This window comes from Rhinopithecus bieti, unplaced genomic scaffold (genome assembly GCF_001698545.2).
Source record: "Rhinopithecus bieti isolate Rb0 unplaced genomic scaffold, ASM169854v2 scaffold_654, whole genome shotgun sequence".
Classification (NCBI taxonomy): Eukaryota; Metazoa; Chordata; class Mammalia; order Primates; family Cercopithecidae; genus Rhinopithecus; species Rhinopithecus bieti.
The window spans coordinates 268,530-340,618 of NW_016803105.1; the positions used below are offsets into that span (position 1 = coordinate 268,530).

The 72,089-nt window shown below is 38.1% G+C and overlaps 1 long non-coding RNA gene and 1 pseudogene across 1 annotated transcript; one reads left to right on the forward strand and one right to left on the reverse strand.

Annotated features, from left to right (window-relative positions):
• The first annotated feature begins 5,168 nt into the window (after nt 1-5,168).
• Nucleotides 5,169-44,620, forward strand: LOC108543629 (uncharacterized). Its single transcript, XR_001889635.1, has 3 exons — nt 5,169-5,237; nt 14,388-14,430; nt 44,545-44,620. It is a non-coding gene; the product is annotated as an uncharacterized LOC108543629 (long non-coding RNA).
• A 4,991-nt stretch (nt 44,621-49,611) lies between these two features.
• Nucleotides 49,612-56,644, reverse strand: LOC108543528 (60S ribosomal protein L6-like; annotated as a pseudogene).
• Between the last annotated feature and the right edge of the window lie 15,445 nt (nt 56,645-72,089).

A 72,089-nucleotide genomic window follows, 5' to 3' on the forward strand; every position in this document is an offset into this window, starting at 1 on the left:
TTAAAATATATGTCGATAAGGTGATTTTAAGCAGATGAAATGGTGAGCAAGACCCACGCCACAGTATCTAACAGGATAATGATGACAGACCTGGTCTTGGCAAGCGCAATGTACAGAGCAACATGCGGTGGCCAGTGAGGCAGGTGCTTCCTGTCCCTCATTATATACTGGTACTTGGAACGCCAACCTTGCTCTTTGTGGCTCTAATACTGGTCATGATTTCCAAGAACAAATGGACATGGACGGATATTTTCTCAATTATTCTCTAATTTTTTACCTTCAAGTTACTTGGTAAACATTTAAAAAATATATTACCCAAAAGGCCACTGATGAAAGCAGCTTGTTCTTGGTGTAGAAGCCACCTCTAGGGCCGGAAGACAGCACACAGGGAGAGTGCCTCATGCGCTCCATGAGCACAGCCAAGGCATCGGGTCCTTATTTTGGTTTTACCCAAATAAGGGAGTCAGAGTAACAGAAAGGCTCAGGTGCCCCGGCCTGGCCTTTAGGAGTTCCACTTAAAGAATCAAACCAAAATTGGTGCTATTGACATTGTGGCCAGATAATTCTTTGTCGTGGGGGGCTGTCCTGTGCCTCATGGGACATTTAACAGCATCCCTGATCTCTATTCACTGAACGCCAGTAGCATCACTCAGTTGTGACAACAACAAAAATGTCTCCACACATGGACAAATGTCCCCTGGAAACAAAATTGCCCCCAGTTGAGAATCACTGCATTAATTCCATTTCCCTGATTCACTTAAGAGATTCCTTTAAAATCCTTTAAAGACATATTTAAAACTTTGTGGGTTTTTTTTCTTTTTCAACTTTTATTTTAGAATTCAGGGGCACATGTGCAGGTTTGTTATGAAGGTATATTGTGTGATGCTAAGGTTCGGGATATGATTGAGCCCATAATCAACATAGTGAGCATGGTACCCAATAGGCAGTTTTTCAGCCCTTCCCCACCTTTCTATAGCAGTCCGCCTTGTCTATTGTTCCCATCTTTATGTACATGTGTACCCAATGTTTAGCTCTCACTTATAAGTGAGAACACGTGGTATTTGGTTTTGTGTTTATATATTAGTTTACTTAGGAAAATGGCCTCCAGCTGCATCCATGTTGCTGCATAAGATGTGATTTCATTCTTCTTTATGGCTATGTAGTATTCCATGGTATATATGTACCACATTTTAAATACTGAGGCCGCTGTTGATGAGCACCTGGGTTGATTCCATGTTTTTGCTATTGTGAATAGCATTGCAGTGCATATACGGGTTCATGTGTCCTTTTGGTAGAATAATTCATTTTCCTGAGAGTGTATATCGAATAATTGGATTGCTGGGCCAAATGGTAGTTCAACTCTCAGTTTTTTGGTTATTTTGATTATCTTGTTCTTTTAGATTATTTTGCACATGTGTACTTATTTGTACATGAATTTACACTGGAAGTGTGCAGTGCAGAGGCAGCACAACAGGTCTTAAGTTGCATCCTCCAATTTCTAGCTTTGTGACTTCAAGTAAGTCACCTGACTTCTCTGAGCCTTAGTTAACCTCTGCAAAATGGAGATACTATAATGCTTGCCTCAGAGGGTTTTTGTGAGGGTCAGATGAAATGATATGTGTTAAAGTTCCATAACTGCAGTTTCTTCTAAAAGTCATAGTAATTTTATAACCCCATGTATGCATGTATTGTTATTGACTAATTTAAAAAAATACATGACTAAAGACTATTGTATAATCAGTCATACTTTTAAAAGAATTTGTATTTGATGCATTCTAGTACATATAAGTGCCAGGCATTACGTTTATTCAATAGATGGGGCAATGCTTAGGGTCTGTATGAATTCTCAGACCTCATTCAATAATCCAATGCCCTCAAGGCTTTGGGGGCTGCAGACTAAAGGTAACTGCCTTGAACACCTCTGAATTGTTTACTTGCATTGTTCTTTGTAAGAGAAAGACCTTCACTTCCCATCTTCTGGCCAGGACACATCAATGAGAAATTTCTCCTAGGTGGAGGTTACCCTCCTATGGCTTCAGGGAAGTCTAGAAGTGAAGCTTCTGCTGCTCTTGCTCACCCTAAATCCCCCTGCCACCTGCACATAGAGAGGGCCTCACACCCTCTGGCCTCCTTCCCCTGGGAGCTCTTGTTCTTCCTTGCCTTCTTTTGGGGTTAGCTTTCTCAGTCCTGATCTCCATGACCCCAAGAGCAGCCTGTAGCTCTGAGATTACCTGCCTTTCATTTCAGTCTCAGGGCCAAGCTACACTGTCCATGAGAACACAGCTACTGGGCTCCCAACTCACTCCTGCCTGCAGGTCTTGCAGCAGATGCTGTGAGTGAGTCATCCATATTGTGTGGCACTCACTTCTATACACCAAAGGCTGCTAACCATGAACACTTGTGACTCTCCGCCCAAGGACATTTCAGCCTGTAAAAAGGAGTTAATGGCCTCAAAGCAGATAAGCTCCAGTATGGCCTGACTGACTTCACAAAACACGCTGCATTTTCTTCCTGTCCCTCCGCTGTCTCACTTCCCTACACCTACTGGTGTTTCCTAGGATCATGTCACAAGAAGTGCTTATATTCAATCCTTATCTCTAGCTTGGGTTCTGGGGGAGGCCAAACCCAAACTAAGGCTCCCTCAAAACTGCATCATTGTTTTCTCAAAACAATTACCTTTTAATAAAAAAAAATGTTTTTCAGATTTAACCATTAACTTGAGGACAGAGCAAAGCTAGTGAAAGGAAGTTGAGGTTAAAACTGTAGGCACCAGCTGATGAACAGTATGCAGTAGATATGAATGATAAAACCAGACACTTCAGAGTGGGGAAAAATCGAATCTATGATTTAATCTAACTTCCTCATTTTATGGAAATGGAGATGGAGCTCAGAGTCCCACAGCCTCCCCCTGGCAGGCCCGAGTCTCATCTGAAGCCCCCCAGCTCTACGCCTGCCTGCAGCCCCAGACCTCCAGCTTTCCACTAACGTCAGCATTGCCTGCCCTGGGGCAACCCCTGTTTCTCCGTGTGTCTCCTCTGGATCTGGTCACTATGCCTGGGGAGCCAGTGCTGCTTTGCTGCGTTGTATCATTTGGGATCAACTTGTCTGACTCTTACAAAGGACCTGAAACTTTGGGGTATGGAGCCCTGTTGGGGGAGGTCACTGGCAGGACCACAGTAATCTTCAAAGGGCAGGGGCCTATGTCAGCTCCAGCTCCTCTACCACCCCAAATCCCAAAAATCCTCCTCCTGTTCTTACCGTGGCTCTCTGGCTGTCTCCACAACCTGCAGCTCTGACTCCCCAGGCCCTGACCTCTATCCTAATCCTTCCCTACTCACTCCAATCCAAAAGCTTTCAGGAGAAGCTTGCATTTCTCGTTTGCAGCAGGACTCTCCTTAAAGAAGCTTATCTTTTACCCCACCCCAAAGCTTTGATGAGCTATTTAACAGTAATTATTTAATCTTTCCTTGTGGACAGTTCTCTGTGCATTCACCCAGCCTGGAGTGTGTGCTTTTTGCCCTTTTGTGACTTGATTAGAACCCTAAGATGTTTCCTCCCAGCACGCTTTCCTCCTCTCATGCATATGATGCCTGAAAAGAAATACATATACTTAAATGATGCCGTCACCTCTCACTCAGAGGAGGAATAAATGTGCCAGAAAGCATTCACAGCTAATTCTGTGGAACGACTGGGACATTTAATAGCTAGCATTTTGTTGGCTCCATAGGGAAGTTAATGATTTGATTTGATTTATTGAGGAGTTTTGTTTGTTATGCTTTGCTGTGTTTCGCCTCCATGCAGAGAAGGAAAAGATGACAAAAGGAGTGTAAGACCCAGGTACAGCTCTCTTTTAAGGCAGGCTTTCTCAACCTCAGCACTATTCATAGATGCGGGTGAATAATTCTTTTTGGCAGGGACCTGTGCTATGTATCAGAGGATGCTGAGCAGCGTCCCTGGCCTCTACCTAGCAGATGCCAATAGCACCCTCCTTTCCAATTATGATAATCAAAGATGTTTGCAGACATTGCCAAATGCCTCCTTGGAGCCAAAACCACCCCTGGTGAAAACCACTGTCTTAGGGTCATCTAATTTTGATTATTCAGATAGCACGTCACCAAATAACCTTCTGCTCCATCTCAACTTTTCTCCAACAAGTCTAAACCTTAGTTAAGGCATTGCCACTTACTGGTTATCAGATGTGGCTTTTTAGCTATGTCTGAATCTGCCTGTAAATTAATAATACATAGATAACCTAGTTTATAAATCTATTGTGAGTTTAGCTTGAGTCCCTCTTCCAGACATGAATATACACTGAAGTAAAAAGAAAAAATAAGTTTCTGAATCAATAAAACTGACCATCAAAACCTGTGCCAAGGAATTTTGGCTGAAAGACCTGTAACAGCAGCACAGGCTGGATCTAACATCCCAAGCAGGAAGAGGGTGCTTAGGAAAAGATACAAGGAATAACTGCACACATCTACATAGAAAATTACATCGGCCTGTCTTGACTCTCCTTGTGTTTCCATAAACTAATTAGCCTATCTGTCTGTGATTGGTAAATTTTTGGTTACCAATCACATATAACTTAATGATGTGGAAGCTGTCTTGGTTCATGTGTGTGTTTTTTCCCAAGATGAAGGGAGCCAGAGAAGAGAGAGTCTGTAGAATTAGAACCTCCAACAGGAAGAGAAGAACCTTTGGCTTGTCTGTGGGACTAGAAGGAGCCCAGTCAGATCTAGTGTATCATGCTGTAACAGGAAAACCTATGGTCACAGGAAAAGAAAAGGCTGGGAAACATCTAAGCAGGGAATGCTGTGGCCGATGAATAGGCATGGTAGGATCCCCTCAACAAGGATTCCAGTGAGTATGAGGAACTAGTAATTACACACTTCTCTACTTCCTTCTATCATTTAGGAGATAGATAAAATTCAAGATACTTCAGGCCCTCAGCAAGTCATGTCTGGATGACAAGAAAACAAGAAAACATGATGCTGTCTGAGCAATTGGTACAGGAAGCCTGGACTCATCGCTGAGGAAATCAGAGCTTCTTTGCAAAAGGCAAGTTCAAGTTTCTTCCCAGTACGTATATATTATGATGCTGACAGCTCCTGATATCACCTTCATCTCAGTTTTACTAAGCATCATGTTTTTCCTGTATTATGATCCAGATGGTGACAATCTGTGGTCAAGATGCTGCTGGAAGATGACTACAGGCACAGGAGAGGAGTTTCAGGCAGGTCAGTGAGTGCATGTGTCTTTCAGATGAAGAGGTTGTCATCCACATCAATATTTAAATAAATTCTTCCTGGTACCTCAGTGAACTCTTGAATAGCTGACATTCTGTTAACCAGAATTCTCTGCTAACTGTCACTTCTGCACATCTGTTGCCCAAATATGATTGGCGGTTGTGGTGAAGATGTTGTAGGATTTCAGGGGATTCTCATAAATCACCCAAGAAAATTTGGATGAGGTTGAGAATTATTTTAGGGCTTAATTCATTTTTTCTGGGTTCAAATATTTTCTGGGTTAAATTTTAAAAAATTGGTATTCTAGGTATAAAACACATATGGTGATCCTCTATAAGCTGCTCAGTGGCAGAAAAGAGCATTCAGTTGCTAGGTTTATTTTAATTTGCTTATCCAAATGTTCAGAAACCAGCCTCAAAGCTCAACTCTTATTATTACAACCAAAGATCAAATTATGGAGTTGCAATAATGAATGGAAAATATCTTGATTTCTGCTTTTGAAGGGGGTTCTTTATTCTGTCTTCACTAATGGAAAGGCTCAGCCTATACCATTGTGACAAAATGTGGGATTTCAGGGGCCATTGTATATAGGCTGGGGCCTCCCACATTCACCTGAGTGATTGTGCACTGTTTATAATGATTTTTTTTTTGAGACGGGGTCTCATTCTGTTGCCCGGGCTGCAGTGCAGTGGCATGATCACAGCTTACTGCAGCTTCTACCTCCTTGGCTCAAGAGATTCTCCCACTTCAGCCTCCCAAGTAACTGGGACCACAGACATGAGCCACCATGCCCAACTAATTTTTATATTTTTAGTAGAGACAGGGCTTCACCATGTTGCCCAGGCTGGTCTCAAACTCCTGAGCTCAAGTGATCCACCTGCCTCCACCTCCCAAAGTTCTGGGATTACAAGCATGAGCCACTGCACCAGCCTATATTGATTTCTATATGAATTAATAAAGAAAATCTTGACCATGACTACACAGATAGATTAGCAGCAGAAATGATGCTTTCCTAGCCAATGCAAATACTAAATATTAAGATATATGTGGCTGGGGTGGAGAAAGAGTGATAACAAGGTATCCTTGTATCATTGATGAAGGAGAATGAAGAGCAGTAGCCTGTGGCCTCAGGATTCCAAAGCATAATCATGACTCATTCCCTGACTTTTTTCCTTTGCAAACACTGGAAAACAAATAGTGCAATGAGATTCCCTACCTCAATTCATTGGAATTGACTTGCTACTTCTAGGTCAAGCCAAATGGATTAGAGAACAAACTAGGTAGGCCATAGGAATGTCTACAGAGGATCAATTTTTTTTCTCCTATGCCATTTGAATTGGGGGCTTGACTGAGCCTTTAGATACTTCAGCCAAAAGATGTCTCTTGTGAGGGCATTGGCTTTCTTCTCTAAAGAGAGGTTAATAATATATCCTCTGTAACAGAAGTTTGGAGGAATAATTAATAATAATTAATAATAAATTGTTCAAAAACTAAGCACTAATCACGAAAAAAAGTTTATCATGGTAGCCATTAGCTTTAAGCATGCACTTCTGGCAAACCACCAGAAAAATGCCATACTTTTATCTTGCTGCTGTGTGTGCTTGGAAATAGAGGAATTTTCTTTGGCATAAAATTCCTAGAAAAATTGTATTTTCAAAGACTAGCCAGTTCTGGGTCAGACAGAGGAAGCATACCACACCTTGTGTCTCCTGCTGAATGCAGCTACAAAGCTTGGAAAGAGGGCAATGAGGAGTAATCTGAGGACTCTGGGAAATAAGTGCTTAGCAGAAAATGTAAGCCATAAAATGCTTATATTAGAAAAGAAAAAAGTCTCAAATCAACAATGGAAATTTCTCCTTATGAAAGTAGAAAATAAATCAAAATAAAACTAAGCAAACAGAAGTAAAAAGTAAATAGCAGAAGTAAATGAAGTCGAAAACAGAAAAGCAAAACTAGTGAGACAAAAGCTTAGTTTTTTGGAAAGAGCAATAAAATGGTAAGTTTTAGCAAGACTGACAGAAAAAAGAGAGAAAGAAAGAGAAAAGAGACAAAAAAGAAACAAATTACCATGATCGTAAATGAAAGAGAGGAAATCATGACAAGCCCCAGAGACATTAAAAGGATAGCAAGCGGCCGGGCGCGGTGGCTCAAGCCTGTAATCCCAGTACTTTGGGAGGCCGAGACGGGCGGATCACGAGGTCAGGAGATGGAGACCATCCTGGCTAACAAGGTGAAACCCTCTCTACTAAAAAATACAAAAAATTAGCCGGGCGAGATGGCGGGCGCCTGTAGTCCCAGCTACTCGGGAGGCTAAGGCAGGAGAATGGCGTAAACCCGGGAGGCAGAGCTTGCAGTGAGCCGAGTGGGCGACAGAGTGAGACTCCATCTCAAAAAAAAAAAAAAAAAAAAAGAAAAGAAAAAAGAAAAAGGATAGCAAGCAATACGACAGGCAACTCCACACATACAAATATGGCAACTTAGACTTAATGAGGTATTTCCTCAAACACTACAAACTATCAAAACTCATCTTTGATGAAATAGATAACCTAAATAGTACTATATCTGTACTTTTAAATGAAAATAAATAACATAAAATAAAAAATAATTGATCTACAAATAAATTTTCAGATAAAGGCCTCCTGAAAAAGTAATCTCCAGGCCCAGATGGTTTGGTGGACAAATTCTATCAAACATTTAAAGAAGAAATAACATTAATTCTGCACATTTTCTTCCAGAAAACAAAAGAAGAGGGAACATTTCACAAGTCATTTTATGAAGCCAGCATTACCTTGGTACCAAAACTGGGCAAAGATAGTACAATAAAAGCTCAGACCAGTATCCCTCATGAACATAGACACGAACATCATCAACAAAATATTTCAGCAACATTCATCAACAAATTCAAATCCAGCAATACATTAAAAGGAACAATACACCATGGCAAGGGCAATTTTTCCCAAGAATGTAAGGTTTGTTCATCAAAAATGAGTCAATGGAATCTGTCAAACTATCAGTATGAAGAAGAAAAAAAACACATGATCATATTAATTTAAGCAGAAAAAGCATTTGGCAAACTTGAACATGTATTCATGGCAAAAACTTTCAGCAAACTAAGAATAAAAGAGAACTTCCTCAACTCTGTAAAGTGTGTCTACAAAAACCCTACAGCTAACCTCCTACTCCATGCTGAAAGACTGAATGCCCCTAAATTAGGAACAAGACAAAGATATCCACTTCCAGCATCCAAATGTTCTTCAACTAATGGATGAATAAACAGGTCATGGTAGATACATACAATGAAATGGTACTCAGCAGTAAAAAGGAACAAACTATTGATACACGACAGCCTGGATAACACTATGCTTAGCTTCCTTTTACAAGGAAGCTAGTTTCAAAAATTTACAGATTGTATTATTCTATTTATTTGATGGTCTCAAAATAAAGTGCTGGAAGACATATCAGAGGTTGCCAGGTATTATAGGTGGGGAAGGTGATGAACAGAAAATGTAGCATGAGATGCTTTGTTGAGATGGTGGAGCTGTTCTTTATCCTGATTATGGCAGTGTTCACATGAATCTATACATGTGTTAAAATTCATAGAAATGTACACCAAAAAATAAAAATCATCCTTGAGAAATCCTTTAAGCCACCTGCATTTGTTCAAACAGGAGGATATGGAAGACATTTCAGCCAGAATATATTGCTGGGGAAAGAAATTCCATGACCTCTCCTGGCGCTAGTCCTAGAACCATCCAGCCTCCTGCCAACCACCACCTTCCTTTTCAGCATCCCTTTCTCTACCTCCTTCAGATTTCCTTTCTGCCATCTGCATCTCTGTGTGTTCACCTCCAAATCTGCTCCCAGAAAATATTATTGTGTCAACCACTGGATATGAGTCAGTGAGTTACCTTGTTCCAAGCTGTCTGCATATTAAGTCTTCATTTTAAATACCTCATCAGAGTCTCTCCTTTAAGGGAATTCCAGGCACCTAAGAGCAGAAAGGAGTTGTTTTGGGAAATCCTTCCAGTGCCCATGAAATCACTTATGTAAGTAACTACCCATGGATAATGTTGGCCCCACTGCTGACTTTTTGGAGCCTTACATTGTTCTCAGCATTGCCTTTAAATTCGGGGTTTTCTTGTTTTTTTGTTTTTTCCCACATGTCATAAAATGGCAGCCAGCAGAAATCAAGGCTCCATGCTTCCTTACCATGTTTTTCAGGAGAAAGACAGCATTAACCTATCTCTCAACCGTGGAATATAGCGGAGTTTTTTCCCGGGAGATCCTATAATATATGACAACCTCTAAGCCAATAACAATTGCCAAATTCTCAGAAGGAATGGGCTGTGTGTTGGATTAATCAACAGAGGGGAAATGTCTTCTACAGGGTCTTCATCAGTAGACACAGCAATGATGTTGGAACCTTTCAGACCCAGGTTCTAATCCTGGCTTTCTCTTATTTCAAGCTGATAAATTTCTGCTTAAAATAAAATTTTAGAAGTTATGCATAAAGCATTTGGTAGCTAGGAGGCACTCGATAAACACTACTAAAATAATTATAACAACCCCAGAACCAGCTCATTTAGCTGCCAATATCTGAAAGCATCATAGTGATGGAAACAAACGTGAAGAGAAAGTGATGATGTGACAGGTATGGTGGAACTGAATGAGGAGAATAAGCTATTTCTAATTCATTACTCTGTTAGGTGAAACTTAAGCCAACTAAGATATTTTTTAGTCCATTAGTCTGCGAAGTTTTTAGCAACCCTTAGTGTACAAAACAGCTTTAAAAAAATTGTTTTTTTATTCACCCTCTGTATGGAAATACACTAGTGGGGGATCTGGAAAGTATAGTAATTCACAGAAATCTGCATAAATAGGGAGACTAGAATTTTATTTCTTAGGCCTTAAGGGGGAAATAAAAACCTTCTACAGAAGTGGTTCCCAGCCTTGGCTGCCCGTTAGAATGACCTGGGGAGCTTTTAAAAGCCTTGAATGCCAGGCCATTAGACTCAGATCAATACCAGTAGATTATCAGAATGGGAGTCATGTGGTTACAATGTAGAGTCAAGGTTGGGGGCTAGTGTGCTACAGGTATATAGTGCTTTTTGCTGATCTAGTGGAGCTATTCAAGAATGGACCACCTTATTAAAGACCTTCTGCTGAAGTCATTGAGATGATGTATTTTCTTGGCTGCTAAAGGCTCTTAAAGCGACACCTTGCTGGGATCCTTAGCGAACATACAGCCACAAGTAGTTTTAGGTAATCCCGACAGAGTTGAATTAATTATTTCTGGTTTAGGTGAATAATTTCATGCTTCAGCCCAGTAGGAGTTCCATAATTTCTTGTACAGCTCTTCTCTATTTGCCACCTATGAATGAATTTTACATTCCCAGAGTTAAAGGCAGAGAAAGAACATCCTGAGAGATGGAGAGATTATGCAGAATAAAATACAAAGCTCTATTATTCAAATAAGTATTTGTGAAACAAAGAAACATTCACTCTAGCAACTTTGAGGAAATAGAATGTGGAAAGCAATTAGTCATCAACATTTAATTTCAAATTCAGAGCTTTGGCTAGCTGTTTTGCTGGAGGAACATGTATCTTAACTTAAAAGTGCATCTTAATTTAAATATGCCAAGTTTTCTCACTTTCACCTCTTCCCTGGAAGCCCATTTTGAGATTTATCAAACTGATGCCTTCTTATGTATTTACTGGCAGTGCATTTTAATCAATGAGTCTTTAAACAGTTTTGCTGAATTATAGAACTAGCTTTATTGCATTAAAATTATCTGCTATAATTCTACATATAAAGAGAGGAATAGAGAGTTTAAAATTTTTCTAACAAATCCTCACAAGTGGACACTTGATGAATAAAAATTTAAAATTCAATTGCAATAGAATTGCCCAAACCATTACAAAATGTTTTATATAAAGAAAAGAAGGATATTGTCAGTTTACCTTGAGAAAACATTGTGAGATGCAAGGAAAAACTTAAGAAGAAAAAAATCATCAATGAGTGGTAATTTGATGATATACTGGATGTTTATGTGGTCTCAAAATAACTTGCCACAAATTACTTATTAATTCTAAGAGAAAAAGCCACCACTTTTCTGTAGAAAAACCTGGCAGACAATACCTAAAGGAGATATCGCAACTCTCAACCCTCAGGGAGGTTTTAGCTACCATGAAATCATACTATGGGAACTTACCACCTCCCTTGAAGTAGCCTTAGCAAAAACTGGTGCAAGTCTATCGGTGCTAGAAAAGCCTTTGGACTTACTAGCAGGAATGGCTTTTGATAATAGATGAGCTCTGGAATACTTCCCAGCTGAACAAGGAGGAGTCTGTGCGTTGTCAACAAAACCTGTTGCACCTACATTAACGTGTCTGGAAAAGTGGAAACTAAAGTAGCGTCATTTGTCTGGGGTAATACCCAAGGTTTATTGACTCATGCCAAGGAAATCAGGGATGTGGACACACAAAGAGTAAAGTTAAGAGTGGAGGTTTAATAAGTGAAAGAAAGAGAAAAGTTATCTCCTGCAGAGAGAAGGGTCCTGGAGAAGTGGGTTGCCACTTCCATGGTGAAATGCAGAAAGTTTTACAGATGAGCTTGAGGAGGTAGTGTCTGATTTATGTAGGGTGTAAAAGATTGGTTGGACCAGGCATGCCATTTGCATAGCATTCAAGAATCTGGCCACCCCCACCCTAATCTTGTAATATGCAGATGGATTCTCTACCTGGCTGGTGCCATGTTGCCTGCTGCTTTACTGTACACGTGGTGACAAAGGAAAGGGAAGATGGAGCCCCCATGTTGAACATGCCTGTCTCTCAGGTAGCCCTTTTCTATTGGCACAGCTGCCAGCATTCACCCGTGTAAGCTTCCAGCTTGCTTATCTATGTCTGCAGCTCGATTTTTCAGGCTGCTCTTTGTTAGAAAAGAAATGATTCTGGGAGCTGCCTTTTGTTAAAAGAGAAATTCTGCTGAGGACTCTGTTGCTCTCACTATCTGCCTAAATAATTTCTTTCTAGCTCCTGGCTACACACACTTTCCCAAAGCAACCAAAACTGTGCCAAAGCCTTTACTGACTGGTTTCCAGAATTCATTTGGCTTCTCCCATTCCTTAGACCTTTATTCTTCATTATTCTTCTTTTAATATTTGGTCCTGCCTCTTTAACACTCTCATTAAGTTTATATCTCCCAGATAACAAGGATTCCACCTACAGATGACTAGGCAATCCCAATACCGGCCTGCAACAACAACTCCCATTTACGTGGGGCCTCTTGCTGGAATCCAGTCTTTCCCCATGAGCAAGTTTTTCATGATCTTTCATTCCCTTCATGACAGAGAGCAAGAAAGGGAAAAAAACAACCTATGCTCTCTATGCCCCCTTTCAGCAGAAAGTAGCCAGACAGACCCAATGCCCCTCTTCACTGTGTCATTTTCCCTTTCTTGAGACCGCAATAGGCAGCAGGTAGACATGAGCATGGGGGAATATAAAGCGGGAAAGATTCAAACGAAATATTTGTCAGGGAGAAAATGAGGAGAGCAAAGATCACCTGGTGGCCATCCAGCAGAACATCCAGAGGCAAAACTCTTTATCGGAGGAATTCAGAAGTAATTGGACTTTCCTATTATCTAAAGCAAGCATCTGGTTCCAGGTTTCTTTCCCAAAAATGTGTAAGTAACTAGAATTTCTATATATCTCTGGAATGCAGGCATATAGAAATTCCTTGTGCATCCCTGGCTGACATTAAGGCACCAGTGTCTGCAAATGTCATCATTTATTATGACCTACGTGGCTAACATGGTCCAAATTACCCTTAAGCTACTGCTTTAGGGTTCATAAATACCCCTAAGGAAAATCCACTGTAGTACACTCAGTCCTGTCTCGCTGAAGTGCCTCACTGCACTCTTCTGCAGCGTTCTTCCTTTCTAATAAAACTTTCTTTCTTCAAACCTATACTGTTGTCTGGAAATTCTTCTTACCAACCTGCGAGGGGACCACTTTCTGATGCCGGGGCTCTGACACCTCACCCAGCAAGAGGTAATTAAAGTTAACATGAGTAATAGGGCAAAGACACCTCATGTACCTCCTGCTTGAATGCCCTTAGGACACAATATTGTTGCTGTGGCTTTCCTACCAAAAATGCACAGCCTAAATCTAACCACAAGGAAACAGCAGACAAACTCAAATTAAGAGACATTCTGCAAAAGACTGACAGGTGCACATCAAAAGCATTCAGTTCATGAAGGATTAAAGCAGTCTAAAGAGACATGACATCAAAGCAATGTTTGATCTTGAACTGGATTTTCCCACCTTTTTCTATAAAGGACATTAGTGGGGGGAAAATGGCTAAATTTAAATAAGTATTGTAGGTGAAAGAATAATGTAGAATCAATGACAATTTCCTGATGCTGATAATTTATACTGTAATTGTATAAAAGAATGTTCTTGTCTTTAGAAAAATATGCTTTGAAATATTTACAAGTAAAGGGAAAGCATGTCTGTAACTTAGTTTCAAATGTTTATTAAAAGTGTATGTATACAAAATATACATATATGTGCATATAAATATAATTATATGTATAGAGAGAAAGAGAGAGAGAGGGAGGGAAACAAAAGCAAATTTGAAAATTGTCAACACTTGGAGAATCTGTGTTGAAGAATCAATTTCAAGAATCATTGAAAATTGTAAAACTATTACAAAGGATTGCAGCATTCTTTGTAATATTTTTGCAATTTTCAGTGACAAATTATTTCGAATAAAAAGTAACAAATAAAAGAAGCAGAAATCTCCATGTTTTAAGGACAGATAGGAAGGGCAATCCATATAACCCTACTATCTGGCACATCTGGGAAGTGCAGGAAGGTCTGACTAAATTGGGAAGGATATTAAGAGGAAAGTTCAACCTGTGCTCAGTGGAAGTTCATGAGTTTCTTTTTATGATTTAAGAATCAAGACTCTGAGGGTTTGTGCGACTCCTGGAGCATTTTGAAAATTTGAACTTGAATACTGCAGCAATTTGCATTTTTAGTTAAAAGAAAACATCTGGATTTTGTTCTAACTTATCTTGTTCATATTGTATCAAATATGTTATTCACACTGAATTATGTAACATGCTTGGACCTTTACAGATAATGTTACTTGCTGTTCCTGTGATTATCTGCAAGCATATAGGTAAGTACAAATAATGTTATTTGCTGTTCCTGTTATTATTTGCAAGCACATATGTAACTAATTACAAGATTTAATCAGCAAAAATACTTTATCAGCCAGTCATGATCTGTAGAAGTATTCTCATAATAAAATAAATGAAATTAATGCTCTTTTCTATATGAGCCGAATATATTTTTAGCCACTCCTAGAGGTGAACAGTTATTGCCTGATTATTTTCTCGATACTCAAATGAGTTCATGTCATAGAGTCAATCCTAAAATCTAGTGGGAAATATTATCTTAAATGCACATTTCTTTCCATTGCCTTTAGTTGGAAACTGTAAGGACCAATTTCTGCATAGAATAGATCTCTATCCAATAGGAAAGTGATTCAGGTGCTGATAAGTTGCCCATTGATGGTGGCATTGGCATGTTCCTTCGACTCCTTGTAAATCTGTATCACACTATCACATCTTTATTCACAGCTGGCAACATCACCCCAAACTTTCAATGTATGAGACAAATTCATGATTAAGAATATTTCATTTAACAAATATTAATGATCTACTAAGTGCTTGACATTGTGCTAGTCTGTGAGGTTTTTCATATGAAGTGTGGTTATATTAAAAATCATTTTAAATGGAAAAGAAGATTTTCTTTTTAACCTAGAATGGTAGGTCTCATTTGGTGGGTTCAATAGAAAATGTAGTGTGAAGTGTTGACCAGCTATACTCCAAGACATAGAGGTTTCCTCCAATGAATGGAAGCAGGAGAGGGAGGTTTACATTAAGCAGAGAAGGGAACTGGAGTACATAGACCACTGATATCATCAACCCTTCCTAGAGAAAAAATGGGTAACAAGAGAAGGGAGAGCAGTGTGCCCTCTCTAAATATTAAAGAAAGAGAAATAACCTCTTTTTTTTTCTTTTTTTTTTTGCTAGAAGATAAAACTCATTTGACTCAAGGATGCTCTCAAAGAGTCACAATTTAGGTTAATGTAAGGGAAGGCAAGTAGCACAACCAACCCCATAGTCACTAAAAGAAGAAATTATATTTCTGCTCTCAGCTAAAACTTAAAACTTGGGTATTTTTGCTTGGGAAGAAGATTCAGCACTTACCATCTCTCCCATCACCCCCAGGTATCTAAATTATTCAGGGCATTTAAGCAGGAGCTAGTGACAAATTGGTGCCCAAAGCACCAGACCTTAAAACCAAGTTATGTGATTACACAGGGGAGGGTCGCCTCTTCTGGGCTCTTTTGAAACCCCAGTAAGAGAAATGAGAAATGTGTTCAAAGAAACAGGAGAATTATTAGCTTTCCTGTTCCTATAACATTAGGCTTGCAGACAATGGGTACTTTTAGATAATATCCCATGCCTTAAAAACAACAAACAAAAAAATTGCTTGGGGCTATTGTGCCATCAGAAAATTATACTTAAACCATGTACTGTGTGATTACTGAAAGCTCTCATGGTCATGAGCAGAATCAGAGTTTGTTTATAGCATTGTTAGTAGCAATGTTTTATTATGTTTGTCACAATTTACTCTCATATGGAAATGCATTTTTGATAAGGGTAAACATACTATTTCAGCCACAGGAAGGCTTTATCAGTGGAGTTGGAATTGCTGAGTGGAGCTCTAAAATTACTCATACATAGACTATTGCATTAGTGTAGCTAGAATGCAAACCCACTCACCCGCAAAACGGAAATTACTTTGGCAGAAAGTCCTTCTGTGGTGGTAGGGATGAACTTTTTTCTCATTTCAGCTTTATTTTCCATTTGGCTTTAGTGCCCATATCTTTGAAAAGCTCTGTTAATTTATTTTTAAATCACCAAAATATAATGACTTCAGGTACTTTTCCCAGAGTTGTTTTGTCCCCAGTCTCATAAAATTTCCATATGTATGTATATGCCAAATGCAAACTTTAGTTACAGGGCAGTCCATGATGCTTCAAGGTGAACTTTCTCTCCCCATCAATTAAGTAAGTGAGTGCTTTTCTCTTTGTAACAGTGGATAAAGAAGTATAAGGAGCTGCATCCAAATCGTCATTTCTGTTCTTAATATATAGGACCTGGGACTCAATATGGCAGATAGGATATTTTACAAGGGGGGTTTGGATGGCATTCTCCTGGGAGAAATCTAGGCACTTGTAAAGAAACTGTTGTGTATAAGCACTGGCTAACTCTCTCCCTAAAATGTCTATCTTTTGTCTTATGGCTTGCCTATGAATTAAAAACTGTTTAAATCAAATTCCATTTTTTAGTTGGGTTGTTGCTTACTTATCTTACTTATTTTTCCTTTTATTTATTTATTTATTTTTGAGTCATAATCTCACTCTCTTGCTCAGGCTGGAGTGCAGTGGCATGATCTCGGCTCACTGCAACCTCTGCCTCCTGGTTCAAGCGATTCTCCTGCCTCAGCCTCCCGAGTAGCTGGGACTACAGGCATGTGCCACCACGCCCGGCTAGTTTTTTGTATTTATAGTAGAGACGGGTTTTCAGCATGTTAACCAGGATGATCTTGATCTCCTGACCTCGTGATCCACTCGCCTCAGCCTCCCAAAGTGCTGGGATTACATGCGTGAGCCACTGTGCCCAGCCCTTATTATTTCATTTAAAAAAACATACTTTACACTAAAATCAAATATGGTTTGTATTCATTTCTACTCCCTTTAGTTAACAGGGTGTTAAAATTCTTCCTTTATGAATAAATAAAAGTATAGGCTTTATCCTCCAAATTAGACCATGCTATATATACCACACTGTAACATGTTTCTTCTGTTTATCAGTATTTCATAGCTGTTTTCCAGCTGTAGTTCTAATTCATTCTTATAAAAGAGTGCATAATATTCCACACTCTGAGTATTCTATAACTTATTCCCTCATTTGCCTTTGGTGGATATTCAGTTTCTACTCTAGCGTCAACATAATCAGTGTTGCAGTTAACATCCTTATGGACACATTACTATATTTTCCATTTTCCCATTTGTATTTCTTCCTGTTGGATTCCCCCAAAATGGAATTGCTGAGTCAATAAGTATGCATACTTTAAATATTTAAAAATACTTTTAAATTATTTTCCCAAAACATTGAACTACAAAAATTCAACTTCAACCAATAAGCTATGAAGTATTTTGACTTTCCACATCTGGAACCATTGGCTGTTTTACATTTTGTCCAGGTCTGGGGCAAGGAATACATAAGATGAGCCTGGGACATCTTTGCATGCCAAAACCCAAGGATGCTTTCAGAGACTAATGGTGCTGTGCCAAGGAGTCACATAAGCAAGTTTGAACGGGGTCTCCCACTGATAAACTTGGAAGAATTTAAGCACCAATAATAATAATTATTATTATAATGGATTTGAGCATACACATACACACATAGGCCTTCATTTGTATCATATATATGAAGGTATATATATCATATATTATAATATAAAATTCTTAATTCTTTTCAGCAAAAGACCACCAGAAATAGCCGTACTTGAACAAGTTAGATGACTTCCTCTCATTTATTGCAGCAAAGGAGAACGCATATCACAGGGAACTGGGGCTGATGGGGGCGCGGAGATTGGAGGAGGGGGGAAGGAAACATCTCAGTAAGAAGGTGTTAGGAAGAATCTGGGAATTCGGGCTTTGGCTGGATATTTTTTGGAGGAGGGGGCCTAAAGAAGGTTTGTTCTAAATTGAGTGTTGTCAGAAAGCAGAAACAATTCTATGATTGAATATCATAATAAATCTTATCTACAGGGATGTCAGATTAGAGTGAGGATAAAGCCATAATTGGTAAGGAGCAGTCACTCATATTAGCCAAGACAGGGGAACATTGGTATTTTGTGGGTTACATCGTGACTGTCTGCAGTGGATGTTCTGTGAGATTGTTCATGTCCAACAGGAGAGCAACATGACTTACCTGTGTTAGATCAGTCAGTAAGAACATTGAGACTTACCTGGGAGTGTCAGATCAGCTCAGAGACCTGCTTTTCCTATATAGGTAATGATAGGTAGGTAGGTAGATGGAACCAAGCAGAGAACGCCACATTGAAAAAAAAAGACAAATGCAAGAAAGAGAAAAGAAGCCTCATGGGTCACCACTGGAGGTGGTTATTAAACCCATTTCTTCGTTTCAAAACTGGTTATTAAGCCGAAAGAATTAAGTATTTATCCTGCTTTTCCAGAAAAGTCTTAGGATAACCGAGTAGCCTGTTGGTAAGGGATAGATCTTCGTAGAGAAGAATGGCAGCCAATAAATGTGGGAAAATGATAAAATCAGAAAATTGCCATTTTTCAACCCATTTAAAAAGAAGACTCAGGTTAAGATCATCTGCGGATGCTAAAGCAAATAGGGGAAAGAGGAATGGAGAACTGGATATTTACATGTTGCCAGAATATCATGTAACAAATTACATACTGGTCACCACTGGAAAAACACAACTTTATAATGTAGGATCGGATTGTTGACACTTTGGATGAGAAATGCCAGACCCACTAATAGGGGACAGCAAACATTGTCTCAACATTATCTATGCAGTAAGCCTTGCATTGCCTCAATATGATGTTTACTGCGTCTTTTTGGTAAATGATCTTCATCAATTTTAAATACTATAGTTTTCTTCTTATTGTTTTACTGTTTTTTTAAAAACCAAGAATCGTTTCTGAAATTAATTCAATGTCTTTTTGGTGTCTAATCATGTCGGATTTTTCCCCTTTAATTTGCTAGTTAATAAATTATTGATTGATTTATTAATATAGTACTATCCTTATATTGTATAATCTGTGAACCCGAAGGATTATATTTTGAGATTACCCAGGTTTTCTTCTCTGCATTTGTGTGTGTGTGTTGTACTCATTGCCCTTAGGATATTCAGAAATGCAGAAAATCTTTTGTCTGACAGGGCTTATGGAGCACATAACTGTGTACAAGTGCTGATTTAGGTGTTAAAGATAGAACAATAAACAAGACAGGAAAGGCTTCTGCTCTCATGAAGCTGATATTCTAGTGGAGGTAAATAGATGATTGATAGATAGATAGATAATAGAAGATAGAGGATAGATAGATAGATAATAGATGATAGAGGATAGATAGGTAGGTAGATAGATAGATAGATTAGATAGATAGACATAGTTAGATAGAGGAGGTAAAGAGATGGAGGTAAATAGATGGTAGACAGCTCTAGTGGAGGTAAATAGATGATAGATAGATAGATAGATAGATAGATAGATAGATAGATAGATCAGATTAGATAGATAGCTGACTCATAGAGTAACTAGATGAAAAAGAAAAATATCAAGTAATGATCAATCTTAGGCAAATAAGGAAAATGTTGTGATAGACAGTGTTCTATTTATCTATTGCTATATAACAAACTCCCAAAACTTAATGGATTAAAACAACAATCATTTTATTCTCTCATAATTCTGTGCGTGAGGAATTTGGGAGGACTCGGCCAGGCAATTCTTCTGCTCCACATGGTGTTAATCTGAGTGGTATTTGGCTGATGGCTGGTCTTTTCTGGGTGTCTGGTGCCTGGGTGGGTGACTGGGGTTGTTGACTGGAGTGCCCACCCACAGTCTCTCCAGCACAGCACTGTCAGGTTAGTCAGACTTCTTAGATGGCAGCTCAGGACTCCCCGTGGGAGTGTTCCAAGCTCAAGCAGAAGTTGCAAGGAACCTAGCTTCAGAAATCTCAGAATGTCACTTCCACTGCATCCGATGGGTCAAGCAAGGCACTAAGGCCAGCTCAAATTCAAGACGAAGGGAATTAGACTCTTCACAAGTCAAACAATAGCTTGAGTGATCCAGAAGGTTGTCCAAGGAGATAATATTAAAGATGAGAGCTGAGTAATATGAAGAACTGGGCTTTGAAGATACGAGGACTGCGGAGAGCAAAGGCTTGGTGTGCTTAAGAAACTGAAAGTGACTACAGTGAAAAGGCAAGGGGAGGAGAGGAATGAGATGAAGTCAGCAAAGTCATCAGGCACCAATTATGTAAGATTTTGTAATCTGAGGCTGAATTTTTTGGGTTTTATTCTAAATACTCATTCCAATAATTCACTAACAGGGTTTTAGCAGAGGCCAATCAAATTGGGCAGGTGTGGGGAATTGTTTGTCAGGGGAGGGGCAAGAGGAGAAGCAGGGAGGCTAGCTAAGGGGCATTGCAATGGTGTATGGAGCAGTGTGCTGGTGGGGAAGGTGATGATAACTCAACAGATCCAGGATGTGTTTTGAGGTAGAGTTTACGACACTTATTGATGGATGAATGGAACATAGAAAAAGCAAAGAATCAAATAACCAAGATTAACTCTACTCCAAGGTAGACTTTAAGAATCTGAGAGCATAAAGCCTCACAGAAGTGCCTTCTTGGTTTCTCTGCTTCTTTATTCCATATGCTATATACAGTCCATCAGCAAGCTCTGCTCATTCTACCTTCAAAACACATCCCAAATCCCATGCTTCCTACTACCTTCTCTTTCACTAATCCAAGCCACTAGCAACTTTCACTTGGATTTTTGCAATAACCTTCTAAGTGGTCTCTGCATCTACTCTCATTCCACCATCATCAGGTCTCCATGAAGTCGCCAGAGTGAGCCTTTAAAATTGTAAATCAGATCATGCCATGCCCCTTTTCAAAACCCTTCTGTTTCTATTTCATTTGGAATAGACTGCAATGTCCTCTCCATGGCCATTAAAGCCCATCAGCATTCCACCCCTGTTGCCTCCTCAACCTCACTTTCACTTCCACCTTACTCTGCACTGGTTGCAGTGGCATGCTGTTCTGATCACAGGTTGAATGTAGCTGCCTCGGGGTCTTTGCACTTCCTGACTTCTCTGCCTGGAATACTTTCCTCAGAGATAGTCACATGGTCTACTCACCCACTTCATTTAGATTTCTGTTCCAATATTGCATCCTCAGAGACACCCAGAGGTTGTCTTGCCCCTTAATCCTGTTTTATGTATTTTCATTGCATAAATTATCCACCTGAAGTTGTATTTCACCTGCTTGTTTATCATGTTCCTCCTCCATCATAATATAAATTCCATAAGGGAAATAGTCTTGCCTGTTATATTCATTGCAATACACCCAGGGCCCATAACTGTGCCTGGCACAAAGAAGACACTTAAGTAATATTTGTGGAAATCAATGAATGCATTAGCTATTTTAAAAATATTATTATGAGCAGTAGCCATATCTTCTTGATTTTTCCTTCTAAATGCCTCTTCATCCATTTCATCTTTTTGTGGCCCAGCCACCACCTGAATCCTCTTTCACTCCACACCTGGATGACTGTTGTCACCCTCTTCCTGGGCTCCATAAATCTAACCTGTTTCCTTTCCCATACTCTGTCGTGTGACTGTGTGGTCAATCTTTCTGAAACATTGCTTAATCATTTCATATCTCCTTTCTAGCAGTATAAAGTCTAATCACTGCGGACTGATAGCCATTTCTCTCACAGCTGGTCTCCTTTCCCAGCTTAATTTCCCATTACTTGCTGTATGAACCCTTGCCCCAACCAAATTGCTATACTTGCTCAAAACTGGTACTTTTCCACTCCTGTGATTTGACCCACACTACTCGCCCCATTCTTCCCAAACTTCTTTACTATTCAAAGCCGAGTTTAAATCTCCCATTCCTGGTGACTGCCTCAGAAACAAGAACATACACACACACATTCTCTCTCTCAGTAGTCTTGCATATATTTTCTTCACTATCCATTTGGACTTTGTATTGACTTAATAATTTTATATTGAGTACACCACTCTGTATATGTATACATGGGTGTGTATACGTAGTCCTGTTTTCACAAATTATAACCAGAAGGTCCAATCGGTCACTTCTGCTTAAGGCTCTCAGATTGAGCTCTTGCCCTATCCCTTACTATGTGAACTTGGACAACTTCTAGAGTCTCTGTTTCCTTTTCAGTAAAATAGGGAGTAATAATGTCTACCTCATAGTGCTATTGTTAGAATTAGATGAGTTCAAGTATAATGCTTAATTCACAGTGGGCCTCAAGTAATTGTTATTATTCCTTTGTGTATTGCCCACAATGCTAATCAACGTGTAGATGGTGGGATTGTAAACAGGCAGAGAAATATCTGCAACAGCTGGATTACTGCTTTAAGAAAATGCTTATTCTGGGTACCTCTTTCTTCCTCCTGTGCTTTAAACATTACCGTTTTTTCCTAAATGGCCCTACTCCTGTAGAAGCACTGACCACAATGTCTTTCCCACAGTTGGGGTATCAATAATAAATGAGAATGAGAATGATCACTTTTGCAATTAGATTCCTGGAAGGTAAATGATTCAAGCAATGTGGCTACCAGAGAAGAGATTATCTGAGCAGCATGACCATTTGCTGGGATTGACTCAGGTATACATATTTTAATGCTCAAGCAGAAAAGATCTCTTCTCCAAAGTCTTAGGTTCCAGTAAAGTTGTCCCCATAATACTGAGCAGGTTGCCTCCTGTCCTAATGCCCCCTTTTTTGGTAATCATATAGTTTATATTTTTGCTTCTTTCTACTTTCCTCTTTGTGGTCTCATGCAGTTGAGTTGTTGTTAGAGGCCTTGCTCTGTTCTTTCTATGGTGAAAAATCAACACAGAGTGGGAGACAATGATAAAGAAAACCTTGTATATTTGTCATTGGATTTCACAGCAAAGAGTCAGCCTCTGGGTGGGGCTCCACAGTGCAAGCTCAGAGATAGCTGCAAGATGGTGGAATAGGAATTTGTAGGCTCCACTTCTCCCCACAGAAAATTCAACTAACAACTATCCAAAGACCAGAACAACTTTTTGAAAACCCCAGTGCAAGGAACAAGCCTGAGACACCAATGTGGTCCACAGAACTGAATGGAGTTAAATTAAAAGGGTAAGGAGAACAGCCTCATTACAGCTGTGCTACCTCTCCCTCAATTCAGCCCAATGCTGGATAGAGAGGATTTCTCTGGGCCCACAGTTTCTGCTGGGAGAAAAGAGACTCAGAGACAGTTATCCAGCTTCCCTAACATTCGAGGAAGCCCACTCCAATCTCGTCTCACCTCACAGGGAACACTGGGGGTAATGGCATGGCTAGACCACCTGGGGTCACATAGAAACAAAGAAATGAGGCAGAGGTTGTAGTGACCAGCATGCAGATCTTGGTGGTACTTCTATGTTCTGCTAGCTGTAACACCCTATTGGAGATATCAGCCAACTTCACAACCCACCTGCAAAGCTGAGTTGGTTGCCTTCAGAAGCATGGTGGGAAGTTCAACCTAACTTGAGTCTGTAGATAGCTAGTCTCCACTGCCAACCTCAGAAGTTCAACCTAACTTGAGTCTGTAGATAGCTAGTCTCCACTGCCAACCTCAGAGCCCACACTACCAACCTGTACCAAGTAGGGAGATGCTGGCCTTTGCCTATTTTGGACAAAGCATAATGGTTCGACCTGCTTGACATGGGAAGTCAAGCAGCAGTTCCACTCAGCCGAAAGCCCATGCCTTGGTTCCACTCTGACAGAGAGGCAATCCTCAATTGTGCATTTCTAAGGAGCATAGCCTCTGGTCCTGTTCATCCCAACCAGTGACTCCACCTAACCTCAGAGCCCAGTCAGCATCCCTGCCCAACTAGAAATCCCAAATAGTTGAATTACCCAGTAGGGACTACATCTTGTGACCTGATTAGAAACCATTGCCATTACCCACCCAATAGCTCCACCTCATAGCAGAGCCCAGCCAGTGGTTTTGCCAGACAGTAGAGCCCATCCAAAAGCTCCATTTTACATCAGAGCAAAGGCAATGGCCCAGCCAACACCTACGACAAGCTCTACCTGCTTAGGGTCATCACTAGTTGGTCCTTCAAAATCGCAGAATAAATAGTAAAGCTCTATCTCTACTAAAGAACATCTGCAAAGGCCAGATCAGGGGACTATCTTCTTAAATGCAAAAATGCAGGTACACAAGATCATGAATGATCAGGGAATTGTGACACCTCCAGAATAAACTAATAACATTCCACTAATATACCCTAAAGAAATGGAAATCTATGAAAAAACTGACAAGGAATTCAGAATAATCCTCTTAAAGATGCGCAGTGAACTACAAAAACATATGGATAGAAAATTAAATAAAATTTGGAAAACAATACATAAACAAAGTGAGAAGTTTAACAAAGAAATAGAAATAATAAAAAAATAGAAATCTAGAGATAAAGAATATAATGACTGAACTGAAAAATTTGATAGACAGCTTCACATGCAGACTTGATCAAGCAGAAAAAAGAATTAGTGAGCTGGAAGACAAAACTTTTGAAATTATCCAGTCAGAGGAGCAGTAAGACAAAGGAATGAAAAAAACTAAAGAAATCTTGTGGGAATTATGGGACACCAACAAGTGACCAACCCTTTGCATAATGTAGTTGCAAAAGGAGAAGAAAGAGGAAAAGGGCCAGGAAATATATTTAAAGAAATAATGGTTGAAACTTTCCTTATTTAGGGATAGATGCCAACATTTAGGTTCAGGAAGCTTAGAAGTCTACAATCAAATTCAACCAAAAGAGGAGTTCACCAAAACACATATTAATAATAATCAAACTATCATGATTCAAAGACAAAGAAAAATTCTAAGAGCATCAAAAGATAAGAAATACACCACTTAGAAAGTAGTGCCAATATGATTATCAGCAGATTTCTCAGCAGAAATTCTTCAGGCCAGAAGAGAAATAACACAATTGACCCATGAATAGCATGGGTTTAAACTGATCAGGTCCACTTATACATGAATTTTTTCAGTAAAAGTTACCCAGTTTGCCTGCCTCTCCTGCTCCACTTTTCACTTCCACTTCTGCCACTCCTGAGACAGCAAGACCCACCTATTCTCTTCCTCCTTCTCTTTACACTACTCAACAGGAAGACAAAAAGGATGAAGACCTTTATGATGATCCACTTCCACTTAATAAATAGTAAATATATTTTTTCCTCTTTATGATTTTCTTAATGACATTTTCTTTTCTCTACCTTACTTTATTTGTAAAAATACAGTATATAATACATGTAACATATGAAATATGTGTTAAGTGACTATTTATGTTATTGTTAAGTTGATTGTAAGCTGACATCAAAAACAAAATGTGAGATAGAGGAGTAAAAGTATAGAGTTGTTGTATGCAATCAAGGTTAAGCTGTCATCAGTTTGAAATAGGCTAAATATAAGGTGTTCTATGTAAGCTTCATGGTAATCACAAAGCAAAAATCTTAGTATTTTTATTTTTTAGACAGAGTCTTGCTCTGTCACCCAGGCTGGAGTGCAGTGGCATGATCTCAGTTCACTGCAACCTCCACCTCCTGGGTTCAAGCGATCCTTCTGGCTCAGCCTCCTGAGGAGCTGGGATTACAGGCACCCACTATGATGCCTGACTAATCTTTGTATTTTTAGTAGAGATGGGGTTTCACCATGTTGGCCAAGCTGGTCTTGAACTCCTGACCTCAGGCGATCCACCCGCCTGGTTATCCCAAAGTGCTGGAATTACAGGCATGAGTCACAGTGCCTGGCCTAGAAAAATCTTTAGAAGTACAAAACAAAAGTAGGAAGGATTTAAAGCATACCGCTACAGAAAACCATCAAACCACAAAGAAAGGCAGTAAGAAAGGAAGAAACAATAACACTTTCAGAAATTCTTATAAAAATTGAGATTTGGGTAAAAGTAGGAGATACTAGAGTAAGTGGTAGATACAAGGGAAATGTGGCTTTCACCATTAACATTGCCCCATTTGTACCCAGAGGCTAATCAAGTTAGGAGAAATATACATTAGATTGAAATAACTTTTGCACATGGGCTTACATTTAGTTCTTTTGTACTGTGGTTAGCAGGATAATCTGTTTACATTTTAAAGTATGTTTTCCCTCCATCTCTGTCCTTTGTGTATTCTATAAATTTGTGTCCCTATGGTGGGTGTCCTGAAAACTTTTTGTGCCATGACCCTCTTTGGTAATCTGCTAAAATCCCTCCTCAAAAAAAAATTTAAAATGCATAACAAAAATCAAAGAAAAACAGTAGTATTAAAATATTTTTAATATTATCAGAATATATTTAATGTGCCATTATAAAACATATACTCCTTCATTAATGCGTTAAATAAAATCTAGTGGTGGGGGCCACTAATCACCACATTTTTAAAGTTGTTGTGGATATAATGCTATTTTCTAGTTTCTGCAATAACTTTAACATGACATAAACTTACTATGATTCCTATTGGTATCAAAATCACAGGTACTGCTAACAGTGCTGTGATTGTTGCCCACTTTCATGATTAAATATTAAATTTTAGTTAAAGGATAGTGAAAATAAAGATGTATTTTTAAAATTCAAGTTTATAGACATCCCGAATTCTATCCACAAACTCCTTAAGAACCCCTGCTAGGATCTCATCCTTTCTCCATCTGAAACAGAAATAAAGGCAGCATGAGACTAAAATTCTCAGATGTACAGTTTCAGAGACATCCAACTTCTCCCTTTATGCCTCAGAAGATTCTAGATGAAGAATAATGTTCCTGTGAGGAAGAGGTAGAACTACCTCATTTTGAGGAGACTGGAAGAACATTAAAGGTGATTCCAAGAGACCCAGAGAGCTGACTTAGCTCCAATCTTACCGCAGAGACATGGCTGTGGAGGACACCCCGCTCCCTGGCTGCAGCATCCATGGTCAGCTTGTTGCCCATTGAGCATACAGTTTGGAGGCATACTCTCTGGTCAGTCCCCCAAAAATCTCCCGTGCACCCCTTCCCCCTTCTCCCATGGAGAACCCACTAGAAGAGAGAGTTCGAACATTTTATAGGATAATTATGACATGAAGAGAGAGTCCAAGCCTTTGACTAATGTTGCACTAAACACAATGTACATATCTAACTACTTTATACCCACGATAAGGTAAACCAGTTGCCAAGCAAAAGATGCCTGAGTTGAAAAGAAGTTAAGAGAAGAAACTAATGACAATAGTTGTAGAAAATATCTGAAAATTAATCACAAATCCTAGCCCCCAAATGTGTTCTAAGTTATTTAGAGGATTTATAGTAGTTGCATACATTTGCATACTCAGATACTTCCTTCCATCTTCAGCAATATTCCAGGATTCTAGACAGTTAAGCAAGTTTTGGAAGTATTTCACAGACTCAGTAGGTGCTAAGGTTACAGGCACAGGCCTGGAAAAAACTTGCTATATCAACAAGATGGTAGACTGGTTCTAAGGCAGCTCCCTGGGCCACGTTAGGCCAAGCAGTGAATAAAAGCTGGTAGATGACACCATTTCAATGGCTTGAGCTCTGAGTCACTCCTATGATTCCAGAGAAGCCACCACTACCTGAAGGGGGAACTGTGGTTCTACCAACAAAGTTGAAAATAGTTCATATTTTAAAGCCAAAAGTTAATAAGGACAATGAAAAATATAGTTTTAAATTCATATTAGTCCCCTTAGTTCTCTCTGTCCAAGTTCTGGGAGGTTCTAAGAGACGACTAGAAGATAGGGGGAGATGAGCATAATGGGCAGCAGGGTGGGGCCTCTTCTCTGGGCCTGGCCTCTTTGAGTCCCTGTGGTAACAAGGGACTGTTATAATAATAGACATTTGAGATCCTAGGCAAGAGGGAAGGACAGAAGATTCTGGTCCAACTTCCATTTTATGAAAACAATGACTCGGAGACTTTAAGTGATTTGTTCAAAACAAGACAGTTTTGGATAAATAATCTAATTCTAAAATGCAGGTTTTCTGACATCGGGCCATTGTGCTTTCCCAACATTAAAGAAAAACATTCTAAGTAAATGACAGACTATTTATATCTTGGCTTTCATTGCCCTGTCTTTACAGCAGAAGGGGAAGTGGTAGGTGTGGTTTCCCAATGATGAATCTTGAAGATGAAACCTGGAATGAGTAGGACAAGATGCCAAAAGAACCCAAACCTACTAGGTAGACACTGTAAACGGGATCATTTAAAATCCACTCACATCCCATTCCATGCGTTCTTCTGCTATAGACACTAGAAAGCTAAAACTTACCTTCCCAGACTTTTTTGCAGCTAGGAGAGACAATGGTAGATCTGATGAATGAAACAATCTCAAGCTGGCTGGGCATCTTCTGCTGCTTCTTTCTTCTTGACTAGAATTTGAGCTTGATGCTGGAGGTACATCAGTCATCCTCAGGGTGGTAGAGCAGGAAGAAAAAATGCTCAGTTCCCAGATAGCATCCTTGAGCTACTGTTCCAGCCCTAATCTACTTCAACCCAGACTTCTTCCCACATGAGGCAGATAAATATCTTCCTTGAGTAAGTCCATGTTCATCAGATTGTAAGGTGCTTGTATTGAACATAGCCTTATCTTATATTTCAGTCTGAATCAAAAGTGGAATCAAGAATAGCAAAGTCAGGCCAAACCGAATTTCAGCCAGGTAAAGTTCACAGGCTAATCTGAGCTCAAAGCTGACATGAGTCAGCAAAGAAGGCCAGTTGAAAAAGATAAGGGCCGGGCACAGCGGCTCAAGCCTGTAATCCCAGCACTTTGGGAGGCTGAGACGGGCGGATCACGAGGTCAGGAGATCAAGACCATCCTGGCTAACATGGTGAAACCCCGTCTCTACTAAAAAATACAAAAAACTAGCTGGGCGAGGTGGCGGGCGCCTGTAGTCCCTGCTACTCGGGAGGTTGAGGCAGGAGAATGGCATAAACCCGGGAGGCGGAGCTTGCAGTGAGCTGAGATCTGGCCACTGCACTCCAGCCTGGGCGACAGAGCCAGACTCCGTCTTAAAAAAAGAAAAAAAGTAAAAAGAAAAAGATAAGAAAACTGTCTAGACGAAATACTGAGTTTATATGCAGTGCTTTTAAAGGCCCAGAATGTGATCTGTGGATGTGCCTTAGTTATCTCATTGACATTAGACAGGACAGCGTGATTCAAGGAAGTTACTACTGTACTTCAGGCCACCTATCTTAGTTCCCCTCTTAAGAATAAAATAAAATGGCCACAAGAGGATATGAGAAATGGAATACTAAGGCAAAAACATGTCAGCAAACCAGACTGCTCTGAGAATATTGGCACAGTGGAACCTGGAGGCAGCTTGGGGCCTGCTGGAGGAAGCAAGGATGAGAGGCATGCATCAGAAGCATACTTAGAAGAGGCTAGAGAGCTTTGGTTTCTTGGCCTTATTTCATCCCGCTGGAGACGATTATCTTACCAGACAGTATTGCTGTAGCATTGAAATTTAAAGAATAATATTCTCATGAGTAGACTGCAGTGTGTTTCCCAGTCAGAGAGGATGCTCTGAAGATTTGGTAAAAATAGCTGAAGGTGCACACATTATGTGCTTGATGTAATTATTCCTGAAAGCCATCTCATGTAGGTAGTTTTAAATTAACTCCCCCAGGACCCAGTGAGAGAGGGAGAAAAAAATAATAATTTGAATTGAAAAAGAGTCTTTGCACTGCGTGCAGTGGGCTCATGCCTGTAATCCCAGCACTTTGGGAGGCTGAGGCGGGTGGATCCCCTGAGGTCAGGAGTTCAAGACCAGCCTGGCCAACACTGCAAAACCCCGTCTCTACTAAAAGTACAAAAATTAGCCAGGCATGGTGGTGGGTGCCTGTAATCCCAGCTACTCAGGAGGCTGAGGGAGAATAGCTTGAACTCAGGAGGTGGAGGTTGCAGTGAGCCAAGATTATACCACTGCACTCCAGCCTGGGTGACAAGAGTGAGACTCCATCTCAAAAAAAAAAAAAAAAAAAAAAAAAAAGAAGAAGAAGAAGAAAAGAAAACGAGTCTTTGAACAATGAAATAAATGCTTCCAAATGCAAAATCACGTACTACCTTAATTTATCAAATAAGAATAAGGGTAATAAAGAGTTATCAATATTATGCTTTGACATTCCCGGAAAGCTAACAAATTGACCCATCCTTAAGGTACCCAAATACATTTATAAAAACCTAAGTCATTACTTCCCAATAGTGCGAAACCATTAGACATGTAAGGGGAAATTTTGTATTTCAAAATTTGAACTTTAAAGTTGTTTCAAAATGAAAATAACTTTCTTGAACTAACACTGAAACAATTAAAACCATGGGTATTTGGAAAAGAACTTCTGGTGAGCTCATCAGCATTTTAAAGGTCTATAAAAGAGGCTTCCCATAACCCCTATCAGTTTGATAGAAACAGTAGAAATTCTCTATCCTCATTATGGGTCCATATATTAACTTGATCTTCCTTGTGGCTCAGTTAGTTTTTACTTCCCTTGGGTTCTAGTCCTATTATGGAGCAAAGATACTTTGAGCACAGACATGGATTTTTCACTTTGGAAAGGGAATCCCTTCCATCTTGTCCTGAGGCCAGATGGGGAGACCAAGAATTTAAGCAGACACATTCATCTTCCTATCTTCAGGTACCTCTGAAGAAACTCCTGTACCTCTTCTATAAAAGCACACACCCTCTTTGGGGAAACACACTCTCTCACACATTTTGATACATCTCTTGGGAGGAAAATTTGGTAAGAGCTATCAACATTTCAAATGCATGCTTTTCTTTAACCAAGAAACTCCTTTTCCAGGAATTCAACAGCCACATGCACACATCAGCAAAGACAGATGTCCAAACTTATTTCTTGCTATAATTTTTGTAATAGGTGGAGACTAGGGAAAAAAATTAACTGTCCATCAAAAAAATGACAGAGTAAATACATTTTAGAAGAATTTTCACTTCTGGTTATGCTAGAGTAGCTTCTAAGAGACTGTCCCTACCGTCGAAACAACCAGAAAAGCTGGATGATACACATAAAACATTGTTGAAGGCATTTGAATAGCTGCTAAGGCAAGCAAGGGAAAGGGGACAGCCCAAGTAGGCAGATATCCTGGAAGTTGCTTTCCCTTCTGGGGCACTTGCTGATTCTTAGTGCTGGCAAGAGAGTGAAAATCAATGCAGAAGGCAGCTGTTAAGGAACAGAGAAATCTGCAGAACTTTGGGGACTCTCAAGAACTGAGGAGACAAATGTTGGATTTGGGGGCCTGGTGCAATGGCTCACGCCTGTAATCCCAGCACTTTGGAAGGCTGCAGTGGACAGATCATCTGAGGTCAGAAGTTCGAGTCCAGCCTGGTCAACATGGTGAAACCCCATCTCTACTAAAAATACAAAAATTAGCCAGACATGGTGGCCACGCGTGGTGGCTGAGTAGCCCAGCTACTTAGGAGGCTGAGGCACAAGAATTACTTGAACCTGGGAGGTAGAAGTTGCAGTGAGCTGAGATCCTACCACTACACTCCAGCCTGGGTGACAGAGCAAGACCTTGTCTCAAAAATATAAAATAAAAAATAATAAATAATAAAAAATTTGGAGCTGGGGGTTGCCAAGGATTTGAGCGGTTAAGATTCTGGTGAAAGAGGAGATGCAGGGGAATAGCCCAAAAACAACTGGTTTCCCTCTGAATGAATTGGCAAATATTTTGCTGCAGAGGGCAAGAGATGAACAAGCTAAATGGAAAGCCACTGAGAAGCAGAGCAGAGGGTGTTTGGAAGACTGCCTCACAGTCCTTAGAAAATAAAAATAGTGGAGTCCAGGACCTACCAAAGATGTCCATTTGCCGACCTAGTAAATGCTCCAGATCTCAGTTCTGAGGTTCATGTATTTTCCAGGAGGAGATGGTAAAAGTATAATTTGTATTTGACTGTGTTTAGTAAAGAATCTCTAGGGAAAAAACCAAAACAATAGGAAAAGAATATAGTAACAGCAGAAGAAGAGAATAACATAATTTTAAAATTGAATTATCCAAACAAAGGCAAGAAATTTTAAAAAATGAACATAAAACATGATGACAAATAGAAAACAAACGGAACATGATAATTATAAAACCAAATTCGTTAGTAATCACATTACATGTAAATGGACTAATTGGCTAAATTTAAAGACAAAGATGGTCACTCTGGGTGGAGGTGAAACAGTTGTAGGCTGCTTATGAGAGACACATTTTTAATATAAGGACACAAAAAGTTTGAAAGTGAAAGAACGGGGAAATAGATTCCATGAGTAGAAGACACTGTGAATGCCCTTGGCAATCGCCATGACTTTCCAGATGTCTTTCAGTGGCATGTAGCACTGGGTCTTGCCTGAGGACATTCTTTAACCCTGGAAGCAGGCTGATGGGGAATACAGGCTGGTGGGAAATGGGACGGAGTAGAAATTCTGAGGAGCTGATGCCCTCAGGAGCAGCCCTTGTCTAGTGAGGATGTGAGCTGGCAGTAAATACTCCAGCTTGCTCACCTTCAGGTGGAGACATTCCAAGGTGTTTCCATGCAGTCTGCCAGCAAAGCCACTGAGGAGCCTAGAGGAGTCCAAGAGGGGAAGCGAGCCCTAGCTGTCCACAGCCAACAGCTCACTAGTGCATCCAGTGTCAGCTTCCTTCCCTTCCGTGTCTACCCAGGCGACATTACCAGTGTTCTTAGGTTTACTTCTTACCTTCCGTACTCAAAGTCTGCTTCTCAGGGACACCAGCTTAATACACCATGCAAACATTAGCCCCCTAAAACTAGTATAATTACATCAATATACAAAGTAGAATCTAAGGCAAGAAGCGTCACTAGAGAGTAAGGGGGTGTTTCTTATATATAAAATGGCTAATCCACCAACAAGATACAATAACTTAAAAATACATGCACTTGATATTATGGCTTTAAAATATATAAAAGCAAAAATTGATGGAAACAGAAAAAAGGAAATAAATCTATTACCAAAATCAAATCTATTACCAAAAAACAAATCTATTACCAAAATGCAAGTTGATAAGACACTTCTCTGAATACCTAATAGAACAGGTAGGGGGGAAAAAAGGAACTATGTATGTAGATTTGAGCAACACAATTAACAATTGAATACATATTCTTCCTAAGTGCATGTGGACCATTTACTAACACTGATATTGTGTTGGACCATAAAGCAACTTTCAGAAAATCTCAAAGGACTGAAATCATACACAGTATGTTTTATGATCATGATACAATTAAACTTAAAAAAAAACTAGAAAATACTATTTGGAAATTATACAGTAATAATGATAGTGCATGGGTTAAATGAGAAATTCCAATGAAAATTAGAAAATATTTTCACTTGACTAATAATGAAAATTCAATATATTAAAACTCAAACTCATGGGATGTAGCTAAAGTTGCATTTGGGGAGGGGATTTATGCAGCAAATGCATATTTTAGAAAGAAGAAAAGTTGAAATGGCAATTAGCTAAGTATTATCAAGAAATTAGAAAAAGAACAGCAATTTAAACTCAAAGTAGATGAAAGTCAATTTAAAAAATGAGAAGAAATTAATGAATAGAAAATGAGCAAGAAATAGAGAAATATAAAAAGCTAAAAGTTTATCATTTGAAAAGATTAGTAAGATTAATGGAAATCTACAAGGACAGATAAAAAAGAGACTAGTCACAAATTATCAATATCAGAATGAAAAGGTGTACATCACTACAGACAATAAAGATATTAAAAAATAAGAGTGAGGCTAGGTGCAGTGGCTCACACCTGTAATCCCAGCAGTTTGGGAGGCTGAGGCAGGATGATTGCTTGAGCTCAGGAGTTTGAGATCAGCCTAGGCAACATGGTGAAACCTCGCCTCTACTAAAACTACAAAAAAAAAAAAAAAAAAAAAATAGCTGGATGCAGTGGTGTGTGCCTGTGGTATTAGCTACTCAGGAGGCTGAGGTGGGAGGATTGCTTGAGCCCAGGAGATGGAGGTTACATGGAGCTGAAATCACACCACTGAACTCCAGCCTGGGCAACAGAGCCAGACCCCATCTCAAAAAAAAAAAAAAGATATGAGGAACTACTTTATGCCAATAAATTTGGAAATGTAGGGAAAATAAGAAAGTTCTTATAAAAATAGACTTCACCAAAATTGATGAACAGAAATCCAAAACTTAAATTGCTCCTTATCTAGTAAAGTAATTGAACCTATAAATTAACACTTTTCCACAAACAATTTCCTCAGCCCAGATGACTTCACTAACGGATTCTTCCTGAAATTCAAGATAAAAGAAAAAGAAGAAACGCTTCCCAACATATTTTATGATGCCAGCAAAACTTTGATATTAAATTCTGAAAAGAACATTACTCAAAAGGAAATTACTTGCCAAGTTCCTTCATGAAATATATATAAGAATTTTTGTAAAAACAGTAAATTAAATCCAGTGATATATAAAATGGTTACTACATCATGACTACGTGACTTTTATTCTAGGAATGCTAGAGTGTTAAAGTCTGAGAACAAAGCAATGTAATTAGACACATTAACAAAGTGAAATAGAAAAATCACATGATTGTGTCAATAGATGCAAAAAAGTATTTGATGTGAGTCAAAAATCTATTTTTTTTCTTGTCAGATGGGTAATGTGCTGATGATGTAAGAACATTTAAGGAAGGCATATCTCACACCTGAGCGTGAAAAAACCCAATCATCACACTTATGAACTACAAAAGGATTTCAAAATCTATTTGTGATAAAATGTCTTAGCAAATTAGAAATAGAAAAGAATTTTATTAATCTGGAAAAAAGCATATACAAAAAATATGAAATATGGTTAAAATAAAATTTAGAAGTTCTAAGCAAATGGAGAAAAATACTACTTACACCTTCTATACAGATATCCAATTGAATCAGTATCATTTATTTTTAAAGACCATTCTTCCCCCCTCTATACAGAAACTAAGTCATATTTGAGTCATTGGATATGAATGGATATGTTTTTATATTTCCTACTATCCACTCTACACTGTCTTAATGACTGGAACTTTATAATAAGCCACGATGTCCTGTATGTATAGCCTCCAGTTTTTTTCTTCTTAAGATTATCTTGGATATTATGCCCTTTGCATTTTCACACAAATACTAGAAACAAATTGTTGACTTCTTAGAAAAACTTTACTGGGTCTTAACTGGCATTGTGTTGAATCTATAATCAATTTGGGTAGAATCTTTTCAATATCAGTACTTTCAATCCATAAATATGTTATTTCCCTTCCTTTGCTTAGAATTTTAAAATTTTCTCTTAATTACATTTCATAATTTTTGTGTAAGTTATGGCATAAAGGTGGGTAGAGTCTTTTTTTTTTTTTTTTATTTTAAGCTTTTTTTACTGTTTTTTTTTTTTTTTTTTTCTTAAAGACTTTTATACTGGTTACCTTGTTTCTATTTATGAGAATGTTCCTTTTCACTAAAAAAAAAAAAAAAAAGAAAAGGAAAAAATATTAAGTTTAAAACACAAAATGAAACCCACACAAACTATATCCTGGGAAGTGACCCTGTTGGTTGCCTAACAGCCATCCTCCTGTTCTTCTTTGCTGTCACAGCAAATCTTTTTATTTGGGTTTACTCTCAGGGAGAAGCGAATCCATCTCGCAATCCAGGGTAAATTCTGCCTGATTGAATTCAACTCCTGCGCTCCCATTCCCCTTGTTAGAGAACGGGTTAGGCAAAAGCTCAAAACCAGGAAGGCAGGAGGAAGTGGACGCTAAGAGCATCCACACAAAATTCTAGCATATGTTAAAAAAAAAAAGAAAAGAATAATCACACAGAAAAATGCACATTTTGGTACAAAAATACAGTTAGAAGGAGTTAGTTCTAGTATTCAATAGTAGGGAGGGAAACTATAGTTAATAATTTATTGTATACATCAAAATGGCTAGAGGAGAAGATTTGTAATGTTTCTAACACAGGGAAAAGATATGTATTTGAGGTGATGGATATCCAAATTACTCAGATTTTACCACTGTACATCATATACAGGTATCAGAATATCACATGTACCCCCAAAGTCTGTGTAACTATTATGTATCAATAAAAAATGCAGACCTTTCTTCAAACAGATGTTGGTGTGTCTGAATGAAACCAAATCTAGGGACAAACATTTAACAATCCCTCAGGGAGCTAATCTCCGAGTCAAAGCCATCATGTCTTGATGACAGAGCAGAACGGTGGAGAGAACCTCTGCCGTGATGACATAATTGCACAGCTGAATTAACTTATGATAGAGATGCCCTATCTTTGGGCTTCTTATGTGGGGAGAGAGTTTTCTATTACTCCCAGCCAAGCCATCCTAACTGTCATGACACTCTTGCTGTGAAGTGAGCAGCCTTGGAGAAGGAAGATTTAGTGGGAGTTCTTGGACTCTGCACACTCCTTCATGCTTCCAGGTGCCAGCTGTCCTTCCAACAGCACACATCTCTGAGAATAATGCCTTAGATCTCCACAGGACCATTTTCCTTGCTACAGCAGTTAAAATGGGCCCCTGAAAGCAGTTGGATGAGGGGTAATGCCTCATACAGGCCTGTGTTTTCCATCTCTGAGACTCAAGAGAACTAACCTAACAGTGTTTCTCCCATGGTCCTGTTGTTGCTCGGAGATCTTAGTTTCAGGCCTCAGAATCTATTCTAGTTACTTGAAGCAGAAAGAGGCCTCAGAACCTATTCTAGTTACTTGAAGCAGGAAGAGACTTATTAAAGGGTAGAGTCTGTAGGAGTGGGTGGCAAAGACACAGGCTTTAGGTTGAGCTTCCAGAAACAACTCCGGAAACCTCACCACAGAACCAGCTGCCAAGAACACTGCCGCTCTGCCTCAGTCAGGAAGTCGCAGAATATGGAACCTTCCACCAGGGCCACCAGCTCCAGGCCACACTGCCTCTGCCTCAGTTTGGTCTAGGAAAAGGATGCCCACAGCCTGTTTCTCTCCTTATATAACTTACGCCCTTCATAACTCAGAGTTGTTAAAAACTTTTTTTTAATGCTTAATAGTATACATGGAGAAAATGGGACATTTCATTAGTGTTATAATTCAATTTTGAATCAAAGTCCCTAGCAACTGGATCTGATCTAAATCACATCTGAATTCTATCAGCAAGTGAGGTTGGGAAAGTGATGGTGTCTGGAGTCCTAGGAGTCTAGAAGGGCCTTTCAGCAGATCTTGAAGGACATCCAGTCCACACTATCCACACCAGTCTTTAAAATTGAAATGATACATCCTTATATCAGAGCCTGACCCTTCTTCAAATCCAACTTGCCAGAAGAGAATACAAGACTCTTTAGTAAGCCTACAGGCTCGTCAGTGCTATCACCTGTGGTGCAGGTTGCTTTCTGTAGCATTTGTGTCATCTACACAACAGGAAGTCAACATCTTCCTAGAAAGTCTGCCTTCAATGTGGCAAAATGAACTTGTCATTCCCACAGTCACCTTTAATGTTTTATTCTCAGTAAAATAAGGATTCTGCTGTTGTATGGGTTGGTAAAACTAGAAGTATGGGACATGTGCTAATAATAATAGAAGACAAACTGTAACTGGTCAGAATAACACAAAGCCAGTCTCATCTCAGCACGATGGGTGTTATTTTAGAATCTTCAGTTTGTGCCTGCACATGCAAAGTGGAGGAAAGAATTGCAGCTATTATCAGAATACATTCAAATCTAAAAAATATATTTTTTCCTGCAATTATATGGATGTATCAGGTAGATTTTGAGGTAATTTTGGTCCAAATAATCTTGGTAATTGCCACAGTTCTCTTGTACGTGTACTTCTAGATACTGCTAAAAATACATAGCAATAGAAGCAGTACTATCAATAAACTCTTTCAATTTCACAGGTTCTCTGGGAAAGAAAATACAGAATCAAGAAATTTCCCTGCTTCTAAATCTAACAAAATGCAAAAAATAAGTAAGGATAGCCAAAGGGGGAAAAATGTTAGGAGCTTTCAAACTAAGGAAGGAGTACCATCATACTATAAGGGTTTAAAAATATCACCAACAGAAAGAAGATTCTGGCAATTGACTGTAGCTTATGTTGGACTCCTCAGGAAGCAGTACAATGGACAAAAATATGAAGAAACAATGACTGAAAAAGCTCACTGATACCCTTTAATTTGGAAGGAAGTAGGCTAACTGTGAGGAATGGTAGTTGGAGAAGAAGCTCAAAAGAAAAGATTCAGAATCCCTTTAAATGATTGCCTCTCTATACCAAGAGGGAAAAGTAGATATTCATTTATTAGAGATAGGAAGAACTACTAAGAATTGGGATTGGTTTGTTTCACTAGCTGGGAAAATGAAACACAATATGCAAGCAGAAAAGGGACAATAGGGATGAACGATTTATTTGTCCACATTTTTTTTCATAACTTTCCTACCTAAATCTCAGAAGGGAGCAGGAGAAGCAAGCAGGGAGAGGAGAGAGGAAAAGAATCACTGAAGGCAGCTTGTATTTGAGAAAAGAAAAGGCTCTGAGTTAACCTGGGACCTGGTGAACAACCTGAAAGCCACCGGCTTTTATCACAGGATCAGAAATAGCTTCAACTCTGCAGAGTAAACCTCAGTACAGGATTTTAACTAACTTATAGAAAAGCAGAGTCAAAATTCCCCAACTGTGATACCTATAACCCTGGTTCCACACTTCCTACCAGACCTCATTCAGTCCCATCCTTGCCACCATCTCAGACAACAGAAAAGCAAATGTAACACGACTCTTGAATACGGAAGGCCTAAGTTAGCTCTTATCTTTGAGATAAGGAGTCAATGGGAGCCCAGATAGCATGGTAAGAAAACAAAGGAAAATCTGTTATAAACAGAAAGGTAAAAGTAAGGCCTGAGTAGAGATTTCTTTTATTAAAAAATAAATAACTTGAAAATTTAAAAAATAACAAAAGTAATAGAGGAAAAAAGTCAAGAACGAGAAGTAGCTTGTTAATTAGGAATGCTTTTGGCTGCAAGTAGCAGAAAACCCAGCTACCAGTGGTTTAAACCATGTGGTCATTTATTACTTAATGAGACATCTAAAGGTTGTAAGTCCCAAGACTGGTTTGGCAGCTCAGATTTTGTCAGGCACCTAAGCCCTTTTGGTCTTTGCATTCTGCCAGCCACAGTGTACTTTCAATCTTGTGTTGGGGTCCACATGTTTCCTAAACAAAGGAATGAACACACAAGACAACACAAGACAAGACAAACATGGCGGCCGCCCCGAAGGACACACTCTGCTTTATTTTATACAGTCGTTTGTGGAATGTTACCAAGTCACAAGACACATTGTTGTTTTTCTGACCTTTCCCTGACTTTCTGGATTTTCAAGATGTTTACACATAAACAAACCCCAGGGTCTGCTGTTTGCAACTGGCTCCTTTGTCCTCCCTGTTTGCAGGGAAGGAACGCCCTGCTTCATTTGCAAGAACAGGACTTATCGGAACGCCCTGCTTCGTTAGCAAGAGCAGGACTTATTGGGAACGTCTCGTTTGTGAGCACGTAGTCCTCTACAATCTTGCTCCTCATAACCACAGGATGGCTACCACAGCTCTGAGCATCACCTCCTAAGTGATCATCTCCAAAGTAGGATGATACCTCCTAAGTATCATCTCCAAAGTAGGAAGAGAGGGAACTATGGCAAAGGACATGCCTCTTCCTTGACAGAGAGAAGCCCCCAGCTGACTTATCCTTATATTTCAATGGCCAGAAACAGGTCAGAAATTCATCCGTAAGCCAATCGTTGGCAAAGGTGAGAGAGTTACCATAATTCAGTCCCTTGGCTGGAAATACAGATATCAGGGATCTATTAACAAAGAAGAAGGCAGGGGCCAGGTACAGTAGCCCACACCTGTAATCCCAGCACTTTGGGAGGCTGAGCTGGGTGGATCACTTGAGGTCAGGAGTTCGAGACCAGCCTGGCCAACATGGTGAAACCCCATCTCTACTAAAAATATAAAAATTAGCTTAGCTTGGTTGTGGGTGCCTGTAATCCCAGCTACTCAGGAGGCTGAGGTTGCAGTTGGCCAAGCCAAGCACTCCAGCCTGGGCAACAGAGTGAGACTCTGTCTCAAAAAAAAAAAAAAAAAAAGAAGGCAGGAGTAGCACCTAGGTGGGCAGACAAAATAACAACCATTGTTCAGTTCAAATTACTCAAATTTGTTAAGAGAAACACTAGAGGAAATAAAACAGATTATATGTTTTCCAATTGCCAAAATAAGAAATAAAAAAAGATCGTAGATCTTAAAGGATAGAAAACAAAGGAAACACAAGACTACTAAAAACAAACCAAAAAAGTAACATAAAATAAGATGATGAAATATCAAAAATATATTCAGCCTAATGAAAATTACTAGAAAATCAAAAACACAGAAAAAAAAAAAGAAAGAGAGCAGTGATGGCAGATGTGGAACAAGCCTTAACTACATATTAACCCATATTACTAAAGCAGTGTGGTTCTTATACCTGTATAGGCAGAAAGACCAATGGAATAAAACAGAAAATCCAGAAATCAACACACATAGGAATTTATTACTGTATATGCTAAAGGCGGCATCCCAAAGCTGGCGGTAGTGGGCAGGCAGGGGTGGGGGACGGAGGAATTATAGACTTCTCAATAAATAGCATTGAGAAAACTAATTGCCAATATAGAGAAAAAAACCTTGAAACTTTAATTTATTCACCATATCAAGACAGAATCTAAGTTTTTATGTAAAAGAAAAAAAAGAAAGAAAGAAAGCAAAGGAAAAAGGAAAGAAAAAATAAATCAAACATAAAATAAAAGCACAAGAAAAAAACATGAACAAATTTACGTTTTACCATAGAGCAGGGATTGGCAAATATTTTTCATAAAGTGTCAAATGTTGTAAATATTTTAGATTTGTGGACTACCACCCTCTCCAGACATCTTTCCCCACAACATAACTGCTCTAAAATATATAGTATTAAATAAGAAATGTTGTCTACTATTGTATTTAGTGGTTATACATAGTTCCACCCAAAATATAGTATTTTCTCATCTTTCATTGTTATACTGAAAACTTTATGTAGTATGTATTTACCACAATTTTAAAGTCACAACTACTCAATTATGCCATTGTAGTGCAAAAGCAACCATAACACATGAGTGTGGCTGTGTTCCAATAAAACTTTATTTGCAAAAACAGGTGAGAGACTAGATTTGGTCCTTAGCCCTGTTTCACAAACCTCTGCTGTAGAGTGTGGAAGGCCTTTTAAATAAACTAAGAGCTAAAATTCAAAAGCACACAAGAAAAGATTGACACATTCAACTTTAAATTTAAAACTTCTCTAAGGCAAAAACTACACATTAAACAAAGTCAAAAGATGAGTGACAAACCACAAATTAATTTTGCAACTTGTTTCACAAAAGATAAACTCTCAAATATATAAAACCTTCTAGAAGCTGTCTCCCTCAGTGCCACTTTTTCTTTCTTCCTGATCATTCCATCCAGCAGACCAATATGCTCCCTTTTTCCCCATCTTAAAGACACATCTCTTGCTGTCATTTCCCTCACCAGTTACTGCCCCTTTTACTGCTTTCCTTTGCAGTGAAACTCCCTGAATTGTCTCTGATATCTTCTTTTTCTCTCTTAAATCCTATCTAGTGTCTCTCCTTCTACCACTCAACTGAAACTGCTTTTTGTCAAGACTCCCACATTGCTCAACCCAGTGGTCAATTTTAGCCAGTGGTCAATTTGCTTTTACTTTTCAACAATTGATGCAGGAGTTCATTTCCTCTTTCTTGAAAAAATATTTGCACATGACGTCTAGAATACCAAACTTCAAACTATTTTGGTTTTCCTCTACCTCTCCGGTCTCTCATTCTCAGGCTACTTTGCTCTTCCTTTCTCACCTAGTGACCTCTCAATGTCAGCTCACTGCAGGACTTGATGTGGACACCTTCTTTCTTCTTTCTGCACTCAGTTCCTTGGTTATCTTATCTATTGTCACACCTTTAAATGTCATCAAAAGGCAAACAACTCCTGAATTTATTTATCAAGGCCTGATCTCTCTCCTTAACTCCAGATTCAGACATACAACTGACATCTCGGGGTCTAAGAGACATCCAAATATTGACATACCTTCAACTGAGCTCCCAATGCCAACCCCAAACCCACTCCCCATTACTGTTGGAGGCAACCCCATTCTTTCAGTTACTCTGGCCAAAAACTCCGCAGTCATCCTTGGCTCTCTTCCTTCTTTCTTGCACATTGTTTGCTCTACTTTTAAAATATATCTGGAATCCAGCCATTTTTCACCCCTTCCCTGCTACCACTCTGGTCATGCCCTCCTTAGGGTCATCATGTCAGGTTTTACATGGTCTCAGATGCTCTGCCCCAGTGATTTGTGTGGCTCACTCCTTCACCTTCTTCAGGTCTTTGTGACTTTCTCCATAGCACTCATCACTGTCTCACAAACCAAGTCATTTACTTGTAAAATTGTGTCTATTATTCATTTTCTGTTTAAACTGTAAGCCTGGTATGTATTTTGTTTTTAAATATATCCCAAGTGCTTGGGACAGTTCCTGGCCACAGTAAGCTCTCAAAATATTTATTAAAAGAATGAATAAAATTGATTTTAAAAAGATCAACAACCCAGAAAAAAGGTCAAAGAATATTTTAGATATTCTTATATAATATCTAATATCATATATAATAGAAAAATTTTAAGGAAAGGTAAAAAATGGCTTGTAAATACATGAAAAAATGCTTAATCTCATTTATAATAAAAGAAATGAAGTTTAAGGTAATTCAGAATACCTTTTCCCCTTCCCCCTTTTTTAATTGTCATATAATCAGAATCCAAAATGTGACTGTACTGTGGTTCAGGCTGTGGGAAAATGACATCTTTTAGATTGTTAGTGAGAGTGGGACTTTTTAAATCCCCTATGTACCGCAATTTGGCAACTATGTATAAGATTTACAAATGTCTGTTGAACCCACAATCCCACTTTGTTTTTTCTCTTTCCCACTCACCTGGGCTGGAGTGAAATGGAGTGAAGATGGCTCACTGCGAGCTCAACCTCCCAGACTAAAGTGATCCTCCCACTTCAGTCCCCCAACAAGCTGAGACTACAGGCTCGTGCCACCATACCCAGCTAATTTTTTTGTATTTTTAGTAGAGGCAGGGTTTTGCCACGTTCGCTAGCTCAGATTGGTCTTGAACTCCTGAGCTCAAGTGATCCTCCTGCTTCAGCCTCTCAAAGTGCTGGGATTACAGATGTGAGCCATGGTGTCCAGCCTCACAATCCCACTTTGGAGAAACTTTCCTACAACTATACCTGTACATATAAAAAATGACAAATTTATAAAGTTATTAGTTTCATTATTTTTAATAACAAAAGACTGGAAACAATCAAAGTGCACATTATAGAGGGCTGGTAAAAAAAATTATAATACATCTATACAATGAAATAGTTTCTTCAAAAATTGTTTTTAATAAAGATCGAAGATGGCTTTTAGTTCTAAAATGGAAAGATGTACAAGATAGAGTATTAAATAATAAAGTCAAGATGCCAAGCAATGTGTATAGCATGTTGCATTTGTTTATAAGAAGAGGAGAAATATAAGAACATATATTCATTTTTGCTTTTATTTGCATAAAGAAAGTTGGGAAAGACATGCAGAAAGTTAATTAAAAAATTACCCCAGTGGGAGGCAGGAAAATGAGATAAATGCTGACAGGGATAGGAGCAAGACTTTTCAAGTTGCATCTTTAAAAAAAAATTTCGGCCAGGCGCGGTGGCTCACGCCTGTAATCCCAGCACTCTGGGAGGCCAAGGCCGGCGGATCACAAGGTCAGGAGATCGAGACCATCCTGGCTAACATGGTGAAACCCCGTCTCTAGTAAAAATACAAAAAATTAGCCGGGCATGGTGGTGGGCGCCTGTAGTCTCGGCTACTCGGGAGGCTGAGGCAGGAGAATGGCGTGAACCCAGGAGGCGGAGGTTGCAGTGACCCGAGATCACGCCACAGGATCACTGCACTCTAGCCTGGGCAACAGAGCGAGACTCCATCTCAAAAAAAAAAAAATTTCAAATGAAAATTCAAAAAATTAATCAAAAGAAATTATGTGTATGCATTAACAAATTTTAAAATAATTTTTAAAACTACATGATATAAATGTACATAGCATAAACTCTCTAAGAGAAAATAATCCTCAGATTATTTCTTAAAATTAAACTATTAGATTATCATCCTTTATCATTCTTAAATTTAATTTTTATATAATAGATAACGTGGTCTTCTAGATTACTAGAAAATATAAATGTTATGTCCTTGTCATCCCTTGCTTCTCTCACATCTAAACTAATTGTGCCATTTCTCTGTCTTATTTGCATAATTCCAGTTCCACTAAGAAAGTTCCCATCTCAAGAGGATGCTGTTTGATTTCTTGTTATTTGCCATCTGGTGTGATCCACGGGGAAAAAAAAGTATTAAAGAAGAGAAGCATATTAATGGTATTACTCCTTTCTAACTTTACAGAGTGGCTATTCTTTTAAATTCTTTTGAGACAAACACTTGAAAGAAAATGTTGATATGTGAGATAAGCAGTAAGCAGTGTTTGAACACATGCATATGTTAAAGGATACCATTAAAATGAAAAATAACTCTAGAAAGGAAACAAAGCATGCAAAATTGCCTTATGTGGCTTGCTAGAAGTAAAATAAATGTTGAAAAACTAGAGTTTGTTTCTTAAAAAGCAAGCAGAGCTAAAGGTATATCTTGCAATATATAGTTTACTAGTGACAAACCTCATATATTGATCTCTGTATCTGACTTCTAACTATTGATCAGTTTCCATGGTGCCATGGTGGCGGTGGGGGTGGTGGGTAGTTGTTGTTTGTTGGACCCCTAAAATCCTAACAAACTTCAGCTACAAGTTATGTATATAATGACACGCCAAGTCTCAGGGTCATTTAACACATTTTTATTGAGCACCTACTAAGAGTCAAGTATCTTCCAAGTATACAAGTCTGTTATTCCAAATATGGGGATTTTAATGGTTAGCAAAACAAAACGTGGATCCTTGCTCTCAGGAAGCTTACAATTATGAAATGTTAGACACATCAAACTAAAAATAACACTTTGACTATATACCTAAATAGAGCTATCTTTAAAGATAAAGTTCTTTAAAGGATCTTTAAAGGTAAAGTATAAGATATTGTGGGATCATACAATGAGGGAGTTGGAGAGGAACCTAACCTAGATTGAGGGATCATGGAGAAATGACATATAAAGTAAATGTGAAGGATAAGTGGGAGTTTGCTGGCAGAGAAAATAAAATGAGGAAGGGCCCCGGGCAGGAAGTAGTTTGACCCTCAAGTTGTCTATTATGTCTATATAACCTATGGTTTATGTAAAATATTTAAATTCTAAATCAATGTTCTGCATACTTTCTATAAAGAGCCAGAGAGTAAATACTTTAGACGTTGTGAGTCATACAGTGTCTGTTGTAACTTCTCAAGTTTGTCATTGCACCAAGAAAGCAGCCATAAGCAATATGTAAATGAATAGGTATGGCTGTGTTCTCACAAAACGTTATTTACAAAAACAGGTGGTAGGGAGGTGGCCCATAGGTTACAGTTTGCCAATCCGTGTTCTGAGTTACATCAGGCTTTTCTAAAACTCAGTTATAAACTTCAGTTGCATAAAGATATTTATTTTGATCAATACATATTTATGGGAAATCTATTGTCAATTTATTTGTGTTGCTATAAAAGAATACAGGGGCCGGGCGCGGTGGCTCAAGCCTGTAATCCCAGCACTTTGGGAGGCCGAGACGGGCGGATCACGAGGTCAGGAGATCCAGACCATCCTGGCTAACATGGTGAAACCCCGTCTCTACTAAAAAATACAAAAAACTAGCCGGGCGAGGTGGCGGGTGCCTGTAGTCCCAGCTACTCGGGAGGCTGAGGCAGGAGAATGGCGTAAACCTGGGAGGCGGAGCTTGCAGTGAGCTGAGATCCGGCCACTGCACTCCAGCCTGGGCGACGGAGCGAGACTCCATCTCAAAAAAAAAAAAAAAAAAAAAAAAAAAAAAAAAAGAATACAGGGTAATTTATAAAGAAAAGAGGTTTATTTGGCTCATGGTTCTGCGGGCTGTGCAAGAAGCATGGCACTAGCACCTGCTTCTGATGAGAGCCTCAGGCTGCTTCCACTCATGGCAGAAAGTGAAGGGGAGCTGGTGTGTGCAGAAATCACATGGCAAGAGAGAGCAAGCAAGAGACAGAGGAGGGAGGTACGAGGCTCTTTTGAACAACTAGCTCTCGCAGGAACTAATAAAGCAAGAACTCATCCATTACTACAAAGACAACACAAAGCTATTCAAACCCCTGTGACCCAATCACTTCCCCATTAGGCCTCACCTCCAACATTGGGGATCAAATTTCAGTATAAGATTGGAGAGGTCAAACAAACCAAACTATAGTATCTATTGAGTGCTGGGAATCAGAATAAAGATGCATCGTCCCTTCTATTAAGTTAACATAACAAAATTTATAGATATTAAACAAATAGTAATATAATAAATAAAGAATCCATATAAGATTGAACTGTAGGTATATGTAACTAATGAGAAATTTAGGTCCTGTAAGAGCATATAATAGAGGAACTAATCCAGGCTGGAAGACCAGGAAAATCCTCCATAGAAAAGTGATATTTCTTTTTTCTTTTTTTTTTAAATTATACTTTAAGTTCTAGGGTACATGTGCACAACGTGCAGGTTTGTTACATATGTATACATGTGCCATGCTGGTTTGCTGCACCCATTAACTCATCATTTACATTAGGTATTTCTCCTAATGTTATCCCTCCCCCAACCCCCCATTCCACGACAGGCCTTGGTGTGTAATATTCTCTGTCCCGTGTCCAAGTGTTCTCATTGTTCAATTCCCACCTATGAGTGAGAACAATGCGGTGTTTCGTTTTCTGTCCTTGTGATAGTTTGCTCAGAATGATGGTTTCTAGCTTCATCCATGTCCCTACAAAGGGCATGAACTCATCCTTTTTTATGGCTGCATAGTATTCCATGGTTTATGTGTGCCACATTTTCTTAATCAAGTCTATTATTGATGGACATTTGGGTTGGTTCCAAGTCTTTGCTATTGTGAATAGTGCCACTATAAACATACGTGTGCATGTGTCTTTATAGCAGCATGATTTATAATCCTTTGGGTATATACCCAGTATAGACCTTTATCAGATGCATAGTTTGCAAATATCTTCTCTCATTCTGTAGGTTGTCTGTTTACTTTGTTGATAGTTTCTTTTGCTGTGCAAAAGCTCTTTAGTTTAATTAGGTCTCATTTGTTTATTTTTGTTTCATTGCAATTACTTTTAAGGACTTAGTCATAAATTATTTGCCAAGGCTGATGTACAGGTGGTATTTCCTAGGTTTTCTTCTAAGAATTTTATAATTTGAGGTATGAAATGTAGGTGTTTAATCAGTCTTGGGTTATTTTTTGTTTATGTTGAAATGTAGGGGTCTAGTTTCATTCTCATGCATATGGCTAGCTAGTTATCCTAGCACCATTTATTGAATAAGGAGTCCTTTCTTCATTGCTTGTTTTTATTGACTTTGTCAAAGATCAGATGGTTGTATATCTGTGTGACTTTATTTCTGGGTTCTCTGTCTTGTTCCATCGATTTATGTGTCTGCTTTTGTGCCATGGTGTACCATGCTGTTCTTATTAGATTTGTTTGGATTTTTTTATATAGACAATCATGTTATTTGTGAATAAAGGTGTGTTTCTTCTTCCACTTAACTCTATATAATTGTTTGTCTTTCCTTATTGTATTGGCCAGGAACTTAAATACAATGTTAAATGGAAATGGTAAGAACATATATCCTTGCCTTGTTTCTGAACACGGGGAGAAAAAATTCAGTCTCTTACTATTTAGTATGTTAGCAGTAGGATTTGTATATATGTACACCATTAGCTTGAAGAGTGCCATTTTATTCCTAGTTAGTAAGAGTTTTTATCATTAATAGGAGTAAACTTTGTCAAATATTTTACTTCATCTTTTCTTTTGGGGTTGTTAATATGGTGAGAATTACATTGACTGATTTTTTAAAAATTGAACTAACTCTGCATCTCTGGGAAGAACTGTACTTGATCATGACGTATTTCTCTATTTCTGTACTGCATAATTTAATTTACTTAATACTTTAATAGATGTTTACATCTATTTTCATTAGTGATATTGGCCTGTGATTTTTCTTTTCTTGTTACATCTATCTGGTCTTTGAATCATCAAAATACAGATTTCAATAAATTTTAGAAATAGTTTTTTCTCTTTTATAATTTTTATTGAAAATTTTATGTGAAATTATTGTCAGTTCTTCATTAAATTTGGAAGACATAACCACTGAAGTCATTTGACCCTGGAATTTCCTTTGAGGCAATAATTTAAACTACAAGTTTAATCTTATTAATAGACATATGGCTAGTCAATGTTATCGATTTCCCCTTGAGTGAGTTTTGGTAGGGTATGTCTTTCAACAAATATGCCTCTTTCATCTACGTTGTAGAATTTGTCAGTATAAAATTGACTATAATATTCTCTTATTAACCTTTAATGTCAATGTAATCTTTAGTGATTCCCCCTCTTTCATTGCTTCTATTGGTAATTTGTATACTGTATTTGCTTTCTTTTCCTGATCAGGCTTGCTGAAAGTTTATTATTTTGTTGGTCATTACATAGAACCAGTTTTGGGGTTAATTGATTTTCTTTATTGTTTTCTCTTTTCCACCTAATTAATTTATTCTCTTATGTTATTTTCCTTTTGCTTCCTTTCTGCTAATTTGCTCTTTTTTTTTTTTTTTGGCTGTGTTCTTAAGTAAGAAGCTTACAATATTGATTTAAGACTTTCCATCCCCATAAATTTTCTTTAATTATTGTCTTAGTCTGTTTGACTGCCAGAAAAAATTACCACAGATACTGGGTAGCCTAACAACAAGTGTCTCACATTTCTGGAGGCTGGAAGTCAGAGATCAGGCTGCCAGCTAGCACAGTCAGGTTCTACTGATGACCCTCATGTGAGTTACAGACTAATTTCTTGTTGCATTCTTACATAACAACAACAACAAAACAAAAAGGGCAAGAGAGTTCTCTGGGGTCTCTTTTATAAGGGCACTAATCCCATTCATGAGAGTTCCACACATATGACCTAATTATCTCCCAAAGTCTCCACCTTCTACAATCATCCCACTATGGTTTAGGATTTCAACATAAAATTTGTTTTGGTGGGAAATGACATACATTTAGTTCATTGCAGTTACACATCACAAATTTTGATATTTTAAAATTTTATTAGATTCAAAATATTTTCTAACTTGCCATGTAATTTATTTTTTACTCCTTTTCTTACAAAAATGTATCCATTATTTAATTAAGTTCTTTTGTAAGAAATTTAGAAAACCAATTTGTGAGGATAAACTCCATTCATTGGGCAAACACAGATCACAAGTAGCCCTGGAGCTGAGGAATAATTTTAATTTTCGGTAACTTTTGCAAGTCTGCAGCTTTCTGATCAACCTTGCACTGCTCTGTAATCTCGTATTTCTCTTTTTCTGTGGCTAAGAGCTCATCTTTCTGGTGTCTGAGCTTCTATGGCTGCTGCTGCTTGAAGTAAACATTAGTGAGATGCTGGGGGATTTTGTATCATTGATATCAATTTTTGTGGAGGTGGCAATGACAAATTTCTGGTGTGTTCTATGCAGAAGAAACTGATTGAGAACCATAGGTCCAGTCACAAGTAACAAGCCACTGCTCAACTGCTTTAGAGAAACCAGTCTATTGCCCTATAGTGTCCAGTGAGGATAAGTAGAATGGTCGTAGGAGAGATGCTAGCTCACATTTGTTTCACATGCTGACTGGAAGAATTTTTGTTGTGGCTCAACAGCCTTTGAGGCTTATCTTCAGTAGAATAGTATCTAGATATTTTGTGAAGTTTAATCACTCAGGTACCACATTCGTATGACCACCAACTGATTCTGCGTCAGTGACAAGAAACTCCTTTAAAAAAAAAACAAAACAAAATAAAACAAAAAAAAGCAAAACAAAACAACACCTGGATTCTGCAGCTAAATACTTCATCTTGTATATGACCTTTCAGAAATATGTGGCAGTTTGGGAATGTTTGCGAATTCCTTCAATGATGATGACAGGATTTTGTCTGCAGTGAGGCTTACTCTTCTTGGGCTATTTAGCCTTCAAGTTAACATTTTTAACCTGACCACTGGCCTTATAGCCTTCTTGACTTCAGGTTTCTTCTTTTTATTGGGCTTCTCAAATTTTCATTCATCAACTTGCAAGATGGGAAAGAGAGCCGTGTAATTTATCACATGAACTGTGGGTGTGTAGAAATTCATTGTTCAATTTTCATATATTTGGGAATTTTCCAATTTTTTATGGTTTTGATTTCTATGTTAATTCTGTGTTGGTTACATAATATATCATTTATGTTTTCAAACCTTTTAAAATTACTGATACTTATCACCCAAAATATGACCTGATTGTAAATATTCTGTGTTCACTTACTAATAACTTATTTTCAGCTATTTATGAGTAAAGTACTTCATAAATACCAATTATGTCAATTTAATTGATAGTGTTGTTCAAGTGTTCTACATTTTTGCTGATTTTCTGTCAACTTTTTCTATCAATTACTGTGATCTGAGTGTTAATAATTATGACAATAAAGATAGCTTATTATTTCTGTTCTGCCAGTTTTGGCCTCATGAATTTGAAGTCTGTTATAAGGTACACACCCATTTAGAATTGTTATGTATTTTTGAGGCATTACCCATTCATAATATTTCTTATGTATTTTGTATATGTAAGATGTAGCAGGTTCTTTCTTCTTAAATATACAGTCTTATTCATAATTACCTTGTTTATATAATTTATTCTGAAAGTAATTATTTGTATGCTTGGTTTACATTTTCCTCCTTGTTAATTGTTTACCTCCAGTAATTGCTAGAAGAAACTGAAAGCCATAAAGATCTGAATACATGGAAAATATAACTTATTCACCACTTTTATTTAATTGCCAGTTATAGAACAATGGATACAACAGCAGACTATGCACTTTTTTTTCATGTGCACACAAATCATTTAACAAGATGAACCATATTCTGTGCTATATGACAAGTCTCAATACATTTCAAAATATTTGAGTTAGTAAAAGTATCTTCTCTACCAACAATAGAATTATATTAGAAGTCATTTCCAAGCATTTGGAAATGAAATAATGCACTTCTTGATAACTCACAGATCAAAGAATAAATCAAAGGAGAAATTAGATAATTTTTTTGTACCAAATGAAAATGAAAGCCATCAAAATTTGTGGAATGAGGGAGGGCAATATTTACAGGGAATCTTATAGAACTCAATGTCCATGTAAAAATTGGAAAAAAATTCATATCAATGATCTCAATGTTTAACTTTAGAATCTTTTTTAGAAAAAAGAGCAAATTAAATCAAAGTAAGCAGAAGAAAAATAATAGTAACTATCAAAGCAGAAATAGATGAAATGGAGAGAAAAAATAGAAAAAAAATGAAAATCAAAAGCTGATTGTCTGAGATTAATAAAATTGATTAACCTCAAGTCAACCTGATCGGAAAAAGGGTTTGACAACAATTAACAGTATTTTCTGTAAGAGAAATGACATCACTATAGATATCACAGATTTAAAAGGATAATAAGAAAATATTATAAACAATTTTGTGCCAATAAATTAGGTAACTTAAATAAAATGAAAAATATCCTGAAATAAACAAATTACCAAAGCCTACTTTAGAATAAATAAATAACTTGTATAGCCCCATATCTGTAAATAAATTTGTAGATATCTGCAAGTCAAATTTATAGTTAAAAATCTTCCTACAAGATCTCCAGCCACAAATGGCTTCATGGGTGAAAGTAAAGAATAAATAAGCACATTCAGGAAAAATAATACTGAGCCTTCACAACTCTTCTAGAATATTGGATAGGAAAGAATTCTTAGTAATTTATTCCATGTAGCCAACATTACTCTGAGAGCAAAACCAGATGAAGAAATTATAAGAAAATAAATTTATAGATCAATTTCTTTTATAAACATAGATGTAAACATTCTTATCAGAATTTTAGTAAACTAAGTGTAATAATGTATAGTTTTTAATTACTACATCAAAACCAAGTGAGGCTTGTCCCAGGAAAGCAAGGTTGGTTCAACATTTGGAAATCAATAAATATAATTCATCATATTAGTAAGTTGTAAAAGAATTACCACATGATCATCTTAATAGATGCAGAAAAATAATTTGATAAAATCCAATATTATTCTGGATTTTTTTTAAAAAGCCATCAATTTAGGAAAAACAAGTTACTTCTTTACCTACAGCAGCTAACATTACACTTAGGAGTCAAAGACTGAAAGCCTTTCCCTTAGGATCAGAAGCAAGGCAAGGATACCACTTCTATTTAACATTGCCCTGGAGTCTCTAGCCACTGCAAGTAAGTCAGTGAAAGGAAATAAAAGGCATCTAAATTGAAAATGACAAAATAAAACACTTATAATTCACAGATGACATAATAATCTGTATTAAAACTTAGAGAATCTGCAAAAATCCAACTGGAACTAATATGTAAGTTTAGCTAGTTTACAGAATACAAGGTGAATATAAAAATATAAAATACGTTTCTGAATAAGGGAGGAGACCACCCCTCATATTGTCTTATGCCCAATTTCTGTCTCCAAAGAAAGAAGAAATAAAAACTAAAAGGCAGAAATGAAATCCACAAGCAGACAGCCTGGTGCCACACCCTTGGCCTGGTAGTTAAAGATCGACCCCTGACCTAACCGGTTATTTACATAAGAAAAGCACTGTGAAGATCCCTGTCCTGTTCTGTTCTGTTCTAATTACCGGTGTGTGCAGCCCCCAGTCACATACCCGCTGCTTGCTCAATCATCACTGCCCTCTCACGTGCACCCCCTTAGAGTTGTGAGCCCTTAAAAGGGACAGGAATTGCTCACTCGGGGAGCTCGGTTGTTGGCAATGTGAGTCTTGCTGAAGCTCCCGGCGAATAAAACCCTTCCTTCTTTAACTCAGGGTGTCTGAGGGATTTTGTCTGCGGCTTGTCCTGCTCCACATGTACTCGGTATGATTGGTAATTGAAGTGAACATTCACTTACAGAAACAACAAAAGTATGAGCCACTTAGCAACAAATCTAACGTAAGGCATTTACAGCCTGAAGCACTGGAAACTACAAAGCGTCACTAAGAAAGAAAATCTAAATAAATGAGGATGTTTGAAATGTTCATTATTTTGAGTGCGGTGATGTTTCACAGGTGTATTCATATATCAAAGCTTACAGCTGGGCACACTGGCTTATGCCTGTAATCCTAAAACTTTGGGAAGCACAGGCAGGCAAATCACTTGAGCTCAGGAGTTCGAGACCAGATGGGCAACATGGTGAAACTCTCTCTACAAAAAATACAAAAATTAGCCAGGCGTGGTGGTGATATCTGTAGTCCCAGCTACTTGGGGGACTGAGGCAGGGGGATCACTTGAATCCCAGAGGTCAAGTGAGCCCAGATCATGACACTGCACTCGAGCCTGGGTGACAAAGTGAGACCCTGTCTCCAACTCAAAAAAAAAAAAAAAGTCTTATCAAAGTGTACACTTTACATATGTGGGATTTATTGTATGTCAATTTTAGCTCAATAAACTACTAAAATATAGAAATGAACATTTGATATTATTCAACATCCACTGATGATAAAGTTTCTCAGCAAACTAAGAATAGTAGAAATTTTTCTCAATCTGATAAACAGCATCTGCACAAACCTATAGCTAAAATTAAAAGCAATGATATAATACTGTATGTTTTCCTTTTAATATTCAGACTGATACTAGTTGTACTTACCAGTTTTACTTAACATTATACTGAAAGTATAGCCAGTGAAATAGGGGGATGAGATGCAGTAATGATTGGGAAAAAAACACACACAAAATCGTCTTTATTTACAGACAATATGGCTGATTACATTGAGTATCATAGGGAATCTTCAAAACAATTGCCAAACCTATAAATTTATTTAGCAAGTTCTTAAGACACAGGATCATTATCCTTAAATCAATTGTGTTTCTATAGAACAACAGCCAATAATTGAAAATAAAATTTTAACATCCCATTTACAATAACATCACAAACAAAAGGCTAAGGAATAGATAAAAGAATATGCACCCTGGCTCAGTTCCTCATGCATGTAATCCCAGAACTTTGTGAGGCTGAGGCGGGAGGATTGAGCTCAGCAGTTTGAGACCAGCCTGGAAAACATAGTGAAGCTCAGTCTCTAAAAACAAAATAATATAATACAATTTAAAAAAAAATTTTAAAGACTCCACGAAAAGTGAAGAGGCTGGCCAGAAAATGAGACAACATAGTTGAAAAGCGTATATTTTAAACAAAAAAACTTGTACCTTAAATATATAATAACAACAAAATAATTAAAAAGACAACTCTCCTTTCATCAAATATAGACAAAAGACAATTCACAAAAAAATGTCTAGGAATGGTTAATAAGCATATGAAAAAGTGCTTAATATCATTATTTATCAGGGTAATTAAAACCAGTATATGACAGCATTTTATACTCACTAGAATAGCTGGATTAAAAAGAACAAATATTGGTCACAGTCTGGAACAATGGAACACTCATACATTTCTAGTGGATGTATGAAATGGTACAACCAGTTTGCAAACTATTTGACTTTTTCTTGTAAAGTTAAATGTACTCAACTATTCACTCCTAATTATTTTTCCAAGAGAAACATCCTAAAAGACTTTTATCAGACTTTGTTCATAGCAGCTTCATTCAAAATATCAAAACCTAGGAAAAAACCAAACTGTTCATCAAGCAGGCCTGTTAAAGAAATCATGGACTATTCATACCATGGAGTACTACACAGTAGTAATAAAGTAACTACTATTGATGCATATGACAGCATATGGATAAATCTTAAAATCACTATGTTAATGGAAAGAAGTCGGAAAGAAATAAGGATATTTTATATGTTATTCTGCAAAAAGTTCAAAAGCAAAGCAAAACTAATTCATGACAATAGAAATCAAAGCAATGGTTGCCTTTCCGGGTAGGTTGACTACAAGGTGACACAGGACAACCTTCTCAGGCGTTTGGAAGTATTCTATGCCTTGATTAAATCGTTAACAAGGGTATGTTGATATATTAAGATGTATCAGATTATTCTCTTAAGACTGATGCATTTCAACTTTATATAAATTTTACCTCATTACAAAAAAATTTGATTTGTAGGCAAAATGAAGTGCATTTTTGAGGGAGAAGAAGGATTTTAGGGAGCAAGTTACAGAGAATGGGAAGTAATGAGGAGGAAAGTTAGAGTGAAAAGAAAAAGAATCTGACAAGGAAGGCAAAAGGGAAGAACTATGAGAGAGCTCAGTGAAGTGGTGGGTACTATTTTGCAGTGTTTTCTAGATTAACCCTGCAGGAAAGCCAAAAATTATTACTTATCTCACATTTTCATGATCATTTTAGAACTACTTACTTGACTAAGACATGTTCATTGACCACTATCCCTAGTTGTGAGTATTTAGTGACTGGAAAATTTAAAAATGTATGTGTCAGAGGAGCAGCAATCAGAAATCTCTGAAGTCAAGTGAAGCTGCAAGGAAGCCTAGGCATCCCCAGATGCCCCATTGATTGTAGGCACAGAGCCATGTACAGAGCTCAGCACCTAGGGTCTGTTGCTAGGCAGAGAGTGACAATTACATAGTTCTTCAGGTGTTTCATGCACCATGGGTTTTACATGTGCAACAGAGGAAGATTATTTTTTGCAAGATAGCAGCCTATGTTAAGGCACACATGCATTTATATTGTTTTTGGCATCCAGGGGCCCTTTTAACAAAATTTTGTCAAGCACGTTTCCTTTCTGAATAGAGGCTGCATACAACAATTGGATGAACAATTTTTGCAAAATCTCTCAGGGGGCCTCTCTTGAGACTGAGCCTGTATGAGATCATGATATGAGACTATGGCTTGGCTGGATTTTTATTTCAGTAAGTGATCTCATTGACTTAAAGCACTAATCATTTTAACAGGACAAAAAAAAAAAAAAAAAAAAAAAAAAAAAAAAAAAAATCCACAGCCTTCCAAAATCACAGCAGGAAAAAAATAAGGGGAAAAGCACGTCAAAGTGATCTTGTGAAGGTTCCCATGTGATTTTACACGGAAAATTTTCCATTTATACATCATCAGGATGGATATACAGTCTGATATTACTGGTGGAAGATAAATGAGAAAGTCAACCTAATGCAAACAAATAGGATTCCAGGCTGCAAAACTGACTTACCTGGTTTGGGTTTATTATATTTGACATGAAGAAAACTACTTTCCCCCTTTGGAAGTCTTTCCATCATAAGACACATAACAACTGCATGAGCATAATTTGCAGAAGAGAAAGACTGTAATATGCTTTATAGCAAGTGTGATACTAGTGACAAGGTCTACCTGTTATAAAATATCTGGATGAAAACTGGGAATTGCAACGTGGCTACCCCTACCAGACCTCTTGGTTTTACTTTATTTCCATATTTAGGTTAACTAAGTGGAGTTCTTTTGTTTATATTCCTCATCTTCCCAACTTTAAATCTGTCCCTTTGCTTATTTCTGACTAGCCACTTTGAAAGCTTTGCTCTGTGTATGCAGCAAAACACTTTTAAACATTCCATACTATAGGGAGTAAGATTATTTACAGCTAAACCTAACAAGTCTGCAAAGCACATTAAATTCGGAGACCAAGTTGGTCTAATTCTGTTTTCTATTAGTAAATGCATTGGGAACAGATTCAAGTACTTTTGTGGAATGGTTATATTTTAAACAAAAATATGTATCTACTAGGGAAAAAAAAAGACAGTGAGAGGATGATTAGCATTTCTATAATTGCATGTGTGGCAGTTGTAATTCTTGGATTTTCTAGATAGAATACAGAGTAATTGCATTAGCCCATTCTCAAGCTCCTATAAGGACATACATGAGACTTTATAAAGAATTTATAAAGAAAAAGGGGTTTAATGGACTCATAGTATCACGTGCCTGGGGAGGCCTCAAAATCATGATGGAAGGCAAAGGCACATCTTACATGACAGCAGGCAAGAAGTTCTGTGCTGGGGAACTTCCCTTTATAAAACCATTAGATCTCATGAGACATATTCACTGTCATAAGAACACCAGGAAAAAACCCACATCCATGATTCAATTACCTCCCACCAGATCCCTCCCATGACACATGGAGATTACAGGAGTTATAATTCAAGATGAGATTTGGGTGGTGACAGAGCCAAAAAATATAATTCCACCCTGACTCCTTCCAAATCTCATGTCCTCTCATTTCAAAACCAATCATGCCTTCCCAACAATCCCCCAAGTCAGCTCATTCCAGCATTAATTCAAAAGTCCACAGTCCAAAGTCTCATCTGAGACAAGGCAAGTCCCTTCCACCTATGAGCCTATAAAATCAAAAGCAAGTTAGTTACTTCCTAGATACAATTGGGGTACAGGTATTGGGTAAATACATGTTTTCCAAATGGGAGAAATTGACCAAAACGAAGGGGTTACAGACTCCATGCAAGTCCGAGATCCAACATAGCAGTCAAATCTTAAAGCTACAAAATGATATCCTTTGACTCCATGTCTCACATCCAGATCATGCCGATGCAAGAGGTGTGTTCCCATGGACTTGGGCATCTCTGCCTCTGTGGTTTTGCAGGGTACAGCTCCTCTCCCGGCTTCTTTCTTGGGGCTGACATTGAGTGTCTGTGACTTTTCCTGGTGCACAATGCAAGCTGTCAGTGAATCTATCATTCTGGGGTCTGAAGAACAGTGGTCCTCTTCTCACAACTCCACTAGGCAGTGCCCCATTGGGGACTCTGTGTGGGGGCTCCAGCCCCACATTTCCCTTCTACACTGCCCTAGCAGAAGTTCTCCATGAGGGTTCTGGATGTCTTGGCCTAGACATCCAGACATTTCTATACATCATCTGAAATCTAGGCAGAAGTTTCCAAATCTCAATTCATGATTTCTGTGCACCTGCAGGCCCAACATGTCATGTAAACCACCAAAGCTTGAGGTAACCTCTGAAGCAATGGCCTGAGCTGTACATTGCCCCCCTTTTAGCAATGGCTTGGAGTCAGTGCACCAAGTCTGGAGACTGCACAAAACCTCAAGGCCCTGGGCCCAGCCCATGAAACCATTTTTTCCTCCTAGGCTTCCAGGCTTGTGATGGGAGGGGCAATTGTGAAGACCTCTGACATGCCGTGGAGACATTTTCCCCATTGTCTTGGTGATTAACATTTGGCTCCTTGTTACTTATGCAAATTTCTGCAGCTGGCTTGAATTTCTTCTCAGAAAATGGGTTTTTCGTCTCTATCACACCAACAGGCTGCAAATTATCTGAGCTCTTATGCTCTACGTCCTTTTTAAATATAAGTTCCAATTCCAAACCATATCTTCGTGAATGAATAAAAGTGAATGATTTTAAGAGCACCCAAGTCACCTCTTCAATGCTTTGCTGCTTGGAAATTTCTTCTACCAGATACCCTAAATCATCTCTCCCAAATTCAAAGTTACACAGATCTCTAGGACAGGGACAAAATGCTGCCAGTCTCTTTGCAAAAGCATAGCAAGAATCACCTTTGCTCCAGTTTCCAATGAGTTCTCCATCTCCATCTGAGACCACCTCAACCTGGACTTCATTGTCCATATCTCTATCAGTATTTTGGTCAAAGCCATTCAACAAGTCTCTAAGAAGTTTCAAACTTTCTCACATCTTCCTATCTTCTGAGCTTTCCAAGTTTCTAGGAAGTTCCAAACTTTCCCAAATTTTCCTCTCTTCTTCTGAGCCCTCCAAACTGTTTTAATCTCTGCCTGTTACCCAGTTCCACAGTTGGTTCCACATTTTTGGGTATCCTTATAGCAGCACCCCATTCTACCAGTACCAATTTACTGTATTAGTCTGTTCTCAAGCTGCTGTAAGGACATACCTGAGACTGGGTAATTTACAAAGAAAAAGAGGTTTAATGAACTCACAGTTCCACAGGACTGGAGAGGCCTCATAATCATGGCATAAGGCGAAGGAGGAACAAAGACTCATCTTACATGGCAGCAGGCAAGAGAACATGGGTGGGGGAACTACCCTTTATAAAACCATCAGATCTCATGAGACTTATTCACCATCATGAGAACAGCACAGGAAAAACCTGCCCCTGTGATTCAATTACCTCCTACTTGGTCCCTCCCACGACATGTGTGGATCATGAGAGCTAGAATTCAAGATGAGATTTGGGTGAGAACACAGCCAAACCATCTCAGTAATGCAAACCCATTGCATTTCAAGTCAATCAGTACAAGACCGGGGACTGTCACAGAAAGTGCTGGTGGTCAGTGGCTCCCATAGATTTGTAAAGCTTGAATTAGTGATGAGCTTCTCTCAGCTTCTATGATCAGACCTCTAACCATTAGATCTCCACCCTCACTCTTCAGCTTATATACTACAGCAGAGGGAGCCTGTGTTTAGTAAACTTACACCCAGAGCCTATCATCAGAGCCAATGTAATCAACCCAAGTCAGAATTTTCTCATCAAATACCTTCAGAATTATTGTTACCCATGGCCAGTCTTTCCCAAATGAATAATATACTACTATGGCCAATTTTGGAAGTTAGTGGACAGTTTTCTCTGACATTACTCAAATCCGTTATCTTTGCTCAATGCCCGAGTCTGAGCCTTTCTGCTCATCTATAATCTGTGTTCTCTTACATGTACTACTCCAGGATCTAGGATCCTTCTTTCTTGGCCTAACATCATTGCTCAGTACTCCCTTCCATGTGCCTATGGTAGACTCTGATCTACAGTTACCAACTTCTTCATTTTTCTTTTATTAATTTTTTTATTTTGAATTTATTTATTTATTTATTTGAGATGGCATCTTGCTCTGTTGCCAGACTGAGTGCAATGGTGCGATCTTGGCTCACTGTAACCTCCACCTCCCAGGTTCAAGTCATTCTTCTGCCTCAGCCTTCCGAGTAGTTGGGACTGCAGGTACGTGCCACCATGCCCAGCTAGTTTTTATATTTCTAGTTGAGACGGGGCTTCACCATGTTGACCAGGGTGGTCTTGATCTCTTGACCTCATGATCTGCCTGCTTCAGCCTCCCAAAGTGCTAGAATTACAGGCGTGAGCTACTGCACCTGACCTATTTTTCATTTTTTGGTTACATAGTAGGTGTATATATTTATGGTTACATGAGATATTTTGATACTGGCATACGATGTGTAATAATCACATCAGAGTAAATGGGATATCCATTGCCTCAAGCATTTATCATTTGTTTGTGTTACAAATATTGCAATTATGCTTTTAAAGTTATTTTTAAATGTACAGTGTACATTACCTGACATCAAATTATACTGTAGATCTATAGTAACTAAAACAGCATGATACTAGCATAAAAACAAACACATAGATCAATGGAACAGAATGGAGAGCTCAGAAAGAAATCCACGCATCTATAGTAAACTCATTTTTGACAAAGGTGCCAAGAAACATATTGGGGAAAGGACAGTCTCTAAATGGTGCTGGGAAAACTGGATCTCCATAGGCAGAAAAATTAAACCAGACCCTTATCTCTTGACACATACAAAACCCAAATCAAAATGGATTCAATACTTAAATCTAAGACCTCAAACTATGAAACTACTGAAAGAAAACATTAGGGAAACTCTTCTTCCTCATTTATGCGCTCTTCATTTAACATCCTTTCCTCTTCTGTACATTAACTGAAAGTTGATTCTTCCATGAAAAGCCATTTTTCTCCTGAAGCTCTTTCATTTGAAGTCTGCAACTTCACCGGCATCCCATGGACTTTGAATCTGGCAATCAGAGTTGACGTTCTTCTGATCTCCACTCTGAATTATGCACTATTTTTGTCTCCTATGAGTAAAAATTATGCTCCTTGGCAGTTTATGCCAAACCCTTTGCAGCCCCTTCATAGTCATCCATGAATTTTCTAATTACTCCTGCTCATTTACTAATATTTTAGTGCCTGGTCATAGCCTTTTCCACCTGGTTAAATTGGACTTTTATTTTAGGTGACTTTAAAGTTTGCTTTGACATCCAATCTTGCATGATAGTCTCTCGATTCATTTCTCTCTTGTCCTGTTCCATTTGCCTTCACTTGACTGCACACTGGACACATTGTTCCGTCCTCGCGGTCACATCCTGGACCTTGACTTCTTCTGGAGCTCTTCCATCACTAGACCAATCTTTTAGAGGCCTGGCTGAGATGTAAAAATGGGAAAGGAGAGAAAAAGCTGAGAAATTCTTTTCTTTGTTTAAAAATAAACATGAGAACGTTTCAAATACATATTTTAAAATTATGCTGCCATAAACTGCCAAGGAGCATACTGTCAAAACATATTTTAAAGGGGCCAATGGAGAATAAGTGGATGAAGCCTATGAGAAAGGATTAGTGATGAAGAAAGGTATTTAGGAAGGGTGAGGGAAAAATACAAAAGACTAGATGGGAGGATTAAACTCGGTTCAAGAAAAAACAACTTTTCCTCTGAAAGAGGTATAAATAAGGTAAGGTAGGGACAAATGTTTACATACACGGCAAATTTAGGGAATGTAGGACTAGTTGTTTCTAATTTTTCTATAAGGAAAAAGTAAAAATTTCCTTCTCAGAGTGAAAGAATGGGAGTGAGAATGAGTCAGAAGATCTAAAGAAAATTCTGAAATGTTGAAAGAGGATTTCCAAAGACTGTTGCCTATTCAAGTGAAGACCCAGCTCATAGATATGTCAGAGCAGAGGATGCAGAAATGATTATTTGATAGATGTTTGTAGCAGAAGGCAAAAAAGCTGATATTTTGATGAGTGTGGGGATGGTGGAAAAATAGTTTGATATTTGGTAAGGAAGGAGGTGAAGCCATGCAAGAGAACTAAGAGATTAAGAGTAATTGGAATCTGGGCACAGTGGCTAAAGCCTGTAGTCTCAGCACTTTGGGAGGCCGGGGTGGGCAGATCACCTGAGGCCAGGAGTTCAAGCTTGGCCAACATGGTAAAACCCCAGCTCTACTAAAAATACAAAAATAAGCTGGGTGTGGTGGCTCACGCCTGTAATCCAATCAACTTGGGAGGCTGAGCCACGAGAATCACTTGCTACTATAGCTACCCAGGAGGCAGAGGTTGCAGTGAGCTGAGATCATGCCATCATACTCCAGCCTGGGCAAAAGTGAGAGTCTGTCTCAAAAAAATAAAGAAAAAAAAAAAAAAAGAAGAAGAGAAGAAGTAATTGGAGAAATCAAAGGACAAAAGCCTCAGAAATGTCAAAGGGAAAGTGTAATAAAATAGAAGAGAAAACCTGAAAATATAGGAAATATGAAAAGCAAAAGTCTGAAATATCCCACACAATTCATTTCTCACATGAAAACTGGAGGTTTATATTAACTTGTATAGAATGCCATTGCCAAGTAAAACTTATTAGGGAATTCACAAAAACAAAAGCAGATAAAAAATGCATTTTAGTGACACAATCCATTTGTAATTTGGAGACTGACAGCTTGTTCATCCTTGTCAGAACCTAAGTGAAGTGGGATCTCTAATCCAATAGTTTATTTAAAGAGCGAAGAAAGGGAGCTCCTTTGGTGGGAACAATAGAGAAAGCAATTCCACACCTAATTTATTTAATCATAAATTGCCTCAATCCCCACCTCATAGCAAACAAACAGATGCCAGTTATTCCGTTCAAACAATGTATAAAGGTTGCAGAAATTGTATTATCACTCTTAAAAAAAAAAGAGTAATATCAAAAAAGCACAATCAAGTTTCTATTTCATGCAATATTTTACTTACAAATCAAAAAGGTGTTTTGACATAAACAAAATGAAACCAACCCTAGGTACAAATAAAAATCGAGCTATGAATTAAAGGTAACCACAAGAGTAAATTAAACAAAACTATTATAATTGATATTTGGTAAGGAAGGAGGTGAAGCCATGCAAGAGAGCTAAGAGATTAAGAGTAATTGGAGGCTAGGCACAGTGGCTAATGCCTGTAATCCCAGCACTTTGAGAGACCAGGGTGGGCAGATCATCCGAGGTCAGGAGTTCAAGACCAGCCTGGCCAACATGGTAAAACTCCAGCTCTACTAAATAAACAAAAGTAAGCCAGGTGTGGTGGCTCACACCTGTAATTCCACCTACTTGGGAGGATGAGGCATGAGAATCACTTGCTACTATAGCTAAAAGGAACTGCTATTCTGCATCAAAAATACATTGGGAAGAAAGTCAGTAATATTATTTATAAACATTAAGAGAATATGTATTTGTTCTGTGGGACATAGGCACTGAGGGTAAATCTTCTAAGAAGGGTTTCTTTATAAACCTTGGAAATCCACCATTTACAAATATAATCTATTTGATAAAGAATTTCTTGCAATTGTGTTTTATCCCAGGCAATTGGTAAATAGCAGTTGTTTGCATTGCATTTTCAGTAGGTAGGCTGTGGATTCTGGGCAAACAGCTTTTAGCCAAAAGGTACAGTCGATTCTATTACAACTCTACACTCAACTATTCTTCTTTAGGGAACATGACTCAAGTTCAACTCCCGTTCTGAAAAGAAATATACTTACTGCTTTTAATGAAGTCTTTGGTAGATTGTGATCTGCATAAAATCCANATAAACCTTGGAAATCCACCATTTACAAATATAATCTATTTGATAAAGAATTTCTTGCAATTGTGTTTTATCCCAGGCAATTGGTAAATAGCAGTTGTTTGCATTGCATTTTTCAGTAGGTAGGCTGTGGATTCTGGGCAAACAGCTTTTAGCCAAAAGGTACAGTCGATTCTATTACAACTCTACACTCAACTATTCTTCTTTAGGGAACATGACTCAAGTTCAACTCCCGTTCTGAAGAGAAATATACTTACTGCTTTTAATGAAGTCTTTGGTAGATTGTGATCTGCATAAAATCCAGTCTCAGTGACAAAATAAATAAATAAATAAATAAATAAATAAATAAATAAATAATAAAAAATAAATAAAACTTTGTCAAAGCTATGAAAGAAAATAAAATACAGCAGAAATCAGTCCCTTTGCATCAGCCTGGAGGGCATTTGTTTGGGAAGTATATTTAATGATAACAGATGGTGCACAGCAGTGATATGTGTTCTGTCCAAATATATTGAGAGAGAAAAGGAGATGAGAGGGTCTCCACACTGCATTCCCTGCCCTTGAGCTAGTTTGGTAGCAGAAGGCATAAGAAAGCTTTCTCATACTAGGCTTCAAGTATGCAATCTTAACATCATGATGAAAAATCACAATTCAGATGTAAAGAAGCAATTTATCTCATCTTTCCCAGTAGCTAATGTCATAATCAGTCTTATCTATAGAGATGGGTTGAGGAACCTCTTCCTCTGGAAGGACAGGGAAGAAAGCAAACAATCAAAACACTTGTACATATTTATTCATTCATTAACAAATATTTATTGGTACCTACCAGGAGCCAGGTGCTTGTAATACATCTGCTTACAAAATAGACAAAGTTCCCAGTTGAACTTACATTCTACCTGGGGGTAGAACATTATAAATAAATCTAACAGTATGTTGAAAAGGGCATGTTAGAACGTGATCAAAAGGAATCAGGAGGACCAAGTCAGCAGTGGAAGAAGATGCTTTTAATTAAATAGGAGGGTTGGAATTGAAAAAAAATAAGTTGTCTGTTAAGTCAAGTCTTTAAAATGTTGAAGGAGTGAGTGCTACAGTTATCTGGGGAAAACGATATATGTACATGAGAGAGGATGAGCTTTGAAATGGAGGGACTTCAGTCTTCTATCTTTCTGGAAGAAAAGTCATGATCATCTAAGAATGAGGCAGGCTTGGAGTAAGCAACTTAATGAGAATACTGAGAATCTGGAGGAACCAAAGTGAGCCATGAGAAAGGAAGGTATTCAGGGAAAGTATAAACCAGGTTCTCAGCAGTGCTGGGAAACTAGTTATGTTGGACACTACATATTTGTATTAGATGCATTTGGAATAGTTTTATGGTTTTTTGAACACAGTGCTTGGCAGAGCAAGAAATGATTGAATTGATTCTAAGTTGGGAATTATCGAGAGAGAGACAAGAGTATGAGGGAGCGAAGTCTGATGGTAAAAGAGCACATGTGGAGATGGGTCACAGGAGTCAAGTTCAGCAGAAAGAAAGTGAAGATGCACATGGGACTCATATAGAGGAAAAGACAAAAAATAAAAATATTTCAAGGGATTTGGAGAGAAGGAAAGTGTATACTGAGATTTAAAAATTGTGAGAAGTAAATAAATAAAATGTGGTGTTTGGTATTTTAGCTTCAAATTCTGAGGATAAAATGATCCCAGGGATGGTGATATGTAATCTTGAGAGTGAGTTACTGAGGAAGATGATGGTTACATTGTAGGAGGTCATTTAAATGCCTGTCTCATCTAGTGCTCTTGAGATTAATAGGTAGAACGTTTCATCTACCACAGCACCAGGAGAAAAATCACAAGCTTGGCATATGAGTCTAAAACACATAGACTGTTCTTTCACTTACTAGCCCTGTAACCTTGGGAAAGCTCATTGGGTATAAAAAAGTTTCCTCAATTGCAGGACAGATAAAATTAAATGTAACACAGGACTATTGAGGGGAATAAATGAGTTAATGCTTGCAATCTGTGTCTAGCACAGTACCTGATTCAATAAAACTTAACAGTCTATAGCTATTACCAAATGTTGTCCATTCAAAGATATTTTTACACTTAAACCTTCTATGATAAAGATGTGACCTATAAGTTTCTCCCCCATAAGGCTAATATTAAATTAATGCAGCTTCTCACATTCTTACATTGATAATGTCTTAGATTTCAAATATGATGTCCATTCCCTTTCCTTTCCACTGTCATTTCTTTCACAGTGAATGTGAAGGAATAATTTTAAGCTAAGAAAATTATCATTGTAAGTATGAGCCGAGGCTGAAATAACTGGCTGGCAGGAATCTGGAATAAAGCAATAGCTTTACTGGAAGGTATGAATTCAAATGATCCAGAAAGGGTGTCATGATGACACTGATGCTACTAGTTGGTCTGAGATTTGCTTTTATTTCCCCATGCTTACATTCTACATCTTACCCCAAATTCTCAAGAAGGAATTCTATGAAGTTTTGCTACTGAAATGCCAGGGGTTCAGTCTAGGCCCTGTTGCTTACAGCAAAGAATGCCTATCACTGAGACAATGAGTATTGCCAGGGAAGGCTTTACTTGGGTGGTGCAGCTGGGAGAATGGGAGATCAGCCTGAAATCTCTCCTCTACTGGCTAACACTGGGAGGTTCTTGTAGCCAGGGAAGCCAAGAAAATAGGAACCATGGAGAGTGAAGGAAGCAATCATGATGGATGAGGGGTCTGGCATCTCATTGTCTCATGGCCATTGATGGCAGCTGAGACAAAGGAGAAACCCAGCCCCTGGAAAAAGATAAAACAAAAGGGCACTATTGGCAGTGATGCTGAAGTTAAATTAGGGAAAAAAGTGAACTTATAACTGGAAAGTGAGTCTCAAGTTCAGAAACAAGAAACATGAGGAACAGATCAGAAAGTGGCAGGGAGTGGGAATTGGGTCAGTGAAAGGACTTAAGTCAGGATTCTGAGCGAAGAAACAGAATCAATGGCTACTTTTTACATGGTGCTGACAAGACAGTTAGTGTCCTACAGGACTGAGGCAAGACCAGGTAATTGTGATACTTTTCTCCAGGATCTGAGAGTAGTGAGTGGATCCCATAAAAATCTCAACATTTTAATCTGATCATAATAATCTCTGTTCATATTTTTGCAGGTGTTATTATTTTAGCAACAAAATAATCTGATTACAAAGAATTGGGTAATATTTGTCCTTGAAGTCATCGTAGGTTTGATAGCATGGAGTAAAATGACTATGGGGCTAAATGATAAGGTTCTCTTGTGCATATGTAACTACAACAATTAAATTGTTTTTATACCAAAGCTCAGGGTATTAGGATTTTGTCTCTTCCACTTAATTTTCTTGAACTCTTTTGCACAGCACGTGATTCATGATTTATAGCACACAAACAATTGATCTTACATTGAGACCACAGGTAAACAGGTTTTATTTATACAGGTAGTTTATGGAACACAGCCTCTTCATTACAATCCAATAAATTTTACACTTGGGCCAGGATTTTTAATTTTTGATTTTCCACTTGACTTCTCTCTAGATTTCATACAGAATTGTACTATGTAGCTCTCTTAGTCACCAAAAAAATATTTTTTTACATGTGTCTCAAACTGCTGTCCAAGTAGCAATCTGATTTAAGAGTCTGGTAGTAATGGATATATGTTTTATAATATTTATTGACCATTTCTATGCACCAGATACTATGCTAAGTATTTTACATATAGTATATCTCATTTAATCATAAGAATATCAGTAACAATGGCTATCTATCTATCGTCTCAATGGTAGAGGTAGAGAAACTAACTTATAATTAACTTGCCAAGAAACCTAAATCTTATAAGTAATATGACAGAACTTTGAGGCCTGATTGTTGACTTCCAGTTCTTATAGCTTAGCCATCATCATGTACTATTTTCAGCTGTCTTTCACAGAAATCCTCTTAAATCCTTTGTGTATGATTTCTGATCAGCAATTCTGATGTTTTCATTTCCTGTGGTTTTCCTAGATGATTTGCCCCAGTCAGCTAATATTCTTCATTTTGATATATGATGTAACTATTTCAGGCATAATAAAATTATCCTGCTTTCAGATCTCCAAACAGTTTACTCATCTCATTATCCCTGTCATTTCCTTAGTGCACATTTCTGGGCCTTCACTTAGAAGACACTAAACAGTCAATCCCTGTTAGGTCACCTGGCAGTCAAGCCTTGTTTTTAATAAATATTAGGAAGAATGAACTTGACACAGGCTCATGGTGGTGCCTCCCTTTTGCAGATAATACTTATATTTAAAATACATCTGTTTTGGAAATGGATTTTTTTACAGAAATTATTTTCTTTCAGTTGTATATTACAAAGTTTTAAGCAGTGATTTCTCTGCTTTAAATAGGAGCATCTATCTCAGTATTATTTTAATTCTAACTTTCTCTATTTGTCTCTCATAAATGAAAATATTTTAGGTCAAAGCAAATGGACAGCAATAGCATAATTGGGATAACCACCTTTGTATCCTTTTCCCTGATATTCAGCCAACATCAAGTGGCTCACTTTACAATACACTCTTAGCAAATATAAGGCGGAATTTATAAGCTGTTTAAATGGTATTGCCTCTAAGTGTCATTGAAATGGTTCATGTGTTACTCTGTCCCCAGCTAGTGTTTAAGTTATGGCAATTAGTAGAGGGAAATGCAACATGTTTGGAAATAGAACTGCTGAAAGCATTTTCTTTTTTTCTAAAATCTATGAAATATGTATTGAGCACCGAGTTTGTGGTAGGTTTTAACGCATAATACTAAATTATGGTGATGAGATGCTATCCCTTCTTTTCTTCAGAAGGGAAAGCCAGATGAGTAAATGATGATAATACAATGTGATGGTGCTATGAGAGAGGCAGAACCATTCTTGGTGAGCTGGTCACCACTCAGGAACCTTTTATTCAGAGTTCTTTGAATGAGAATGGCATTATGGACCTTTGGTTGAACAGATCTAGTAAAACAGAACACAAGATGAAGTTTAACATGTAATACAAATAATCAAATGTACTCATTTACCTATATATCATACTTTTACATGTTTGTAATATATTTACAAATATCCTATATGAATAAAATCAATTTATTGACATGTGTCTTTATATTTTTCCAGTAGTATGATATGATCTATGTTCAGTTTTATTCTATGCTTGTTAAGACAGTCTTTTCAACTTGTGGACCTGAAGTCAGGACAGGCACTTCCCTATTTTATACAACTAAAGAGTAGAAGAAAGGAAAATGTAATACAAGAAAGTTGGGGATTTAACATATCAGGTGACAATACTAACAACATATGGTTTATGACCTTCTGATAGCTCCTTTGCACAGTTTTCATCATCCCCCTTGGCTTTTTGAGGAGGGGACAGAAGAGCATCATTTCTGCTGGTAGAACTGAGAACTCCTGTCCTTTCTTCTTGTCTTTTCTTTCTTTCCTTTTTTTCTTTTAAACCACTTTTACCTTACAAATTCATCAAGTTGTAAATATTAAAAGGGCACTGCTCTATAATCCCCTGAGTTGTAAAGACAGAACAAAAACACAAATTACGATGAGCAAATAGCCAAAGTATAGGCTTTCTTTTATGTCATACTTTTCTGTTCAGCATTATTAGAAAATATATTCACTTTATTATGAAAATAGTTTATTTATATTGAAAGCCTTGCTATTGCTTATTAAATGTTGTCGTATAGTAGATGCTAACTATTGTGTTTTTGGAAATTAATTATTGAATCTCTATTAAAGTTAATTAAGCTAATTAGGTTGAATATTAATGAAGTTTGCAAGGATAGTACATTATAGAACTTTCTTGTTTAAAAAAACAGAAATTGTACTGGATAGAGTTATGCACCTCCATTGAAAAGTAAAAGGAAGCGAGGGATATTCTAGAAAAGGAGACAGCAATGAAAATGACCAGATGTAAGAAAAAAACAAGGAAATATATTTAAAAGCTAGAAGAAAATGGTGTTTTCTAATGTACATTACAGGATAGGTGAAGTCAAGAGTTTAGGTTTCAGAGATAGACAGGGACAAGCTTTAGACATCTGTCAGGCTGTCGAGGCACAAATAATGACTTCAATTTCTTTAACAAAGAATAGAAAAGAATGGGGTTGTCCACCAAGAGACACTAAAGAAGGCCTCAGCGGAGGCTTGGGGAGAAAGGTCAGTAAGAGGTTTGGGAGAGTGTAAAGGATAAAGCAAAATAATTCTTGTGGCCCTGAACATCCTGCTGTGTTTGGAAACAAATCTTAGAAGATGGAAATAATGGGAATTGTTATGGACTGAATTGTATTTCCCCAAATTCACATACTGAAGCTTCGGCCTCCAATGTGATTGTGTTTGGAGATAGGGCTTTTTGTGGTAGTAACAGGTTAAATGAGGACAGAAGGGTGGACCTTGATCTAATAGGACTGGTTTCCTTTTAGGAAGAGGAAAAGACATCAGATCTGTCTCTCTCTCTCTCTCTCTCTCTCTCTGTCTCTCTCTCTCTCTCTCTCTCTGTCTCTTGCTCTCTCTCTCTGTTTCTGTCTCTCTGTGGATGCTCAGAGAAAGACATTTGAGGACACAGGAAGTAGGCAGCCATCTATAAGCCAGAAAAAGAGGCCTCACCAGAAACCAACCCTGCTTGGGAGTTTTGCTGTATATAGTGACATGTTGGGACTTTAGGAGAATAGTAAATAACATTCTTCATTCCCTCTTGAATCAGGAATCAACTGTGAGATAAATATGGATCATATCAAAGGAGATCAAAATCTCAACTTTGTCACTAAGACAAATGGAAATCATGTATTTGATTTGTATTTTAAAGGGCTCATCAGTGTTATACTCCTGAATTACACAGACTCAACACCCATCACTGACACAGGTAGATGACCACGTGGCAGAAAGGAGACCAGAATGCATGCCTCTTGTAGACAGACCTGGCTCCAAAAAAGAAAAATAGGAATTGTTTCCTGAAGCTACCGTAATAAATTGCCACAAACTTGGTGGCTTAAACAATGGAAATTTATTCTCTTCCGTAGGCTAGAAATTCGAAGTGAAGGTGTCAAAGGATCATGCTGTCCCTGAAAGCTGGATGAAAGAATCCTTTCTTACATTTTTCTACCTTCTGGTGGCTCACAGCAAGGCAATCGTTGCCATTCCTTGGCTTGTAGCTGCATCGCTCCAAACTCTGCCTCTGTCATTATATGACCTCTCCCCTGTTGTCTCCACGTGTCCTTTTTCCTATAAGGACACTGGTCATTGGATTTAGGGCCTACCCTAATCTAGCATGGATTTATCTTACCTGATGACAGCTGTAACGACCCCATTTCCAAACAAGGTCAAATTCTAATGTTCCAGGTGGACATTAGTTTTGGAGAGGATGTTCTCCAACCCACTAGAAGATGGACTAGTCGTGCCCAGGTTTCTTTAAACTCCTTAAATATATAAATTAGTTGTCTAATGAAGGATGAATGAATAAGAAAGGGAGAAGAGAGAGTGTCAAGTATGTCACCATATAAGAAGTCCTCCCAAATAGAAACACGAGGTCAGGAAATGAGAAGCTTTCCCAATTACATGTCAGCTCCTTGTTTGTTTAATTCATTGCACTTAGCCCTTGGGTCTGTGTTCCACTGGCTCTGTGGCTCTCTCTCTCAGGGGAGGCAAACAACGTTCTATGAAGACAGCCCCACTCATACTTCATGAGCCATTCCCTAAACGCCTACTAATCCTGCTTTGGGTTTCCTTCTTCTCCCAGAAGGTGTTTAACGTTTACCTCCATAGGCTCTGAAATGGGTCAGTATTACACAGGAAGAGCCTACTGTTCCCTAAGGCAAAAAAAAGTGTTCCTTATTCTCTTTTTACTTATTCTCAAAGTAAACCTGGACACTTTGCATAAGATACCTCACCATACGTTATGCTGTTAAATTAAGTGACAGCATAAAAACATTCTAATGTCAACAATATAGAGATATCCCTGATTTGAATATAAACACTCCTTATCATATTTCTGAGGAGAAACTAAAATGTCAGAAATGAGACCCTTGCCAGTCTAAGTCCACAGAAATCAAAGACGCATATTCTTAAGTTCCGACTCA